This window comes from Haemorhous mexicanus, assembly GCF_027477595.1.
Source record: "Haemorhous mexicanus isolate bHaeMex1 chromosome 32 unlocalized genomic scaffold, bHaeMex1.pri SUPER_32_unloc_1, whole genome shotgun sequence".
Lineage (NCBI taxonomy): Eukaryota > Metazoa > Chordata > Aves > Passeriformes > Fringillidae > Haemorhous > Haemorhous mexicanus.
The window spans coordinates 202,693-271,563 of NW_026775982.1; the positions used below are offsets into that span (position 1 = coordinate 202,693).

At 54.2% G+C, this 68,871-nt stretch overlaps 2 long non-coding RNA genes across 2 annotated transcripts; one reads left to right on the forward strand and one right to left on the reverse strand.

The window, feature by feature from the left end:
• Window positions 1-52,879: 52,879 nt before the first annotated feature.
• On the reverse strand, window positions 52,880-55,749 carry LOC132322639 (uncharacterized). The gene is made up of 2 exons (XR_009485151.1): window positions 55,628-55,749; window positions 52,880-54,498 (listed from the first exon to the last, which is right to left on the reverse strand). It is a non-coding gene; the product is annotated as an uncharacterized LOC132322639 (long non-coding RNA).
• A 9,072-nt stretch (window positions 55,750-64,821) lies between these two features.
• LOC132322638 (uncharacterized) lies at window positions 64,822-66,412 on the forward strand. Its single transcript, XR_009485150.1, has 3 exons — window positions 64,822-64,981; window positions 65,066-65,139; window positions 65,220-66,412. It is a non-coding gene; the product is annotated as an uncharacterized LOC132322638 (long non-coding RNA).
• Window positions 66,413-68,871: the final 2,459 nt, after the last annotated feature.

Consider the following 68,871-nt stretch of genomic DNA (forward strand, 5'->3'; position numbering starts at 1 on the left):
TCAGGCTGGTTTGATAGTGCCAAGTACCTCCTGCAAACTGACACCATGAAACGGAGGTGGTGACTTTTGCTTCCCTGGGAAAAGGGCCGTTGTTTGTGTTCCAGGGCCTGTGGCCTGGAGTGGCCGGCTGGCTCCTAAAATTCCGCATTGCACAGAATGCCTCCCAGAGGCAGGCTGGCACTAGTGCCAAGTCAGGCTGGTTTGAGAGTGCCAAGTACCTCCTGCAAACTGACACCATGAAACGGAGGTGGTGACTTTTGCTTCCCTGGGAAAAGGGCCATTGTTTGTGTTCCAGGGCCTGTGGCCTAAAGTGGCCGGCTGGCTCCTAAAATTCCGCATTGCGCAGAATGCCTGCCAGAGGCAAGCTGGCACCAGTGCCAAGTCAGGCTGGTTTGAGAGTGCCAAGTACCTCCTGCAAACTGACACCATGAAACGGAGGTGGTGACTTTTGCTTCCCTGGGAAAAGGGCCGTTGTTTGTGTTCCAGGGCCTGTGGCCTGGAGTGGCCGGCTGGCTCCTAAAATTCCACATTGCGCAGGATGCCTGCCAGAGGCAAGCTGGCACCAGTGCCAAGTCAGGCTGGTTTGAGAGTGCCAAGTACCTCCTGCAAACTGACACCTTGAAACGGAGGTGGTGACTTTTGCTTACCTGGGAAAAGGGCCGTTGTTTGTGTTCCAGGGCCTGTGGCCTGGAGTGGCCGGCTGGCTCCTAAAAATCCCGCATTGCGCAGGATGTCTCCAGAATGTAAGCTGGCACCAGTGCCAAGTCAGGCTGGTTTGAGAGTGCCAAGTACCTCCTGCAAACTGACACCATGAAACGGAGGTGGTGACTTTTGCTTACCTGGGAAAAGGGCCGTTGTTTGTGTTCCAGGGCCTGTGGCCTGGAGTGGCCGGCTGGCTCCTAAAATTCCGCATTGCGCAGAATGCCTCCCAGAGGCAAGCTGGCACCAGTGCCAAGTCAGGCTGGTTTGAGAGTGCCAAATACCTCCTGCAAACTGACACCATGAAACGGAGGTGGTGACTTTTGCTTACCTGGGAAAAGGGCCGTTGTTTGTGTTCCAGGGCCTGTGGCCTGGAGTGGCCGGCTGGCTCCTAAAAATCCCGCATTGCGCAGGATGCCTGCCAGAGGCAAGCTGGCACCAGTGCCAAGTCAAGCTGGTTTGACAGTGCCAAATACCTCCTGCAAACTGACACCATGAAACGGAGGTGGTGACTTTTGCTTACCTGGGAAAAGGGCCGTTGTTTGTGTTCCAGGGCCTGTGGCCTGGAGAGGCCGGCTGGCTCCTAAAATTCCGCATTGCGCAGAATGCCTCCCAGAGGCAAGCTGGCACCAGTGCCAAGTCAGGCTGGTTTGAGAGTGCCAAATACCTCCTGCAAACTGACACCTTGAAACGGAGGTGGTGACTTGTGCTTACCTGGGAAAAGGGCCGTTGTTTGTGTTCCAGGGCCTGTGGCCTGGAGTGGCCGGCAGGCTCCTAAAAATCCATATTGCGCAGAATGCCTCCCAGAGGCAGGCTAGCACTAGTGCCAAGTCAGGCTGGTTTGAGAGTGCCAAGTACCTCCTGCAAACTGACACCATGAAACGGAGGTGCTGACTTTTGCTTCCCTGGGAAAAGGGCCATTGTTTGTGTTCCAGGGCCTGTGGCCTAAAGTGGCCGGCTGGCTCCTAAAATTCCGCATTGCGCAGAATGCCTGCCAGAGGCAAGCTGGCACCAGTGCCAAGTCAGGCTGGTTTGAGAGTGCCAAGTACCTCCTGCAAACTGACACCATGAAACGGAGGTGGTGACTTTTGCTTCCCTGGGAAAATGGCCATTGTTTGTGTTCCAGGGCCTGTGGCCTGGAGTGGCCGGCTGGCTCCTAAAATTCCACATTGCGCAGAATGCCTCCCAGATGCAAGCTGGCACCAGTGCCAAGTCAGGCTGGTTTGAGAGTGCCAAGTACCTCCTGCAAACTGACACCATGAAACGGAGGTGGTGACTTTTGCTTCCCTGGGAAAAGGGCCGTTGTTTGTGTTCCAGGGCCTGTGACCTGGAGTGGCCGGCTGGCTCCTAAAAATCCCGCATTGCGCAGGATGTCTCCAGAATGTAAGCTGGCACCAGTGCCAAGTCAGGCTGGTTTGATAGTGCCAAGTACCTCCTGCAAACTGACACCATGAAACGGAGGTGGTGACTTTTGCTTCCCTGGGAAAAGGGCCGTTGTTTGTGTTCCAGGGCCTGTGGCCTGGAGTGGCCGGCTGGCTCCTAAAATTCCGCATTGCGCAGAATGCCTCCCAGAGGCAAGCTGGCACCAGTGCCAAGTCAGGCTTGTTTGAGAGTGCCAAATACCTCCTGCAAACTGACACCATGAAACGGAGGTGGTGACTTTTGCTTACCTGGGAAAAGGGCCGTTGTTTGTGTTCCAGGGCCTGTGGCCTGGAGTGGCCGGCTGGCTCCTAAAAATCCCGCATTGCGCAGGATGCCTGCCAGAGGCAAGCTGGCACCAGTGCCAAGTCAGGCTGGTTTGAGAGTGCCAAGTACCTCCTGCAAACTGACACCATGAAACGGAGGTGATGACTTTTTCTTCCCTGGGAAAATGGCCGTTGTTTGTGTTCCAGGGCCTGTGGCCTGGAGTGGCCGGCTGGCTCCTAAAATTCCGCATTGCGCAGAATGCCTGCCAGAGGCAAGCTGGCACCAGTGCCAAGTCAGGCTGGTTTGAGAGTGCCAAGTACCTCCTGCAAACTGACACCATGAAACGGAGGTGGTGACTTTTGCTTACCTGGGAAAAGGGCCGTTGTTTGTGTTCCAGGGCCTGTGGCCTGGAGTGGCCGGCTGGCTCCTAAAAATCCATATTGCGCAGAATGCCTCCCAGAGGCAGGCTGGCACCAGTGCCAAGTCAGGCTGGTTTGAGAGTGCCAAGTACCTCCTGCAAACTGACACCATGAAACGGAGGTGGGGACTTTTGCTTACCTGGGAAAAGGGCCATTGTTTGTGTTCCAGGGCCTGTGGCCTGGAGTGGCCGGCTGGCTCCTAAAATTCCGCATTGTGCAGAATGCCTCCCAGAGGCAAGCTGGCACCAGTGCCAAGTCAGGCTGGTTTGAGAGTGCCAAGTACCTCCTGCAAAGTGACACCATGAAACGGAGGTGGTGACTTTTGCTTACCTGGGAAAAGGGCCGTTGTTTGTGTTCCAGGGCCTGTGGCCTGGAGTGGCCGGCTGGCTCCTAAAATTCTGCATTGTGCAGAATGCCTCCCAGAGGCAAGCTGGCACCAGTGCCAAGTCAGGCTGGTTTGAGAGTGCCAAATACCTCCTGCAAACTGACACCTTGAAACGGAGGTGGTGACTTTTGCTTACCTGGGAAAATGGCTGTTGTTTGTGTTCTAGGGCCTGTGGCCTGGAGTGGCCGGCTGGCTCCCAAAATCCCGCATTGCGCAGGATGCCTCCAGAATGTAAGCTGGCACCAGTGCCAAGTCAGGCTGGTTTGAGAGTGCCAAGTACCTCCTGCAAACTGACACCATGAAACGGAGGTGGTGACTTTTGCTTCCCTGGGAAAATGGCCGTTGTTTGTGTTCCAGGGCCTGTGGCCTGGAGTGGCCAGCTGGCTCCTAAAATTCCGCATTGCGCAGAATGCCTCCCAGAGGCAAGCTGGCACCAGTGCCAAGTCAGGCTGGTTTGAGAGTGCCAAATACCTCCTGCAAACTGACACCATGAAACGGAGGTGGTGACTTTTGCTTACCTGGGAAAAGGGCCGTTGTTTGTGTTCCAGGGCCTGTGGCCTGGAGTGGCCGGCTGGCTCCTAAAAATCCCGCATTGCGCAGGATGCCTGCCAGAGGCAAGCTGGCACCAGTGCCAAGTCAGGCTGGTTTGAGAGTGCCAAGTACCTCCTGCAAACTGACACCATGAAACGGAGGTGGTGACTTTTGCTTCCCTGGGAAAATGGCCGTTGTTTGTGTTCCAGGGCCTGTGGCCTGGAGTGGCCGGCTGGCTCTTAAAATTCCGCATTGCGCAGAATGCCTCCCAGAGGCAAGCTGGCACCAGTGCCAAGTCAGGCTGGTTTGAGAGTGCCAAGTACCTCCTGCAAACTGACACCATGAAACGGAGGTGGTGACTTTTGCTTACCTGGGAAAAGGGCCGTTGTTTGTGTTCCAGGGCCTGTGGCCTGGAGTGGCCGGCTGGCTCCTAAAAATCCATATTGCGCAGAATGCCTCCCAGAGGCAGGCTGGCACCAGTGCCAAGTCAGGCTGGTTTGAGAGTGCCAAGTACCTCCTGCAAACTGACACCATGAAACGGAGGTGGTGACTTTTGCTTACCTGGGAAAATGGCCGTTGTTTGTGTTCCAGGGCCTGTGGCCTGGAGTGGCCGGCTGGCTCCTAAAATTCCGCATTGTGCAGAATGCCTCCCAGAGGCAAGCTGGCACCAGTGCCAAGTCAGGCTGGTTTGAGAGTGCCAAGTACCTCCTGCAAAGTGACACCATGAAACGGAGGTGGTGACTTTTGCTTCCCTGGGAAAAGGGCCGTTGTTTGTGTTCCAGGGCCTGTGGCCTGGAGTGGCCGGCTGGCTCCTAAAATTCTGCATTGTGCAGAATGCCTCCCAGAGGCAAGCTGGCACCAGTGCCAAGTCAGGCTGGTTTGAGAGTGCCAAGTACCTCCTGCAAACTGACACCAAGAACCAGGGTTGGTGACTTTTGCTTACCTGGGAAAATGGCCGTTGTTTGTGTTCCAGGGCCTGTGGCCTGGAGTGGCCGGCTGGCTCCTAAAATTCCGCATTGCGCAGAATGCCTCCCAGAGGCAAGCTGGCACCAGTGCCAAGTCAGGCTGGTTTGAGAGTGCCAAATACCTCCTGGAAACCGACACCATGAAACTGAGGTGGTGACTTTTTCTTCCCTGGGGAAAGGGCCATTGTTTGTGTTCCAGGGCCTGTGGCCTGGAGTGGCCGGCTGGCTCCTAAAAATCCATATTGCGCAGAATGCTTGCCAGAGGCAAGCTGGCACCAGTGCCAAGTCAGGCTGGTTTGAGAGTGCCAAGTACCTCCTGCAAACTGACACCATGAAACGGAGGTGGTGACTTTTGCTTACCTGGGAAAATGGCTGTTGTTTGTGTTCCAGGGCCCGTGGCCTGAAGTGGCCGGCTGGCTCCTAAAATTCCGCATTGCGCAGAATGCCTCCCAGAGGCAAGCTGGCACCAGTGACAAGTCAGGCTGGTTTGAGAGTGCCAAATACCTCCTGCAAACTGACACCTTGAAACGGAGGTGGTGACTTTTGCTTACCTGGGAAAAGGGCCGTTGTTTGTGTTCCAGGGCCTGTGGCCTGGAGTGGCCGGCTGGCTCCTAAAAATCCTGCATTGCGCAGGATGCCTGCCAGAGGCAAGCTGGCACCAGTGCCAAGTCAGGCTGGTTTGAGAGTGCCAAGTACCTCCTGCAAACTGACACCATGAAACGGAGGTGGTGACTTTTGCTTCCCTGGGAAAATGGCCGTTGTTTGTGTTCCAGGGCCTGTGGCCTGGAGTGGCCGGCTGGCTCCTAAAATTCCGCATTGCGCAGAATGCCTCCCAGATGCAAGCTGGCACCAGTGCCAAGTCAGGCTGGTTTGAGAGTGTCAAGTACCTCCTGCAAACTGACACCATGAAACGGAGGTGGTGACTTTTGCTTACCTGGGAAAAGGGCCGTTGTTTGTGTTCCAGGGCCTGTGGCCTGGAGTGGCCGGCTGGCTCCTAAAAATCCATATTGCGCAGAATGCCTCCCAGAGGCAGGCTGGCACCAGTGCCAAGTCAGGCTGGTTTGAGAGTGCCAAGTACCTCCTGCAAACTGACACCATGAAACGGAGGTGGGGACTTTTGCTTACCTGGGAAAATGGCCGTTGTTTGTGTTCCAGGGCCTGTGGCCTGGAGTGGCCGGCTGGCTCCTAAAATTCCGCATTGTGCAGAATGCCTCCCAGAGGCAAGCTGGCACCAGTGCCAAGTCAGGCTGGTTTGAGAGTGCCAAGTACCTCCTGCAAAGTGACACCATGAAACGGAGGTGGTGACTTTTGCTTCCCTGGGAAAAGGGCCGTTGTTTGTGTTCCAGGGCCTGTGGCCTGGAGTGGCCGGCTGGCTCCAAAAATTCTGCATTGTGCAGAATGCCTCCCAGAGGCAAGCTGGCACCAGTGCCAAGTCAGGCTGGTTTGAGAGTGCCAAGTACCTCCTGCAAACTGACACCAAGAACCAGGGTTGGTGACTTTTGCTTACCTGGGAAAATGGCCGTTGTTTGTGTTCCAGGGCCTGTGGCCTGGAGTGGCCGGCTGGCTCCTAAAATTCCGCATTGCGCAGAATGCCTCCCAGAGGCAAGCTGGCACCAGTGCCAAGTCAGGCTGGTTTGAGAGTGCCAAATACCTCCTGGAAACCGACACCATGAAACTGAGGTGGTGACTTTTTCTTCCCTGGGGAAAGGGCCATTGTTTGTGTTCCAGGGCCTGTGGCCTGGAGTGGCCGGCTGGCTCCTAAAAATCCATATTGCGCAGAATGCTTGCCAGAGGCAAGCTGGCACCAGTGCCAAGTCAGGCTGGTTTGAGAGTGCCAAGTACCTCGTGCAAACTGACACCATGAAACGGAGGTGGTGACTTTTGCTTACCTGGGAAAATGGCTGTTGTTTGTGTTCCAGGGCCCGTGGCCTGAAGTGGCCGGCTGGCTCCTAAAATTCCGCATTGCGCAGAATGCCTCCCAGAGGCAAGCTGGCACCAGTGCCAAGTCAGGCTGGTTTGAGAGTGCCAAATACCTCCTGCAAACTGACACCTTGAAACGGAGGTGGTGACTTTTGCTTACCTGGGAAAATGGCCGTTGTTTGTGTTCCAGGGCCTGTGGCCTGGAGTGGCCGGCTGGCTCCTAAAAATCCCGCATTGCGAAGGATGCCTCCAGAATGTAAGCTGGCACCAGTGCCAAGTCAGGCTGGTTTGAGAGTGCCAAGTACCTCCTGCAAACTGAAACCAAGAACCAGGGTTGGTGACTTTTGCTTCCCTGGGAAAATGGCCGTTGTTTGTGTTCCAGGGCCTGTGGCCTGGAGTGGCCGGCTGGCTCCTAAAATTCCGCATTGCGCAGAATGCCTCCCAGAGGTAAGCTGGCACCAGTGCCAAGTCAAGCTGGTTTGAGAGTGCCAAGTACCTCCTGCAAAGTGACACCATGAAACGGAGGTGGTGACTTTTGCTTACCTGGGAAAAGGGCCGTTGTTTGTGTTCCAGGGCCTGTGGCCTAAAGTGGCCGGCTGGCTCTTAAAAATCCCGCATTGCGCAGGATGCCTCCAGAATGTAAGCTGGCACCAGTGCCAAGTCAGGCTGGTTTGAGAGTGCCAAGTACCTCCTGCAAACTGACACCAAGAACCAGGGTTGGTGACTTTTGCTTCCCTGGGAAAATGGCCGTTGTTTGTGTTCCAGGGCCTGTGGCCTGGAGTGGCCGGCTGGCTCCTAAAATTCCGCATTGCGCAGAATGCCTCCCAGATGCAAGCTGGCACCAGTGCCAAGTCAGGCTGGTTTGAGAGTGCCAAGTACCTCCTGCAAACTGACACCATGAAACGGAGGTGGTGACTTTTGCTTCCCTGGGAAAATGGCCATTGTTTGTGTTCCAGGGCCTGTGGCCTGGAGTGGTCGGCTGGCTCCTAAAATGCCGCATTGCGCAGGATGCCTGCCAGAGGCAAGCTGGCACCAGTGCCAAGTCAGGCTGGTTTGAGAGTGCCAAGTACCTCCTGCAAACTGACACCATGAAACGGAGGTGGTGACTTTTGCTTACCTGGGAAAATGGCTGTTGTTTGTGTTCCAGGGCCCGTGGCCTGAAGTGGCCGGCTGGCTCCTAAAATTCCGCATTGCGCAGAATGCCTCCCAGAGGCAAGCTGGCACCAGTGCCAAGTCAAGCTGGTTTGAGAGTGCCAAATACCTCCTGCAAACTGACAACATGAAACGGAGGTGGTGACTTTTGCTTACCTGGGAAAAGGGCCGTTGTTTGTGTTCCAGGGCCTGTGGCCTGGAGTGGCCGGCTGGCTCCTAAAATTCCGCATTGCGCAGAATGCCTCCCAGATGCAAGCTGGCACCAGTGCCAAGTCAGGCTGGTTTGAGAGTGCCAAATACCTCCTGCAAACTGACACCTTGAAACGGAGGTGGTGACTTTTGCTTACCTGGGAAAAGGGCCGTTGTTTGTGTTCCAGGGCCTGTGGCCTGGAGTGGCCGGCTGGCTCCTAAAAATCCATATTGCGCAGAATGCCTCCCAGAGGCAGGCTGGCACCAGTGCCAAGTCAGGCTGGTTTGAGAGTGCCAAGTACCTCCTGCAAACTGACACCATGAAACGGAGGTGGTGACTTTTGCTTCCCTGGGAAAAGGGCCATTGTTTGTGTTCCAGGGCCTGTGGCCTAAAGTGGCCGGCTGGCTCCTAAAATTCCACATTGCGCAGGATGCCTGCCAGAGGCAAGCTGGCACCAGTGCCAAGTCAGGCTGGTTTGAGAGTGCCAAGTACCTCCTGCAAACTGACACCATGAAACGGAGGTGGTGACTTTTGCTTACCTGGGAAAATGGCCGTTGTTTGTGTTCCAGGGCCCGTGGCCTGAAGTGGCCGGCTGGCTCCTAAAATTCCGCATTGCGCAGAATGCCTCCCAGATGCAAGCTGGCACCAGTGCCAAGTCAAGCTGGTTTGAGAGTGCCAAATACCTCCTGCAAACTGACAACATGAAACGGAGGTGGTGACTTTTGCTTACCTGGGAAAAGGGCCGTTGTTTGTGTTCCAGGGGCTGTGGCCTGGAGTGGCCGGCTGGCTCCTAAAATTCCGCATTGCGCAGAATGCCTCCCAGAGGCAAGCTGGCACCAGTGCCAAGTCAGGCTGGTTTGAGAGTGCCAAATACCTCCTGCAAACTGACACCTTGAAACGGAGGTGGTGACTTTTGCTTACCTGGGAAAAGAGCCGCTGTTTGTGTTCCACGGCCTGTGACCTGGAGTGGCCGGCTGGCTCTTAAAAATCCCGCATTGCGCAGGATGCCTCCAGAATGTAAGCTGGCACCAGTGCCAAGTCAGGCTGGTTTGAGAGTGCCAAGTACCTCCTGCAAACTGACACCATGAAACGGAGGTGGAGACTTTTGCTTACCTGGGAAAAGGGCCGTTGTTTGTGTTCCAGGGCCTGTGGCCTGGAGAGGCCGGCTGGCTCCTAAAATTCCGCATTGCGCAGGATGCCTGCCAGAGGCAAGCTGGCACCAGTGCCAAGTCAGGCTGGTTTGAGAGTGCCAAGTACCTCCTGCAAACTGACACCATGAAACGGAGGTGGTGACTTTTGCTTACCTGGGAAAATGGCTGTTGTTTGTGTTCTAGGGCCTGTTGCCTGGAGTGGCCGGCTGGCTCCTAAAAATCCGCATTGCGCAGAATGCCTCCCAGAGGCAAGCTGGCACCAGTGCCAAGTCAGGCTGGTTTGAGAGTGCCAAGTACCTCCTGCAAACTGACACCAAGAACCAGGGTTGGTGACTTTTGCTTACCTGGGAAAAGGGCCGTTGTTTGTGTTCCAGGGCCTGTGGCCTAAAGTGGCCGGCTGGCTCCTAAAAATCCCGCATTGCGCAGGATGTCTCCAGAATGTAAGCTGGCACCAGTGCCAAGTCAGGCTGGTTTGATAGTGCCAAGTACCTCCTGCAAACTGACACCATGAAACGGAGGTGGTGACTTTTGCTTACCTGGGAAAATGGCCGTTGTTTGTGTTCCAGGGCCTGTGGCCTGGAGTGGCCGGCTGGCTCCTAAAATTCCGCATTGCGCAGAATGCCTCCCAGATGCAAGCTGGCACCAGTGCCAAGTCAGGCTTGTTTGAGAGTGCCAAATACCTCCTGCAAACTGACACCATGAAACGGAGGTGGTGACTTTTGCTTACCTGGGAAAAGGGCCGTTGTTTGTGTTCCAGGGCCTGTGGCCTGGAGTGGCCGGCTGGCTCCTAAAATCCCGCATTGCGCAGGATGCCTGCCAGAGGCAAGCTGGCACCAGTGCCAAGTCAGGCTGGTTTGAGAGTGCCAAGTACCTCCTGCAAACTGACACCATGAAACGGAGGTGATGACTTTTGCTTCCCTGGGAAAATGGCCGTTGTTTGTGTTCCAGGGCCTGTGGCCTGGAGTGGCCGGCTGGCTCCTAAAATTCCGCATTGCGCAGAATGCCTCCCAGAGGCAAGCTGGCACCAGTGCCAAGTCAGGCTGGTTTGAGAGTGCCAAGTACCTCCTGCAAACTGACACCATGAAACGGAGGTGGTGACTTTTGCTTACCTGGGAAAAGGGCCGTTGTTTGTGTTCCAGGGCCTGTGGCCTGGAGTGGCCGGCTGGCTCCTAAAAATCCATATTGCGCAGGATGCCTCCCAGAGGCAGGCTGGCACCAGTGCCAAGTCAGGCTGGTTTGAGAGTGCCAAGTACCTCCTGCAAACTGACACCATGAAACGGAGGTGGGGACTTTTGCTTACCTGGGAAAAGGGCCATTGTTTGTGTTCCAGGGCCTGTGGCCTGGAGTGGCCGGCTGGCTCCTAAAAATCCCGCATTGCGAGGGATGCCTCCAGAATGTAAGCTGGCACCAGTGCCAAGTCAGGCTGGTTTGAGAGTGCCAAGTACCTCCTGCAAACTGAAACCAAGAACCAGGGTTGGTGACTTTTGCTTCCCTGGGAAAATGGCCGTTGTTTGTGTTCCAGGGCCTGTGGCCTGGAGTGGCCGGCTGGCTCCTAAAATTCCGCATTGCGCAGAATGCCTCCCAGAGGTAAGCTGGCACCAGTGCCAAGTCAGGCTGGTTTGAGAGTGCCAAGTACCTCCTGCAAAGTGACACCATGAAACGGAGGTGGTGACTTTTGCTTACCTGGGAAAAGGGCCGTTGTTTGTGTTCCAGGGCCTGTGGCCTAAAGTGGCCGGCTGGCTCTTAAAAATCCCGCATTGCGCAGGATGCCTCCAGAATGTAAGCTGGCACCAGTGCCAAGTCAGGCTGGTTTGAGAGTGCCAAGTACCTCCTGCAAACTGACACCAAGAACCAGGGTTGGTGACTTTTGCTTCCCTGGGAAAATGGCCGTTGTTTGTGTTCCAGGGCCTGTGGCCTGGAGTGGCCGGCTGGCTCCTAAAATTCCGCATTGCGCAGAATGCCTCCCAGATGCAAGCTGGCACCAGTGCCAAGTCAGGCTGGTTTGAGAGTGCCAAGTACCTCCTGCAAACTGACACCATGAAACGGAGGTGGTGACTTTTGCTTCCCTGGGAAAATGGCCATTGTTTGTGTTCCAGGGCCTGTGGCCTGGAGTGGTCGGCTGGCTCCTAAAATCCCGCATTGCGCAGGATGCCTGCCAGAGGCAAGCTGGCACCAGTGCCAAGTCAGGCTGGTTTGAGAGTGCCAAGTACCTCCTGCAAACTGACACCATGAAACGGAGGTGGTGACTTTTGCTTACCTGGGAAAATGGCTGTTGTTTGTGTTCCAGGGCCCGTGGCCTGAAGTGGCCGGCTGGCTCCTAAAATTCCGCATTGCGCAGAATGCCTCCCAGATGCAAGCTGGCACCAGTGCCAAGTCAAGCTGGTTTGAGAGTGCCAAATACCTCCTGCAAACTGACAACATGAAACGGAGGTGGTGACTTTTGCTTACCTGGGAAAAGGGCCGTTGTTTGTGTTCCAGGGCCTGTGGCCTGGAGTGGCCGGCTGGCTCCTAAAATTCCGCATTGCGCAGAATGCCTCCCAGAGGCAAGCTGGCACCAGTGCCAAGTCAGGCTGGTTTGAGAGTGCCAAATACCTCCTGCAAACTGACACCTTGAAACGGAGGTGGTGACTTTTGCTTACCTGGGAAAAGGGCCGTTGTTTGTGTTCCAGGGCCTGTGGCCTGGAGTGGCCGGCTGGCTCCTAAAAATCCATATTGCGCAGAATGCCTCCCAGAGGCAGGCTGGCACCAGTGCCAAGTCAGGCTGGTTTGAGAGTGCCAAGTACCTCCTGCAAACTGACACCATGAAACGGAGGTGGTGACTTTTGCTTCCCTGGGAAAAGGGCCATTGTTTGTGTTCCAGGGCCTGTGGCCTAAAGTGGCCGGCTGGCTCCTAAAATTCCGCATTGCGCAGAATGCCTGCCAGAGGCAAGCTGGCACCAGTGCCAAGTCAGGCTGGTTTGAGAGTGCCAAGTACCTCCTGCAAACTGACACCATGAAACGGAGGTGGTGACTTTTGCTTCCCTGGGAAAATGGCCATTGTTTGTGTTCCAGGGCCTGTGGCCTGGAGTGGCCGGCTGGCTCCTAAAATTCCGCATTGCGCAGAATGCCTCCCAGATGCAAGCTGGCACCAGTGCCAAGTCAGGCTGGTTTGAGAGTGCCAAGTACCTCCTGCAAACTGACACCATGAAACGGAGGTGGTGACTTTTGCTTCCCTGGGAAAAGGGCCGTTGTTTGTGTTCCAGGGCCTGTGGCCTGGAGTGGCCGGCTGGCTCCTAAAATTCCACATTGCGCAGGATGCCTGCCAGAGGCTAGCAAGCACCAGTGCCAAGTCAGGCTGGTTTGAGAGTGCCAAGTACCTCCTGCAAACTGACACCATGAAACGGAGGTGGTGACTTTTGCTTACCTGGGAAAATGGCTGTTGTTTGTGTTCCAGGGCCCGTGGCCTGAAGTGGCCGGCTGGCTCCTAAAATTCCGCATTGCGCAGAATGCCTCCCAGATGCAAGCTGGCACCAGTGCCAAGTCAAGCTGGTTTGAGAGTGCCAAATACCTCCTGCAAACTGACAACATGAAACGGAGGTGGTGACTTTTGCTTACCTGGGAAAAGGGCCGTTGTTTGTGTTCCAGGGGCTGTGGCCTGGAGTGGCCGGCTGGCTCCTAAAATTCCGCATTGCGCAGAATGCCTCCCAGAGGCAAGCTGGCACCAGTGCCAAGTCAGGCTGGTTTGAGAGTGCCAAATACCTCCTGCAAACTGACACCTTGAAACGGAGGTGGTGACTTTTGCTTACCTGGGAAAAGAGCCGCTGTTTGTGTTCCACGGCCTGTGACCTGGAGTGGCCGGCTGGCTCTTAAAAATCCCGCATTGCGCAGGATGCCTCCAGAATGTAAGCTGGCACCAGTGCCAAGTCAGGCTGGTTTGAGAGTGCCAAGTACCTCCTGCAAACTGACACCATGAAACGGAGGTGGAGACTTTTGCTTACCTGGGAAAAGGGCCATTGTTTGCGTTCCAGGGCCTGTGGCCTGGAGAGGCCGGCTGGCTCCTAAAATTCCGCATTGCGCAGAATGCCTCCCAGAGGCAAGCTGGCACCAGTGCCAAGTCAGGCTGCTTTGAGAGTGCCAAATACCTCCTGCAAACTGACACCAAGAACCAGGGTTGGTGACTTTTGCTTCCCTGGGAAAAGGGCCGTTGTTTGTGTTCCAGGGCCTGTTGCCTGGAGTGGCCGGCTGGCTCCTAAAATTCCGCATTGCGCAGAATGCCTCCCAGAGGCATGCTGGCACTAGTGCCAAGTCAGGCTGGTTTGAGAGTGCCAAGTACCTCCTGCAAACTGACACCAAGAACCAGGGTTGGTGACTTTTGCTTACCTGGGAAAAGGGCCGTTGTTTGTGTTCCAGGGCCTGTGGCCCGGATAGGCCGACTGGCTCCTAAAATTCTGCATTGTGCAGAATGCCTCCAAGATGCAAGCTGGCACCAGTGCCAAGTCAGGCTGGTTTGAGAGTGCCAAATACCTCCTGCAAACTGACACCTTGAAACTGAGGTGGTGACTTTTGCTTACCTGGGAAAAGGGCCATTGTTTGTGTTCCAGGGCCTGTGGCCCGGAGAGGCCGGCTGGCTCCGAAAAATCCATATTGCGCAGAATGCCTCCCAGAGGCAGGCTGGCACCAGTGCCAAGTCAGGCTGGTTTGAGAGTGCCAAGTACCTCCTGCAAACTGACACCTTGAAACGGAGGTGGTGACTTTTGCTTACCTGGGAAAAGGGCCGTTGTTTGTGTTCAAGGGCCTGTGGCCTAAAGTGGCCGGCTGGCTCCTAAAAATCCATATTGCGCAGAATGCCTCACAGAGCAAGGCTGGCACCAGTGCCAAGTCAGGCTGGTTTGAGAGTGCCAAGTACCTCCTGCAAACTGACACCAAGAAACTGAGTTGGGGACTTTTGCTTCCCTGGGAAAATGGCCATTGTTTGCGTTCCAGGGCCTGTGGCCTGGAGAGGCTGGCTGGCTCCTAAAATTCCGCATTGCGCAGAATGCCTCCCAGATGCAAGCTGGCACCAGTGCCAAGTCAGGCTGGTTTGAGAGTGCCAAATACCTCCTGCAAACTGACTTCAAGAACCAGGGTTGGTGACTTTTGCTTCCCTGGGAAAAGGGCCGTTGTATGTGTTCCAGGGCCTCTGGCCTGGAGTGGCCGGCTGGCTCTTAAAATTCCGCATTGCGCAGAATGCCTCCCAGAGGCAAGCTGGCACCAGTGCCAAGTCAGGCTGGTTTGAGAGTGCCAAGTACCTCCTGCAAACTGACACCATGAAACTGAGGTGGTGACTTTTGCTTACCTGGGAAAAGGGCCATTGTTTGTGTTCCAGGGCCTGTGGCCTGGAGTGGCCGGCTGGCTCCTAAAATTCCGCATTGCGCAGAATGCCTCCCAGAGGCAAGCTGGCACCAGTGCCAAGTCAGGCTGGTTTGAGAGTGCCGAATACCTCCTGCAAACTGACACCATGAAACGGAGGTGGTGACTTTTGCTTACCTGGGAAAAGGGCCGTTGTTTGTGTTCCAGGGCCTGTGGCCTGGAGTGGCCGGCTGCCTCTTAAAAATCCCGCATTTCGCAGGATGCCTCCAGAATGTAAGCTGGCACCAGTGCCAAGACAGGCTGGCTTGAGAGTGCCAAGTACCTCCGGCAAACTGACACCAAGAACCAGCGTTGGTGACTTTTGCTTCCCTGGGAAAATGGCCGTTGTTTGTGTTCCAGGGCCTGTGGCCTGGAGTGGCCGGCTGGCTCCTAAAATTCCGCATTGCGCAGAATGCCTCCCAGAGGCAAGCTGGCACCAGTGCCAAGTCAGGCTGGTTTGAGAGTGCCAAGTACCTCCTGCAAACTGACACCAAGAACCAGGGTTGGTGACTTTTGCTTCCCTGGGAAAAGGGCCGTTGTTTGTGTTCCAGGGCCTGTGGCCTGGAGTGGCCAGCTGGCTCCTAAAATTCCGCATTGCGCAGGATGCCTCCAGAATGTAAGCTGGCACCAGTGCCAAGTCAGGCTGGTTTGAGAGTGCCAAGTACCTCCTGCAAACTGACACCAAGAACCAGGGTTGGTGACTTTTGCTTACCTAGGAAAAGGGCCATTGTTTGTGTTCCAGGGCCTGTAGCCTGGAGTGGTCAGCTGGCTCCTAAAATCCCGCATTGCGCAGGATGCCTCCCAGAGGCAAGCTGGCACCAGTGCCAAGTCAGGCTGGTTTGAGAGTGCCAAGTACCTCCTGCAAACTGACACCATGAAACTGAGGTGGGGACTTTTGCTTACCTGGGAAAATGGCCGTTGTTTGTGTTCTAGGGCCTGTGGCCTGGAGTGGCCGGCTGGCTCCTAAAATTCCGCATTGCGCAGAATGCCTCCCAGAGGCAAGCTGGCACCAGTGCCAAGTCAGGCTGGTTTGAGAGTGCCAAATACCTCCTGCAAACTGACACCATGAAACGGAGGTGGTGACTTTTGCTTCCCTGGGAAAATGGCCATTGTTTGTGTTCCAGGGCCTGTGGCCTGGAGTGGCCGGCTGGCTCCTAAAATTCCGCATTGCGCAGAATGCCTCCCAGAGGCAAGCTGGCACCAGTGCCAAGTCAGGCTGGTTTGAGAGTGCCAAGTACCTCCTGCAAAGTGACACCATGAAACGGAGGTGGTGACTTTTGCTTACCTGGGAAAAGGGCCGTTGTTTGTGTTCCAGGGCCTGTGGCCTGGAGTGGCCGGCTGGCTCCTAAAATTCCGCATTGCGCAGGATGCCTGCCAGAGGCAAGCTGGCACCAGTGCCAAGTCAGGCTGGTTTGAGAGTGCCAAGTACCTCCTGCAAACTGACACCATGAAACGGAGGTGGTGACTTTTGCTTACCTGGGAAAATGGCTGTTGTTTGTGTTCCAGGGCCCGTGGCCTGAAGTGGCCGGCTGGCTCCTAAAATTCCGCATTGCGCAGAATGCCTCCCAGATGCAAGCTGGCACCAGTGCCAAGTCAAGCTGGTTTGAGAGTGCCAAATACCTCCTGCAAACTGACAACATGAAACGGAGGTGGTGACTTTTGCTTCCCTGGGAAAAGGGCCGTTGTTTGTGTTCCAGGGCCTGTGGCCTGGAGTGGCCGGCTGGCTCCTAAAATTTCGCATTGCGCAGAATGCCTCCCAGAGGCAAGCTGGCACCAGTGCCAAGTCAGGCTGGTTTGAGAGTGCCAAATACCTCCTGCAAACTGACACCTTGAAACGGAGGTGGTGACTTTTGCTTACCTGGGAAAAGAGCCGCTGTTTGTGTTCCACGGCCTGTGACCTGGAGTGGCCGGCTGGCTCTTAAAAATCCCGCATTGCGCAGGATGCCTCCAGAATGTAAGCTGGCACCAGTGCCAAGTCAGGCTGGTTTGAGAGTGCCAAGTACCTCCTGCAAACTGAAACCAAGAACCAGGGTTGGTGACTTTTGCTTACCTGGGAAAAGGGCCGTTGTTTGTGTTCCAGGGCCTGTGGCCTGGAGTGGCCGGCTGGCTCCTAAAATTCCGCATTGCGCAGAATGCCTCCCAGAGGCAAGCTGGCACCAGTGCCAAGTCAGGCTGGTTTGAGAGTGCCAAGTACCTCCTGCAAACTGACACCTTGAAACGGAGGTGGTGACTTTTGCTTACCTGGGAAAAGGGCCGTTGTTTGTGTTCCAGGGCCTGTGGCCTGGAGTGGCCGGCTGGCTCTTAAAAATCCCGCATTGCGCAGGATGCCTCCAGAATGTAAGCTGGCACCAGTGCCAAGTCAGGCTGGTTTGATAGTGCCAAGTACCTCCTGCAAACTGACACCATGAAACGGAGGTGGTGACTTTTGCTTCCCTGGGAAAATGGCCGTTGTTTGTGTTCCAGGGCCTGTGGCCTGGAGTGGCCGGCTGGCTCCTAAAATTCCACATTGCGCAGAATGCCTCCCAGAGGCAAGCTGGCACCAGTGCCAAGTCAGGCTGGTTTGAGAGTGCCAAATACCTCCTGCAAACTGACAGCATGAAACGGAGGTGGAGACTTTTGCTTACCTGGGAAAATGGCCGTTGTTTGTGTTCCAGGGCCTGTGGCCTGGAGTGGCCGGCTGGCTCCTAAAATTCCGCATTGCGCAGAATGCCTCCCAGAGGCAAGCTGGCACCAGTGCCAAGTCAGGCTGGTTTGAGAGTGCCAAGTACCTCCTGCAAACTGACACCAAGAACCAGGGTTGGTGACTTTTGCTTACCTAGGAAAATGGCCGTTGTTTGTGTTCCAGGGCCTGTGGCCTGGAGTGGCCGGCTGGCTCCTAAAATTCCGCATTGCGCAGGATGCCTCCAGAATGTAAGCTGGCACCAGTGCCAAGTCAGGCTGGTTTGAGAGTGCCAAATACCTCCTGCAAACTGACACCAAGAACCAGGGTTGGTGACTTTTGCTTACCTAGGAAAAGGGCCGTTGTTTGTGTTCCAGGGCCTGTAGCCTGGAGTGGTCGGCTGGCTCCTAAAATCCCGCATTGCGCAGGATGCCTCCCAGAGGCAAGCTGGCACCAGTGCCAAGTCAGGCTGGTTTGAGAGTGCCAAGTACCTCCTGCAAACTGACACCAAGAACCAGGGTTGGTGACTTTTGCTTACCTGGGAAAATGGCCGTTGTTTGTGTTCCAGGGCCTGTGGCCTGGAGTGGCCGGCTGGCTCCTAAAATTCCGCATTGCGCAGAATGCCTCCCAGAGGCAAGCTGGCACCAGTGCCAAGTCAGGCTGGTTTGAGAGTGCCAAATACCTCCTGAAAACCGACACCATGAAACTGAGGTGGTGACTTTTGCTTCCCTGGGAAAAGGGCCGTTGTTTGTGTTCCAGGGCCTGTGGCCTGGAGTGGCCGGCTGGCTCCTAAAATTCCGCATTGCGCAGAATGCCTCCCAGAGGCAAGCTGGCACCAGTGCCAAGTCAGGCTGGTTTGAGAGTGCCAAGTACCTCCTGCAAACTGACACCATGAAACGGAGGTGGTGACTTTTGCTTCCCTGGGAAAATGGCTGTTGTTTGTGTTCCAGGGCCCGTGGCCTGAAGTGGCCGGCTGGCTCCTAAAATTCCGCATTGCGCAGAATGCCTCCCAGATGCAAGCTGGCACCAGTGCCAAGTCAAGCTGGTTTGAGAGTGCCAAATACCTCCTGCAAACTGACAACATGAAACGGAGGTGGTGACTTTTGCTTACCTGGGAAAAGGGCCGTTGTTTGTGTTCCAGGGGCTGTGGCCTGGAGTGGCCGGCTGGCTCCTAAAATTCCGCATTGCGCAGAATGCCTCCCAGAGGCAAGCTGGCACCAGTGCCAAGTCAGGCTGGTTTGAGAGTGCCAAATACCTCCTGCAAACTGACACCTTGAAACGGAGGTGGTGACTTTTGCTTACCTGGGAAAAGAGCCGCTGTTTGTGTTCCACGGCCTGTGACCTGGAGTGGCCGGCTGGCTCTTAAAAATCCCGCATTGCGCAGGATGCCTCCAGAATGTAAGCTGGCACCAGTGCCAAGTCAGGCTGGTTTGAGAGTGCCAAGTACCTCCTGCAAACTGACACCATGAAACGGAGGTGGAGACTTTTGCTTACCTGGGAAAAGGGCCATTGTTTGCGTTCCAGGGCCTGTGGCCTGGAGAGGCCGGCTGGCTCCTAAAATTCCGCATTGCGCAGAATGCCTCCCAGAGGCAAGCTGGCACCAGTGCCAAGTCAGGCTGGTTTGAGAGTGCCAAGTACCTCCTGCAAACTGACACCAAGAACCAGGGTTGGTGACTTTTGCTTCCCTGGGAAAAGGGCCGTTGTTTGTGTTCCAGGGCCTGTTGCCTGGAGTGGCCGGCTGGCTCCTAAAATTCCGCATTGCGCAGAATGCCTCCCAGAGGCATGCTGGCACTAGTGCCAAGTCAGGCTGGTTTGAGAGTGCCAAGTACCTCCTGCAAACTGACACCAAGAACCAGGGTTGGTGACTTTTGCTTACCTGGGAAAAGGGCCGTTGTTTGTGTTCCAGGGCCTGTGGCCTGGAGAGGCCGGCTGGCTCCTAAAATTCTGCATTGTGCAGAATGCCTCCAAGATGCAAGCTGGCACCAGTGCCAAGTCAGGCTGGTTTGAGAGTGCCAAATACCTCCTGCAAACTGACACCTTGAAACGGAGGTGGTGACTTTTGCTTACCTGGGAAAATGGCTGTTGTTTGTGTTCTAGGGCCTGTGGCCTGGAGTGGCCGGCTGGCTCCTAAAATTCCGCATTGCGCAGGATGCCTGCCAGAGGCAAGCTGGCACCAGTGCCAAGTCAGGCTGGTTTGAGAGTGCCAAGTACCTCCTGCAAACTGACACCATGAAACGGAGGTGGTGACTTTTGCTTACCTGGGAAAAGGGCCATTGTTTGTGTTCCAGGGCCTGTGGCCCGGAGAGGCCGGCTGGCTCCGAAAAATCCATATTGCGCAGAATGCCACCCAGAGGCAGGCTGGCACCAGTGCCAAGTCAGGCTGGTTTGAGAGTGCCAAGTACCTCCTGCAAACTGACACCTTGAAACGGAGGTGGTGACTTTTGCTTCCCTGGGAAAATGGCCGTTGTTTGTGTTCCAGGGCCTGTGGCCTAAAGTGGCCGGCTGGCTCCTAAAAATCCATATTGCGCAGAATGCCTCACAGAGCAAGGCTGGCACCAGTGCCAAGTCAGGCTGGTTTGAGAGTGCCAAGTACCTCCTGCAAACTGACACCAAGAAACTGAGTTGGGGACTTTTGCTTCCCTGGGAAAATGGCCGTTGTTTGTGTTCCAGGGCCTGTGGCCCGAAGTGGCCGGCAGGCTCCTAAAATTCCGCATTGCGCAGAATGCCTCCCAGATGCAAGCTGGCACCAGTGCCAAGTCAGGCTGGTTTGAGAGTGCCAAGTACCTCCTGCAAACTGACACCATGAAACGGAGGTGGAGACTTTTGCTTACCTGGGAAAATGGCCATTGTTTGCGTTCCAGGGCCTGTGGCCTGGAGAGGCCGGCTGGCTCCTAAAATTCCGCATTGCGCAGAATGCCTCCCAGATGCAAGCTGGCACCAGTGCCAAGTCAGGCTGCTTTGAGAGTGCCAAGTACCTCCTGCAAACTGACTTCAAGAACCAGGGTTGGTGACTTTTGCTTCCCTGGGAAAAGGGCCGTTGTTTGTGTTCCAGGGCCTGTGGCCTGGAGTGGCCGGCTGGCTCTTAAAATTCCGCATTGCGCAGAATGCCTCCCAGAGGCAAGCTGGCACCAGTGCCAAGTCAGGCTGGTTTGAGAGTGCCAAGTACCTCCTGCAAACTGACACCATGAAACTGAGGTGGTGACTTTTGCTTACCTGGGAAAAGGGCCATTGTTTGTGTTCCAGGGCCTGTGGCCTGGAGTGGCCGGCTGGCTCCTAAAATTCCGCATTGCGCAGAATGCCTCCCAGAGGCAAGCTGGCACCAGTGCCAAGTCAGCCTGGTTTGAGAGTGCCGAATACCTCCGGCAAACTGACACCATGAAACGGAGGTGGTGACTTTTGCTTCCCTGGGAAAAGGGCCGTTGTTTGTGTTCCAGGGCCTGTGGCCTGGAGTGGCCGGCTGGCTCTTAAAAATCCCGCATTGCGCAGGATGCCTCCAGAATGTAAGCTGGCACCAGTGCCAAGACAGGCTGGTTTGAGAGTGCCAAGTACCTCCTGCAAACTGACACCAAGAACCAGGGTTGGTGACTTTTGCTTCCCTGGGAAAATGGCCGTTGTTTGTGTTCCAGGGCCTGTGGCCTGGAGTGGCCGGCTGGCTCCTAAAATTCCGCATTGCGCAGAATGCCTCCCAGAGGCAAGCTGGCACCAGTGCCAAGTCAGGCTGGTTTGAGAGTGCCAAGTACCTCCTGCAAACTGACACCAAGAACCAGGGTTGGTGACTTTTGCTTACCTGGGAAAATGGCCGTTGTTTGTGTTCCAGGGCCTGTGGCCTGGAGTGGCCGGCTGGCTCCTAAAATTCCGCATTGCGCAGGATTCCTCCAGAATGTAAGCTGGCACCAGTGCCAAGTCAGGCTGGTTTGAGAGTGCCAAATACCTCCTGCAAACTGACACCAAGAACCAGGGTTGGTGACTTTTGCTTACCTAGGAAAAGGGCCATTGTTTGTGTTCCAGGGCCTGTAGCCTGGAGTGGTCGGCTGGCTCCTAAAATCCCGCATTGCGCAGGATGCCTCCCAGAGGCAAGCTGGCACCAGTGCCAAGTCAGGCTGGTTTGAGAGTGCCAAGTACCTCCTGCAAACTGACACCAAGAACCAGGGTTGGTGACTTTTGCTTACCTGGGAAAATGGCCGTTGTTTGTGTTCCAGGGCCTGTGGCCTGGAGTGGCCGGCTGGCTCCTAAAATTCCGCATTGCGCAGAATGCCTCCCAGAGGCAAGCTGGCACCAGTGCCAAGTCAGGCTGGTTTGAGAGTGCCAAATACCTCCTGAAAACCGACACCATGAAACTGAGGTGGTGACTTTTTCTTCCCTGGGAAAAGGGCCGTTGTTTGTGTTCCAGGGCCTGTGGCCTGGAGTGGCCGGCTGGCTCCTAAAATTCCGCATTGCGCAGAATGCCTCCCAGAGGCAAGCTGGCACCAGTGCCAAGTCAGGCTGGTTTGAGAGTGCCAAGTACCTCCTGCAAACTGACACCATGAAACGGAGGTGGTGACTTTTGCTTCCCTGGGAAAAGGGCCGTTGTTTGTGTTCCAGGGCCTGTGGCCTGGAGTGGCCGGCTGGCTCCTAAAATTCCGCATTGCGCAGGATGCCTGCCAGAGGCAAGCTGGCACCAGTGCCAAGTCAGGCTGGTTTGAGAGTGCCAAGTACCTCCTGCAAACTGACACCATGAAACGGAGGTGGTGACTTTTGCTTCCCTGGGAAAATGGCTGTTGTTTGTGTTCCAGGGCCCGTGGCCTGAAGTGGCCGGCTGGCTCCTAAAATTCCGCATTGCGCAGGATGCCTCCCAGATGCAAGCTGGCACCAGTGCCAAGTCAAGCTGGTTTGAGAGTGCCAAATACCTCCTGCAAACTGACAACATGAAACGGAGGTGGTGACTTTTGCTTACCTGGGAAAAGGGCCGTTGTTTGTGTTCCAGGGGCTGTGGCCTGGAGTGGCCGGCTGGCTCCTAAAATTCCGCATTGCGCAGAATGCCTCCCAGAGGCAAGCTGGCACCAGTGCCAAGTCAGGCTGGTTTGAGAGTGCCAAATACCTCCTGCAAACTGACACCTTGAAACGGAGGTGGTGACTTTTGCTTACCTGGGAAAAGAGCCGCTGTTTGTGTTCCACGCCCTGTGACCTGGAGTGGCCGGCTGGCTCTTAAAAATCCCGCATTGCGCAGGATGCCTCCAGAATGTAAGCTGGCACCAGTGCCAAGTCAGGCTGGTTTGAGAGTGCCAAGTACCTCCTGCAAACTGACACCATGAAACGGAGGTGGAGACTTTTGCTTACCTGGGAAAAGGGCCATTGTTTGCGTTCCAGGGCCTGTGGCCTGGAGAGGCCGGCTGGCTCCTAAAATTCCGCATTGCGCAGAATGCCTCCCAGAGGCAAGCTGGCACCAGTGCCAAGTCAGGCTGGTTTGAGAGTGCCAAGTACCTCCTGCAAACTGACACCAAGAACCAGGGTTGGTGACTTCTGCTTCCCTGGGAAAATGGCCGTTGTTCGTGTTCCAGGGCCTGTGGCCCGAAGTGGCCGGCAGGCTCCTAAAATTCCGCATTGCGCAGAATGCCTCCCAGATGCAAGCTGGCACCAGTGCCAAGTCAGGCTGGTTTGAGAGTGCCAAGTACCTCCTGCAAACTGACACCATGAAACGGAGGTGGAGACTTTTGCTTACCTGGGAAAAGGGCCATTGTTTGCGTTCCAGGGCCTGTGGCCTGGAGAGGCCGGCTGGCTCCTAAAATTCCGCATTGCGCAGAATGCCTCCCAGATGCAAGCTGGCACCAGTGCCAAGTCAGGCTGCTTTGAGAGTGCCAAGTACCTCCTGCAAACTGACTTCAAGAACCAGGGTTGGTGACTTTTGCTTCCCTGGGAAAAGGGCCGTTGTTTGTGTTCCAGGGCCTGTGGCCTGGAGTGGCCGGCTGGCTCTTAAAATTCCGCATTGCGCAGAATGCCTCCCAGAGGCAAGCTGGCACCAGTGCCAAGTCAGGCTGGTTTGAGAGTGCCAAGTACCTCCTGCAAACTGACACCATGAAACTGAGGTGGTGACTTTTGCTTACCTGGGAAAAGGGCCATTGTTTGTGTTCCAGGGCCTGTGGCCTGGAGTGGCCGGCTGGCTCCTAAAATTCCGCATTGCGCAGAATGCCTCCCAGAGGCAAGCTGGCACCAGTGCCAAGTCAGCCTGGTTTGAGAGTGCCGAATACCTCCGGCAAACTGACACCATGAAACGGAGGTGGTGACTTTTGCTTCCCTGGGAAAAGGGCCGTTGTTTGTGTTCCAGGGCCTGTGGCCTGGAGTGGCCGGCTGGCTCTTAAAAATCCCGCATTGCGCAGGATGCCTCCAGAATGTAAGCTGGCACCAGTGCCAAGACAGGCTGGTTTGAGAGTGCCAAGTACCTCCTGCAAACTGACACCAAGAACCAGGGTTGGTGACTTTTGCTTCCCTGGGAAAATGGCCGTTGTTTGTGTTCCAGGGCCTGTGGCCTGGAGTGGCCGGCTGGCTCCTAAAATTCCGCATTGCGCAGAATGCCTCCCAGAGGCAAGCTGGCACCAGTGCCAAGTCAGGCTGGTTTGAGAGTGCCAAGTACCTCCTGCAAACTGACACCAAGAACCAGGGTTGGTGACTTTTGCTTACCTGGGAAAATGGCCGTTGTTTGTGTTCCAGGGCCTGTGGCCTGGAGTGGCCGGCTGGCTCCTAAAATTCCGCATTGCGCAGGATTCCTCCAGAATGTAAGCTGGCACCAGTGCCAAGTCAGGCTGGTTTGAGAGTGCCAAATACCTCCTGCAAACTGACACCAAGAACCAGGGTTGGTGACTTTTGCTTACCTAGGAAAAGGGCCATTGTTTGTGTTCCAGGGCCTGTAGCCTGGAGTGGTCGGCTGGCTCCTAAAATCCCGCATTGCGCAGGATGCCTCCCAGAGGCAAGCTGGCACCAGTGCCAAGTCAGGCTGGTTTGAGAGTGCCAAGTACCTCCTGCAAACTGACACCAAGAACCAGGGTTGGTGACTTTTGCTTACCTGGGAAAATGGCCGTTGTTTGTGTTCCAGGGCCTGTGGCCTGGAGTGGCCGGCTGGCTCCTAAAATTCCGCATTGCGCAGAATGCCTCCCAGAGGCAAGCTGGCACCAGTGCCAAGTCAGGCTGGTTTGAGAGTGCCAAATACCTCCTGAAAACCGACACCATGAAACTGAGGTGGTGACTTTTTCTTCCCTGGGAAAAGGGCCGTTGTTTGTGTTCCAGGGCCTGTGGCCTGGAGTGGCCGGCTGGCTCCTAAAATTCCGCATTGCGCAGAATGCCTCCCAGAGGCAAGCTGGCACCAGTGCCAAGTCAGGCTGGTTTGAGAGTGCCAAGTACCTCCTGCAAAGTGACACCATGAAACGGAGGTGGTGACTTTTGCTTCCCTGGGAAAAGGGCCGTTGTTTGTGTTCCAGGGCCTGTGGCCTGGAGTGGCCGGCTGGCTCCTAAAATTCCGCATTGCGCAGGATGCCTGCCAGAGGCAAGCTGGCACCAGTGCCAAGTCAGGCTGGTTTGAGAGTGCCAAGTACCTCCTGCAAACTGACACCATGAAACGGAGGTGGTGACTTTTGCTTACCTGGGAAAATGGCTGTTGTTTGTGTTCCAGCGCCCGTGGCCTGAAGTGGCCGGCTGGCTCCTAAAATTCCGCATTGCGCAGGATGCCTCCCAGATGCAAGCTGGCACCAGTGCCAAGTCAAGCTGGTTTGAGAGTGCCAAATACCTCCTGCAAACTGACAACATGAAACGGAGGTGGTGACTTTTGCTTACCTGGGAAAAGGGCCGTTGTTTGTGTTCCAGGGGCTGTGGCCTGGAGTGGCCGGCTGGCTCCTAAAATTCCGCATTGCGCAGAATGCCTCCCAGAGGCAAGCTGGCACCAGTGCCAAGTCAGGCTGGTTTGAGAGTGCCAAATACCTCCTGCAAACTGACACCTTGAAACGGAGGTGGTGACTTTTGCTTACCTGGGAAAAGAGCCGCTGTTTGTGTTCCACGGCCTGTGACCTGGAGTGGCCGGCTGGCTCTTAAAAATCCCGCATTGCGCAGGATGCCTCCAGAATGTAAGCTGGCACCAGTGCCAAGTCAGGCTGGTTTGAGAGTGCCAAGTACCTCCTGCAAACTGACACCATGAAACGGAGGTGGAGACTTTTGCTTACCTGGGAAAAGGGCCATTGTTTGCGTTCCAGGGCCTGTGGCCTGGAGAGGCCGGCTGGCTCCTAAAATTCCGCATTGCGCAGAATGCCTCCCAGAGGCAAGCTGGCACCAGTGCCAAGTCAGGCTGGTTTGAGAGTGCCAAGTACCTCCTGCAAACTGACACCAAGAACCAGGGTTGGTGACTTCTGCTTCCCTGGGAAAAGGGCCGTTGTTTGTGTTCCAGGGCCTGTTGCCTGGAGTGGCCGGCTGGCTCCTAAAATTCCGCATTGCGCAGAATGCCTCCCAGAGGCATGCTGGCACTAGTGCCAAGTCAGGCTGGTTTGAGAGTGCCAAGTACCTCCTGCAAACTGACACCAAGAACCAGGATTGGTGACTTTTGCTTACCTGGGAAAAGGGCCGTTGTTTGTGTTCCAGGGCCTGTGGCCCGGATAGGCCGGCTGGCTCCTAAAATTCTGCATTGTGCAGAATGCCTCCAAGATGCAAGCTGGCACCAGTGCCAAGTCAGGCTGGTTTGAGAGTGCCAAATACCTCCTGCCAACTGACACCTTGAAACGGAGGTGGTGACTTTTGCTTACCTGGGAAAATGGCTGTTGTTTGTGTTCTAGGGCCTGTGGCCTGGAGTGGCCGGCTGGCTCCTAAAATTCCGCATTGCGCAGGATGCCTGCCAGAGGCAAGCTGGCACCAGTGCCAAGTCAGGCTGGTTTGAGAGTGCCAAGTACCTCCTGCAAACTGACACCATGAAACGGAGGTGGTGACTTTTGCTTACCTGGGAAAAGGGCCATTGTTTGTGTTCCAGGGCCTGTGGCCCGGAGAGGCCGGCTGGCTCCGAAAAATCCATATTGCGCAGAATGCCTCCCAGAGGCAGGCTGGCACCAGTGCCAAGTCAGGCTGGTTTGAGAGTGCCAAGTACCTCCTGCAAACTGACACCTTGAAACGGAGGTGGTGACTTTTGCTTACCTGGGAAAAGGGCCGTTGTTTGTGTTCCAGGGCCTGTGGCCTGGATTGGCCGGCTGGCTCTTAAAAATCCCGCATTGCGCAGGATGCCTCCAGAATGTAAGCTGGCACCAGTGCCAAGTCAGGCTGGTTTGATAGTGCCAAGTACCTCCTGCAAACTGACACCATGAAACGGAGGTGGTGACTTTTGCTTCCCTGGGAAAATGGCCGTTGTTTGTGTTCCAGGGCCTGTGGCCTGGAGTGGCCGGCTGGCTCCTAAAATTCCACATTGCGCAGAATGCCTCCCAGAGGCAAGCTGGCACCAGTGCCAAGTCAGGCTGGTTTGAGAGTGCCAAATACCTCCTGCAAACTGACAGCATGAAACGGAGGTGGAGACTTTTGCTTACCTGGGAAAATGGCCGTTGTTTGTGTTCCAGGGCCTGTGGCCTGGAGTGGCCGGCTGGCTCCTAAAATTCCGCATTGCGCAGAATGCCTCCCAGAGGCAAGCTGGCACCAGTGCCAAGTCAGGCTGGTTTGAGAGTGCCAAGTACCTCCTGCAAACTGACACCAAGAACCAGGGTTGGTGACTTTTGCTTACCTGGGAAAATGGCCGTTGTTTGTGTTCCAGGGCCTGTGGCCTGGAGTGGCCGGCTGGCTCCTAAAATTCCGCATTGCGCAGGATGCTTCCAGAATGTAAGCTGGCACCAGTGCCAAGTCAGGCTGGTTTGAGAGTGCCAAATACCTCCTGCAAACTGACACCAAGAACCAGGGTTGGTGACTTTTGCTTACCTAGGAAAAGGGCCGTTGTTTGTGTTCCAGGGCCTGTAGCCTGGAGTGGTCGGCTGGCTCCTAAAATCCCGCATTGCGCAGGATGCCTCCCAGAGGCAAGCTGGCACCAGTGCCAAGTCAGGCTGGTTTGAGAGTGCCAAGTACCTCCTGCAAACTGACACCAAGAACCAGGGTTGGTGACTTTTGCTTACCTGGGAAAATGGCCGTTGTTTGTGTTCCAGGGCCTGTGGCCTGGAGTGGCCGGCTGGCTCCTAAAATTCCGCATTGCGCAGAATGCCTCCCAGAGGCAAGCTGGCACCAGTGCCAAGTCAGGCTGGTTTGAGAGTGCCAAATACCTCCTGAAAACCGACACCATGAAACTGAGGTGGTGACTTTTGCTTCCCTGGGAAAAGGGCCGTTGTTTGTGTTCCAGGGCCTGTGGCCTGGAGTGGCCGGCTGGCTCCTAAAATTCCGCATTGCGCAGAATGCCTCCCAGAGGCAAGCTGGCACCAGTGCCAAGTCAGGCTGGTTTGAGAGTGCCAAGTACCTCCTGCAAACTGACACCATGAAACGGAGGTGGTGACTTTTGCTTCCCTGGGAAAATGGCTGTTGTTTGTGTTCCAGGGCCCGTGGCCTGAAGTGGCCGGCTGGCTCCTAAAATTCCGCATTGCGCAGAATGCCTCCCAGATGCAAGCTGGCACCAGTGCCAAGTCAAGCTGGTTTGAGAGTGCCAAATACCTCCTGCAAACTGACAACATGAAACGGAGGTGGTGACTTTTGCTTACCTGGGAAAAGGGCCGTTGTTTGTGTTCCAGGGGCTGTGGCCTGGAGTGGCCGGCTGGCTCCTAAAATTCCGCATTGCGCAGAATGCCTCCCAGAGGCAAGCTGGCACCAGTGCCAAGTCAGGCTGGTTTGAGAGTGCCAAATACCTCCTGCAAACTGACACCTTGAAACGGAGGTGGTGACTTTTGCTTACCTGGGAAAAGAGCCGCTGTTTGTGTTCCACGGCCTGTGACCTGGAGTGGCCGGCTGGCTCTTAAAAATCCCGCATTGCGCAGGATGCCTCCAGAATGTAAGCTGGCACCAGTGCCAAGTCAGGCTGGTTTGAGAGTGCCAAGTACCTCCTGCAAACTGACACCATGAAACGGAGGTGGAGACTTTTGCTTACCTGGGAAAAGGGCCATTGTTTGCGTTCCAGGGCCTGTGGCCTGGAGAGGCCGGCTGGCTCCTAAAATTCCGCATTGCGCAGAATGCCTCCCAGAGGCAAGCTGGCACCAGTGCCAAGTCAGGCTGGTTTGAGAGTGCCAAGTACCTCCTGCAAACTGACACCAAGAACCAGGGTTGGTGACTTTTGCTTCCCTGGGAAAAGGGCCGTTGTTTGTGTTCCAGGGCCTGTTGCCTGGAGTGGCCGGCTGGCTCCTAAAATTCCGCATTGCGCAGAATGCCTCCCAGAGGCATGCTGGCACTAGTGCCAAGTCAGGCTGGTTTGAGAGTGCCAAGTACCTCCTGCAAACTGACACCAAGAACCAGGGTTGGTGACTTTTGCTTACCTGGGAAAAGGGCCGTTGTTTGTGTTCCAGGGCCTGTGGCCCGGATAGGGCGGCTGGCTCCTAAAATTCTGCATTGTGCAGAATGCCTCCAAGATGCAAGCTGGCACCAGTGCCAAGTCAGGCTGGTTTGAGAGTGCCAAATACCTCCTGCAAACTGACACCTTGAAACGGAGGTGGTGACTTTTGCTTACCTGGGAAAATGGCTGTTGTTTGTGTTCTAGGGCCTGTGGCCTGGAGTGGCCGGCTGGCTCCTAAAATTCCGCATTGCGCAGGATGCCTGCCAGAGGCAAGCTGGCACCAGTGCCAAGTCAGGCTGGTTTGAGAGTGCCAAGTACCTCCTGCAAACTGACACCATGAAACGGAGGTGGTGACTTTTGCTTCCCTGGGAAAAGGGCCATTGTTTGTGTTCCAGGGCCTGTGGCCCGGAGAGGCCGGCTGGCTCCGAAAAATCCATATTGCGCAGAATGCCTCCCAGAGGCAGGCTGGCACCAGTGCCAAGTCAGGCTGGTTTGAGAGTGCCAAGTACCTCCTGCAAACTGACACCTTGAAACGGAGGTGGTGACTTTTGCTTACCTGGGAAAAGGGCCGTTGTTTGTGTTCCAGGGCCTGTGGCCTAAAGTGGCCGGCTGGCTCCTAAAAATCCATATTGCGCAGAATGCCTCACAGAGCAAGGCTGGCACCAGTGCCAAGTCAGGCTGGTTTGAGAGTGCCAAGTACCTCCTGCAAACTGACACCAAGAAACTGAGTTGGGGACTTTTGCTTCCCTGGGAAAATGGCCGTTGTTTGTGTTCCAGGGCCTGTGGCCCGAAGTGGCCGGCAGGCTCCTAAAATTCCGCATTGCGCAGAATGCCTCCCAGATGCAAGCTGGCACCAGTGCCAAGTCAGGCTGGTTTGAGAGTGCCAAGTACCTCCTGCAAACTGACACCATGAAACGGAGGTGGAGACTTTTGCTTACCTGGGAAAAGGGCCATTGTTTGCGTTCCAGGGCCTGTGGCCTGGAGAGGCCGGCTGGCTCCTAAAATTCCGCATTGCGCAGAATGCCTCCCAGATGCAAGCTGGCACCAGTGCCAAGTCAGGCTGCTTTGAGAGTGCCAAGTACCTCCTGCAAACTGACTTCAAGAACCAGGGTTGGTGACTTTTGCTTCCCTGGGAAAAGGGCCGTTGTTTGTGTTCCAGGGCCTGTGGCCTGGAGTGGCCGGCTGGCTCTTAAAATTCCGCATTGCGCAGAATGCCTCCCAGAGGCAAGCTGGCACCAGTGCCAAGTCAGGCTGGTTTGAGAGTGCCAAGTACCTCCTGCAAACTGACACCATGAAACTGAGGTGGTGACTTTTGCTTACCTGGGAAAAGGGCCATTGTTTGTGTTCCAGGGCCTGTGGCCTGGAGTGGCCGGCTGGCTCCTAAAATTCCGCATTGCGCAGAATGCCTCCCAGAGGCAAGCTGGCACCAGTGCCAAGTCAGCCTGGTTTGAGAGTGCCGAATACCTCCGGCAAACTGACACCATGAAACGGAGGTGGTGACTTTTGCTTCCCTGGGAAAAGGGCCGTTGTTTGTGTTCCAGGGCCTGTGGCCTGGATTGGCCGGCTGGCTCTTAAAAATCCCGCATTGCGCAGGATGCCTCCAGAATGTAAGCTGGCACCAGTGCCAAGACAGGCTGGTTTGAGAGTGCCAAGTACCTCCTGCAAACTGACACCAAGAACCAGGGTTGGTGACTTTTGCTTCCCTGGGAAAATGGCCGTTGTTTGTGTTCCAGGGCCTGTGGCCTGGAGTGGCCGGCTGGCTCCTAAAATTCCGCATTGCGCAGAATGCCTCCCAGAGGCAAGCTGGCACCAGTGCCAAGTCAGGCTGGTTTGAGAGTGCCAAGTACCTCCTGCAAACTGACACCAAGAACCAGGGTTGGTGACTTTTGCTTACCTGGGAAAATGGCCGTTGTTTGTGTTCCAGGGCCTGTGGCCTGGAGTGGCCGGCTGGCTCCTAAAATTCCGCATTGCGCAGGATGCCTCCAGAATGTAAGCTGGCACCAGTGCCAAGTCAGGCTGGTTTGAGAGTGCCAAATACCTCCTGCAAACTGACACCAAGAACCAGGGTTGGTGACTTTTGCTTACCTAGGAAAAGGGCCATTGTTTGTGTTCCAGGGCCTGTAGCCTGGAGTGGTCGGCTGGCTCCTAAAATCCCGCATTGCGCAGGATGCCTCCCAGAGGCAAGCTGGCACCAGTGCCAAGTCAGGCTGGTTTGAGAGTGCCAAGTACCTCCTGCAAACTGACACCAAGAACCAGGGTTGGTGACTTTTGCTTACCTGGGAAAATGGCCGTTGTTTGTGTTCCAGGGCCTGTGGCCTGGAGTGGCCGGCTGGCTCCTAAAATTCCGCATTGCGCAGAATGCCTCCCAGAGGCAAGCTGGCACCAGTGCCAAGTCAGGCTGGTTTGAGAGTGCCAAATACCTCCTGAAAACCGACACCATGAAACTGAGGTGGTGACTTTTTCTTCCCTGGGAAAAGGGCCGTTGTTTGTGTTCCAGGGCCTGTGGCCTGGAGTGGCCGGCTGGCTCCTAAAATTCCGCATTGCGCAGAATGCCTCCCAGAGGCAAGCTGGCACCAGTGCCAAGTCAGGCTGGTTTGAGAGTGCCAAATACCTCCTGCCAACTGACACCTTGAAACGGAGGTGGTGACTTTTGCTTACCTGGGAAAATGGCTGTTGTTTGTGTTCTAGGGCCTGTGGCCTGGAGTGGCCGGCTGGCTCCTAAAATTCCGCATTGCGCAGGATGCCTGCCAGAGGCAAGCTGGCACCAGTGCCAAGTCAGGCTGGTTTGAGAGTGCCAAGTACCTCCTGCAAACTGACACCATGAAACGGAGGTAGTGACTTTTGCTTACCTGGGAAAAGGGCCATTGTTTGTGTTCCAGGGCCTGTGGCCCGGAGAGGCCGGCTGGCTCCGAAAAATCCATATTGCGCAGAATGCCTCCCAGAGGCAGGCTGGCACCAGTGCCAAGTCAGGCTGGTTTGAGAGTGCCAAGTACCTCCTGCAAACTGACACCTTGAAACGGAGGTGGTGACTTTTGCTTACCTGGGAAAAGGGCCGTTGTTTGTGTTCCAGGGCCTGTGGCCTAAAGTGGCCGGCTGGCTCCTAAAAATCCATATTGCGCAGAATGCCTCACAGAGCAAGGCTGGCACCAGTGCCAAGTCAGGCTGGTTTGAGAGTGCCAAGTACCTCCTGCAAACTGACACCAAGAAACTGAGTTGGGGACTTTTGCTTCCCTGGGAAAATGGCCGTTGTTTGTGTTCCAGGGCCTGTGGCCCGAAGTGGCCGGCAGGCTCCTAAAATTCCGCATTGCGCAGAATGCCTCCCAGATGCAAGCTGGCACCAGTGCCAAGTCAGGCTGGTTTGAGAGTGCCAAGTACCTCCTGCAAACTGACACCATGAAACGGAGGTGGAGACTTTTGCTTACCTGGGAAAAGGGCCGTTGTTTGTGTTCCAGGGCCTGTGGCCTGGAGTGGCCGGCTGGCTCCTAAAATTCCGCATTGCGCAGAATGCCTCCCAGAGGCAAGCTGGCACCAGTGCCAAGTCAGGCTGGTTTGAGAGTGCCGAATACCTCCGGCAAACTGACACCATGAAACGGAGGTGGTGACTTTTGCTTCCCTGGGAAAAGGGCCGTTGTTTGTGTTCCAGGGCCTGTGGCCTGGAGTGGCCGGCTGGCTCTTAAAAATCCCGCATTGCGCAGGATGCCTCCAGAATGTAAGCTGGCACCAGTGCCAAGACAGGCTGGTTTGAGAGTGCCAAGTACCTCCTGCAAACTGACACCAAGAACCAGGGTTGGTGACTTTTGCTTCCCTGGGAAAATGGCCGTTGTTTGTGTTCCAGGGCCTGTGGCCTGGAGTGGCCGGCTGGCTCCTAAAATTCCGCATTGCGCAGAATGCCTCCCAGAGGCAAGCTGGCACCAGTGCCAAGTCAGGCTGGTTTGAGAGTGCCAAGTACCTCCTGCAAACTGACACCAAGAACCAGGGTTGGTGACTTTTGCTTACCTGGGAAAATGGCCGTTGTTTGTGTTCCAGGGCCTGTGGCCTGGAGTGGCCGGCTGGCTCCTAAAATTCCGCATTGCGCAGGATGCCTCCAGAATGTAAGCTGGCACCAGTGCCAAGTCAGGCTGGTTTGAGAGTGCCAAATACCTCCTGCAAACTGACACCAAGAACCAGGGTTGGTGACTTTTGCTTACCTAGGAAAAGGGCCATTGTTTGTGTTCCAGGGCCTGTGGCCTGGAGTGGCCGGCTGGCTCCTAAAATTCCGCATTGCGCAGAATGCCTCCCAGAGGCAAGCTGGCACCAGTGCCAAGTCAGGCTGGTTTGAGAGTGCCAAGTACCTCCTGCAAAGTGACACCATGAAACGGAGGTGGTGACTTTTGCTTCCCTGGGAAAAGGGCCGTTGTTTGTGTTCCAGGGCCTGTGGCCTGGAGTGGCCGGCTGGCTCCTAAAATTCCGCATTGCGCAGGATGCCTGCCAGAGGCAAGCTGGCACCAGTGCGAAGTCAGGCTGGTTTGAGAGTGCCAAGTACCTCCTGCAAACTGACACCATGAAACGGAGGTGGTGACTTTTGCTTACCTGGGAAAATGGCTGTTGTTTGTGTTCCAGGGCCTGTGGCCTGAAGTGGCCGGCTGGCTCCTAAAATTCCGCATTGCGCAGAATGCCTCCCAGATGCAAGCTGGCACCAGTGCCAAGTCAGGCTGCTTTGAGAGTGCCAAATACCTCCTGCAAACTGACAACATGAAACGGAGGTGGTGACTTTTGCTTACCTGGGAAAAGGGCCGTTGTTTGTGTTCCAGGGCCTGTGGCCTGGAGTGGCCGGCTGGCTCCTAAAATTCCGCATTGCGCAGAATGCCTCCCAGAGGCAAGCTGGCACCAGTGCCAAGTCAGGCTGGTTTGAGAGTGCCAAATACCTCCTGCAAACTGACACCTTGAAACGGAGGTGGTGACTTTTGCTTACCTGGGAAAAGAGCCGCTGTTTGTGTTCCACGGCCTGTGGCCTGGAGTGGCCGGCTGGCTCTTAAAAATCCCGCATTGCGCAGGATGCCTCCAGAATGTAAGCTGGCACCAGTGCCAAGTCAGGCTGGTTTGAGAGTGCCAAGTACCTCCTGCAAACTGAAACCAAGAACCAGGGTTGGTGACTTTTGCTTACCTGGGAAAAGGGCCGTTGTTTGTGTTCCAGGGCCTGTGGCCTGGAGTGGCCGGCTGGCTCCTAAAATTCCGCATTGCGCAGAATGCCTCCCAGAGGCAAGCTGGCACCAGTGCCAAGTCAGGCTGGTTTGAGAGTGCCAAGTACCTCCTGCAAACTGACACCATGAAACGGAGGTGGTGACTTTTGCTTACCTGGGAAAAGGGCCGTTGTTTGTGTTCCAGGGCCTGTGGCCTGGAGTGGCCGGCTGGCTCTTAAAAATCCCGCATTGCGCAGGATGCCTCCAGAATGTAAGCTGGCACCAGTGCCAAGTCAGGCTGGTTTGAGAGTGCCAAGTACCTCCTGCAAACTGACACCATGAAACGGAGGTGGTGACTTTTGCTTCCCTGGGAAAATGGCCGTTGTTTGTGTTCCAGGGCCTGTGGCCTGGAGTGGCCGGCTGGCTCCTAAAATTCCGCATTGCGCAGAATGCCTCCCAGAGGCAAGCTGGCACCAGTGCCAAGTCAGGCTGGTTTGAGAGTGCCAAATACCTCCTGCAAACTGACACCATGAAACGGAGGTGGTGACTTTTGCTTACCTGGGAAAAGGGCCGTTGTTTGTGTTCCAGGGCCTGTGGCCTGGAGTGGCCGGCTGGCTCCTAAAAATCCCGCATTGCGCAGGATGCCTCCCAGAGGCAAGCTGGCACCAGTGCCAAGTCAGGCTGGTTTGAGAGTGCCAAGTACCTCCTGCAAAGTGACACCATGAAACGGAGGTGGTGACTTTTGCTTCCCTGGGAAAAGGGCCGTTGTTTGTGTTCCAGGGCCTGTGGCCTGGAGTGGCCGGCTGGCTCCTAAAATTCCGCATTGCGCAGGATGCCTGCCAGAGGCAAGCTGGCACCAGTGCCAAGTCAGGCTGGTTTGAGAGTGTCAAGTACCTCCTGCAAACTGACACCATGAAACGGAGGTGGTGACTTTTGCTTACCTGGGAAAAGGGCCGTTGTTTGTGTTCCAGGGCCTGTGGCCTGGAGTGGCCGGCTGGCTCCTAAAAATCCATATTGCGCAGAATGCCTCCCAGAGGCAGGCTGGCACCAGTGCCAAGTCAGGCTGGTTTGAGAGTGCCAAGTACCTCCTGCAAACTGACACCATGAAACGGAGGTGGGGACTTTTGCTTACCTGGGAAAATGGCCGTTGTTTGTGTTCCAGGGCCTGTGGCCTGGAGTGGCCGGCTGGCTCCTAAAATTCTGCATTGTGCAGAATGCCTCCCAGAGGCAAGCTGGCACCAGTGCCAAGTCAGGCTGGTTTGAGAGTGCCAAATACCTCCTGCAAACTGACACCTTGAAACGGAGGTGGTGACTTTTGCTTACCTAGGAAAAGGGCTGTTGTTTGTATTCCAGGGCCTGTGGCCTTGAGTGGCCGGCTGGCTCCTAAAATTCCGCATTGCGCAGGATGTCTGCCAGAGGCAAGCTGGCACCAGTGCCAAGTCAGGCTGGTTTGAGAGTGCCAAGTACCTCCTGCAAACTGACACCATGAAACGGAGGTGGTCACTTTTGCTTACCTGGGAAAAGGGCCATTGTTTGTGTTCCAGGGCCTGTGGCCCGGAGAGGCCGGCTGGCTCCGAAAAATCCATATTGCGCAGAATGCCTCCCAGAGGCAGGCTGGCACCAGTGCCAAGTCAGGCTGGTTTGAGAGTGCCAAGTACCTCCTGCAAACTGACACCTTGAAACGGAGGTGGTGACTTTTGCTTACCTGGGAAAAGGGCCGTTGTTTGTGTTCCAGGGCCTGTGGCCTAAAGTGGCCGGCTGGCTCCTAAAAATCCATATTGCGCAGAATGCTTCCCAGAGCAAGGCTGGCACCAGTGCCAAGTCAGGCTGGTTTGAGAGTGCCAAGTACCTCCTGCAAACTGACAGCAAGAAACTGAGGTGGGGACTTTTGCTTCCCTGGGAAAATGGCCGTTGTTTGTGTTCCAGGGCCTGTGGCCCGAAGTGGCCGGCAGGCTCCTAAAATTCCGCATTGCGCAGAATGCCTCCCAGATGCAAGCTGGCACCAGTGCCAAGTCAGGCTGGTTTGAGAGTGCCAAGTACCTCCTGCAAACTGACACCATGAAACGGAGGTGGTGACTTTTGCTTCCCTGGGAAAAGGGCCATTGTTTGCGTTCCAGGGCCTGTGGCCTGGAGAGGCCGGCTGGCTCCTAAAATTCCGCATTGCGCAGAATGCCTCCCAGAGGCAAGCTGGCACCAGTGCCAAGTCAGGCTGCTTTGAGAGTGCCAAATACCTCCTGCAAACTGACACCAAGAACCAGGGTTGGTGACTTCTGCTTCCCTGGAAAAAGGGCCGTTGTTTGTGTTCCAGGGCCTGTGGCCTGGAGTGGCCGGCTGGCTCCTAAAATTCCGCATTGCGCAGAATGCCTCCCAGAGGCAAGCTGGCACCAGTGCCAAGTCAGGCTGGTTTGAGAGTGCCAAATACCTCCTGCAAACTGACACCTTGAAACGGAGGTGGTGACTTTTGCTTACCTGGGAAAAGAGCCGCTGTTTGTGTTCCAGGGCCTGTGGCCTGGAGTGGCCGGCTGGCTCCTAAAATTCCGCATTGCGCAGGATGCCTGCCAGAGGCAAGCTGGCACCAGTGCCAAGTCAGGCTGGTTTGAGAGTGCCAAGTACCTCCTGCAAACTGACACCAAGAACCAGGGTTGGTGACTTTTGCTTCCCTGGGAAAAGGGCCGTTGTTTGTGTTCCAGGGCCTGTGGCCTGGAGTGGCCGGCTGGCTCCTAAAATTCCGCATTGCGCAGAATGCCTCCCAGAGGCAAGCTGGCACCAGTGCCAAGTCAGGCTGGTTTGAGAGTGCCAAGTACCTCCTGCAAACTGACACCATGAAACTGAGGTGGTGACTTTTGCTTCCCTGGGAAAATGGCCATTGTTTGTGTTCAAGGGCCTGTGGCCTGGAGTGGCCGGCTGGCTCCTAAAATTCCGCATTGCGCAGAATGCCTCCCAGAGGCATGCTGGCACCAGTGCCAAGTCAGGCTGGTTTGAGAGTGCCAAGTACCTCCTGCAAACTGACACCATGAAACTGAGGTGGTGACTTTTGCTTCCCTGGGAAAATGGCCGTTGTTTGTGTTCCAGGGCCTGTGGCCTAAAGTGGCCGGCTGGCTCCTAAAATTCCGCATTGCGCAGAATGCCTGCCAGAGGCAAGCTGGCACCAGTGCCAAGTCAGACTGGTTTGAGAGTGCCAAATACCTCCGGCAAACTGACACCATGAAACGGAGGTGGTGACTTTTGCTTACCTGGGAAAATGGCCGTTGTTTGTGTTCCAGGGCCTGTGGCCCGAAGTGGCCGGCAGGCTCCTAAAATTCCGCATTGCGCAGAATGCCTCCCAGAGGCAAGCTGGCACCAGTGCCAAGTCAGGCTGGTTTGAGAGTGCCAAGTACCTCCTGCAAACTGACACCTTGAAACGGAGGTGGTGACTTTTGCTTCCCTGGGAAAAGGGCCGTTGTTTGTGTTCCAGGGCCTGTGGCCTGGAGTGGCCGGCTGGCTCCTAAAATTCCGCATTGCGCAGAATGCCTCCCAGAGGCAAGCTGGCACCAGTGCCAAGTCAGGCTGGTTTGAGAGTGCCAAATACCTCCTGCAAACCGACACCATGAAACTGAGGTGGTGACTTTTTCTTCCCTGGGAAAAGGGCCGTTGTTTGTGTTCCAGGGCCTGTGGCCTGGAGTGGCCGGCTGGCTCCTAAAATTCCGCATTGCGCAGAATGCCTCCCAGAGGCAAGCTGGCACCAGTGCCAAGTCAGGCTGGTTTGAGAGTGCCAAATACCTCCTGCAAACCGACACCATGAAACTGAGGTGGTGACTTTTTCTTCCCTGGGAAAAGGGCCGTTGTTTGTGTTCCAGGGCCTGTGGCCCGGATAGGCCGGCTGGCTCCTAAAAATCCATATTGCGCAGAATGCTTGCCAGAGGCAAGCTGGCACCAGTGCCAAGTCAGGCTGGTTTGATAGTGCCAAGTACCTCCCGCTAACTGACACCATGAAACTGAGGTGGTGACTTTTGCTTCCCTGGGAAAATGGCCGTTGTTTGTGTTCCAGGGCCTGTGGCCTGGAGTGGCCGGCTGGCTCCTAAAAATCCATATTGCGCAGGATGGCTGCCAGAGGCAAGCTGGCACCAGTGCCAAGTCAGGCTGGTTTGAGAGTGCCAGGTACCTCCTGCAAACTGACACCATGAAACGGAGGTGGTGACTTTTGCTTACCTGGGAAAATGGCCGTTGTTTGTGTTCCAGGGCCTGCGGCCTGGAGTGGCCGGCTGGCTCTTAAAAATCCCGCATTGCGCAGAATGCCTCCAGAATGTAAGCTGGCACCAGTGCCAAGTCAGGCTGGTTTGAGAGAGCCAAGTACCTCCTGCAAACTGAAACCAAGAACCAGGGTTGGTGACTTTTGCTTACCTGGGAAAATGGCTGTTGTTTGTGTTCCAGGGCCTGTGGCCTGGAGTGGCCGGCTGGCTCCTAAAAATCCATATTGCGCAGAATGCCTCACAGAGCAAGGCTGGCACCAGTGCCAAGTCAGGCTGGTTTGAGAGTGCCAAGTACCTCCTGCAAACTGACACCAAGAAACTGAGTTGGTGACTTTTGCTTACCTGGGAAAATGGCCGTTGTTTGTGTTCTAGGGCCTGTGGCCTGGAGTGGCCGGCTGGCTCCTAAAATTCCGCATTGCGCAGAATGCCTCCCAGAGGCAAGCTGGCACCAGTGCCAAGTCAGGCTGGTTTGAGAGTGCCAAATACCTCCTGCAAACCGACACCATGAAACTGAGGTGGTGACTTTTTCTTCCCTGGGAAAAGGGCCGTTGTTTGTGTTCCAGGGCCTGTGGCCTGGAGTGGCCGGCTGGCTCCTAAAATTCCGCATTGCGCAGAATGCCTCCCAGAGGCAAGCTGGCACCAGTGCCAAGTCAGGCTGGTTTGAGAGTGCCAAATACCTCCTGCAAACCGACACCATGAAACTGAGGTGGTGACTTTTTCTTCCCTGGGAAAAGGGCCGTTGTTTGTGTTCCAGGGCCTGTGGCCCGGATAGGCCGGCTGGCTCCTAAAAATCCATATTGCGCAGAATGCTTGCCAGAGGCAAGCTGGCACCAGTGCCAAGTCAGGCTGGTTTGAGAGTGCCAAGTACCTCCCGCTAACTGACACCATGAAACTGAGGTGGTGACTTTTGCTTCCCTGGGAAAATGGCCGTTGTTTGTGTTCCAGGGCCTGTGGCCTGGAGTGGCCGGCTGGCTCCTAAAAATCCATATTGCGCAGGATGGCTGCCAGAGGCAAGCTGGCACCAGTGCCAAGTCAGGCTGGTTTGAGAGTGCCAGGTACCTCCTGCAAACTGACACCATGAAACGGAGGTGGTGACTTTTGCTTACCTGGGAAAATGGCCGTTGTTTGTGTTCCAGGGCCTGTGGCCCGGAGAGGCCGGCTGGCTCCTAAAAATCCATATTGCGCAGGATGGCTGCCAGAGGCAAGCTGGCACCAGTGCCAAGTCAGGTTGGTTTGAGAGTGCCAAGTACCTCCTGCAAACTGACACCAAGAACCAGGGTTGGTGACTTTTGCTTACCTGGGAAAATGGCCATTGTTTGTGTTCCAGGGCCTGCGGCCTGGAGTGGCCGGCTGGCTCTTAAAAATCCCGCATTGCGCAGAATGCCTCCAGAATGTAAGCTGGCACCAGTGCCAAGTCAGGCTGGTTTGAGAGAGCCAAGTACCTCCTGCAAACTGAAACCAAGAACCAGGGTTGGTGACTTTTGCTTACCTGGGAAAATGGCTGTTGTTTGTGTTCCAGGGCCTGTGGCCTGGAGTGGCCGGCTGGCTCCTAAAATTCCGCATTGCGCAGAATGCCTCCCAGAGGCAAGCTGGCACCAGTGCCAAGTCAGGCTGATTTGAGAGTGCCAAATACCTCCTGCAAACTGACACCATGAAACGGAGGTGGTGACTTTTGCTTACCTGGGAAAATGGCTGTTGTTTGTGTTCCAGGGCCTGTGGCCTTGAGTGGCCGGCTGGCTCCTAAAATTCCGCATTGCGCAGAATGCCTCCCAGAGGCAAGCTGGCACCAGTGCCAAGTCAGGCTGGTTTGAGAGTGCCAAGTACCTCCTGCAAACTGACACCATGAAACTGAGGTGGTGACTTTTGCTTCCCTGGGAAAAGGGCCGTTGTTTGTGTTCCAGGGCCTGTGGCCTGGAGTGGCCGGCTGGCTCCTAAAATTCCGCATTGCGCAGAATGCCTCCCAGATGCAAGCTGGCACCAGTGCCAAGTCAGGCTGGTTTGAGAGTGCCAAGTACCTCCTGCAAACTGACACCAAGAACCAGGGTTGGTGACTTTTGCTTCCCTGGGAAAAGGGCCGTTGTTTGTGTTCCAGGGCCTGTTGCCTGGAGTGGCCGGCTGGCTCCTAAAATTCCGCATTGCGCAGAATGCCTCCCAGAGGCATGCTGGCACTAGTGCCAAGTCAGGCTGGTTTGAGAGTGCCAAGTACCTCCTGCAAACTGACACCAAGAACCAGGGTTGGTGACTTTTGCTTACCTGGGAAAAGGGCCGTTGTTTGTGTTCCAGGGCCTGTGGCCTGGAGTGGCCGGCTGGCTCCTAAAATTCCGCATTGCGCAGAATGCCTCCCAGAGGCAAGCTGGCACCAGTGCCAAGTCAGGCTGGTTTGAGAGTGCCAAATACCTCCTGCAAACTGACACCTTGAAACGGAGGTGGTGACTTTTGCTTACCTGGGAAAATGGCTGTTGTTTGTGTTCTAGGGCCTGTGGCCTGGAGTGGCCGGCTGGCTCCTAAAATTCCGCATTGCGCAGGATGCCTGCCAGAGGCAAGCTGGCACCAGTGCCAAGTCAGGCTGGTTTGAGAGTGCCAAGTACCTCCTGCAAACTGACACCATGAAACGGAGGTGGTGACTTTTGCTTACCTGGGAAAAGGGCCATTGTTTGTGTTCCAGGGCCTGTGGCCCGGAGAGGCCGGCTGGCTCCGAAAAATCCATATTGCGCAGAATGCCTCCCAGAGGCAGGCTGGCACCAGTGCCAAGTCAGGCTGGTTTGAGAGTGCCAAGTACCTCCTGCAAACTGACACCTTGAAACGGAGGTGGTGACTTTTGCTTACCTGGGAAAAGGGCCGTTGTTTGTGTTCCAGGGCCTGTGGCCTAAAGTGGCCGGCTGGCTCCTAAAAATCCATATTGCGCAGAATGCCTCACAGAGCAAGGCTGGCACCAGTGCCAAGTCAGGCTGGTTTGAGAGTGCCAAGTACCTCCTGCAAACTGACACCAAGAAACTGAGTTGGGGACTTTTGCTTCCCTGGGAAAATGGCCGTTGTTTGTGTTCCAGGGCCTGTGGCCCGAAGTGGCCGGCAGGCTCCTAAAATTCCGCATTGCGCAGAATGCCTCCCAGAGGCAAGCTGGCACCAGTGCCAAGTCAGGCTGGTTTGAGAGTGCCAAGTACCTCCTGCAAACTGACACCATGAAACGGAGGTGGAGACTTTTGCTTACCTGGGAAAAGGGCCATTGTTTGCGTTCCAGGGCCTGTGGCCTGGAGAGGCCGGCTGGCTCCTAAAATTCCGCATTGCGCAGAATGCCTCCCAGATGCAAGCTGGCACCAGTGCCAAGTCAGGCTGCTTTGAGAGTGCCAAATACCTCCTGCAAACTGACTTCAAGAACCAGGGTTGGTGACTTTTGCTTCCCTGGGAAAAGGGCCGTTGTTTGTGTTCCAGGGCCTGTGGCCTGGAGTGGCCGGCTGGCTCTTAAAATTCCGCATTGCGCAGAATGCCTCCCAGAGGCAAGCTGGCACCAGTGCCAAGTCAGGCTGGTTTGAGAGTGCCAAGTACCTCCTGCAAACTGACACCATGAAACTGAGGTGGTGACTTTTGCTTACCTGGGAAAAGGGCCATTGTTTGTGTTCCAGGGCCTGTGGCCTGGAGTGGCCGGCTGGCTCCTAAAATTCCGCATTGCGCAGAATGCCTCCCAGAGGCAAGCTGGCACCAGTGCCAAGTCAGCCTGGTTTGAGAGTGCCGAATACCTCCGGCAAACTGACACCTTGAAACGGAGGTGGTGACTTTTGCTTCCCTGGGAAAAGGGCCGTTGTTTGTGTTCCAGGGCCTGTGGCCTGGAGTGGCCGGCTGGCTCTTAAAAATCCCGCATTGCGCAGGATGCCTCCAGAATGTAAACTGGCACCAGTGCCAAGACAGGCTGGTTTGAGAGTGCCAAGTACCTCCTGCAAACTGACACCAAGAACCAGGGTTGGTGACTTTTGCTTCCCTGGGAAAATGGCCGTTGTTTGTGTTCCAGGGCCTGTGGCCTGGAGTGGCCGGCTGGCTCCTAAAATTCCGCATTGCGCAGAATGCCTCCCAGAGGCAAGCTGGCACCAGTGCCAAGTCAGGCTGGTTTGAGAGTGCCAAGTACCTCCTGCAAACTGACACCAAGAACCAGGGTTGGTGACTTTTGCTTACCTGGGAAAATGGCCGTTGTCTGTGTTCCAGGGCCTGTGGCCTGGAGTGGCCGGCTGGCTCCTAAAATTCCGCATTGCGCAGGATGCCTCCAGAATGTAAGCTGGCACCAGTGCCAAGTCAGGCTGGTTTGAGAGTGCCAAATACCTCCTGCAAACTGACACCAAGAACCAGGGTTGGTGACTTTTGCTTACCTAGGAAAAGGGCCATTGTTTGTGTTCCAGGGCCTGTAGCCTGGAGTGGTCGGCTGGCTCCTAAAATCCCGCATTGCGCAGGATGCCTCCAAGAGGCAAGCTGGCACCAGTGCCAAGTCAGGCTGGTTTGAGAGTGCCAAGTACCTCCTGCAAACTGACACCATGAAACGGAGGTGGGGACTTTTGCTTACCTGGGAAAATGGCCGTTGTTTGTGTTCCAGGGCCTGTGGCCTGGAGTGGCCGGCTGGCTCCTAAAATTCCGCATTGCGCAGAATGCCTCCCAGAGGCAAGCTGGCACCAGTGCCAAGTCAGGCTGGTTTGAGAGTGCCAAATACCTCCTGCAAACCGACACCATGAAACTGAGGTGGTGACTTTTTCTTCCCTGGGAAAAGGGCCATTGTTTGTGTTCCAGGGCCTGTGGCCCGGATAGGCCGGCTGGCTCCTAAAAATCCATATTGCGCAGAATGCTTGCCAGAGGCAAGCTGGCACCAGTGCCAAGTCAGGCTGATTTGATAGTGCCAAGTACCTCCTGCACACTGACACCATGAAACGGAGGTGGTGACGTTTGCTTCCCTGGGAAAATGGCCATTGTTTGTGTTCAAGGGCCTGTGGCCTAAAGTGGCCGGCTGGCTCCTAAAATTCCGCATTGCGCAGAATGCCTCCCCGATGCAAACTGGCACCAGTGCCAAGTCAGGCTGGTTTGAGAGTGCCAAGTACCTCCTGCAAACTGACACCATGAAACGGAGGTGGTGACTTTTGCTTACCTGGGAAAATGGCCATTGTTTGTGTTCCAGGGCCTGTGGCCTGGAGTGGCCGGCTGGCTCCTAAAATTCCGCATTGCGCAGAATGCCTCCCAGAGGCAAGCTGGCACCAGTGCCAAGTCAGGCTGGTTTGAGAGTGCCAAGTACCTCCTGCAAAGTGACACCATGAAACGGAGGTGGTGACTTTTGCTTCCCTGGGAAAAGGGCCGTTGTTTGTGTTCCAGGGCCTGTGGCCTGGAGTGGCCGGCTGGCTCCTAAAATTCCGCATTGCGCAGAATGCCTCCCAGAGGCAAGCTGGCACCAGTGCCAAGTCAGGCTGGTTTGAGAGTGCCAAGTACCTCCTGCAAACTGACACCATGAAACGGAGGTGGTGACTTTTTCTTCCCTGGGAAAATGGCTGTTGTTTGTGTTCCAGGGCCCGTGGCCTGAAGTGGCCGGCTGGCTCCTAAAATTCCGCATTGCGCAGAATGCCTCCCAGATGCAAGCTGGCACCAGTGCCAAGTCAAGCTGGTTTGAGAGTGCCAAATACCTCCTGCAAACTGACAACATGAAACGGAGGTGGTGACTTTTGCTTCCCTGGGAAAAGGGCCGTTGTTTGTGTTCCAGGGCCTGTGGCCTGGAGTGGCCGGCTGGCTCCTAAAATTCCGCATTGCGCAGAATGCCTCCCAGAGGCAAGCTGGCACCAGTGCCAAGTCAGGCTGGTTTGAGAGTGCCAAATACCTCCTGCAAACTGACACCTTGAAACGGAGGTGGTGACTTTTGCTTACCTGGGAAAAGAGCCGCTGTTTGTGTTCCACGGCATGTGGCCTGGAGTGGCCGGCTGGCTCTTAAAAATCCCGCATTGCGCAGGATGCCTCCAGAATGTAAGCTGGCACCAGTGCCAAGTCAGGCTGGTTTGAGAGTGCCAAGTACCTCCTGCAAACTGAAACCAAGAACCAGGGTTGGTGACTTTTGCTTACCTGGGAAAAGGGCCGTTGTTTGTGTTCCAGGGCCTGTGGCCTGGAGTGGCCGGCTGGCTCCTAAAATTCCGCATTGCGCAGAATGCCTCCCAGAGGCAAGCTGGCACCAGTGCCAAGTCAGGCTGGTTTGAGAGTGCCAAGTACCTCCTGCAAACTGACACCATGAAACGGAGGTGGTGACTTTTGCTTACCTGGGAAAAGGGCCGTTGTTTGTGTTCCAGGGCCTGTGGCCTGGAGTGGCCGGCTGGCTCTTAAAAATCCCGCATTGCGCAGGATGCCTCCAGAATGTAAGCTGGCACCAGTGCCAAGTCAGGCTGGTTTGAGAGTGCCAAGTACCTCCTGCAAACTGAAACCAAGAACCAGGGTTGGTGACTTTTGCTTACCTGGGAAAATGGCCGTTGTTTGTGTTCCAGGGCCTGTGGCCTGGAGTGGCCGGCTGGCTCCTAAAATTCCGCATTGCGCAGAATGCCTCCCAGAGGCAAGCTGGCACCAGTGCCAAGTCAGGCTGGTTTGAGAGTGCCAAGTACCTCCTGCAAACTGACACCATGAAACGGCGGTGGTGACTTTTGCTTACCTGGGAAAAGGGCCGTTGTTTGTGTTCCAGGGCCTGTGGCCTGGAGTGGCCGGCTGGCTCTTAAAAATCCCGCATTGCGCAGGATGCCTCCAGAATGTAAGCTGGCACCAGTGCCAAGTCAGGCTGGTTTGAGAGTGCCAAGTACCTCCTGCAAACTGACACCATGAAACTGAGGTGGTGACTTTTGCTTCCCTGGGAAAATGGCCGTCGTTTGTGTTCCAGGGCCTGTGGCCTGGAGTGGCCGGCTGGCTCCTAAAATTCCGCATTGCGCAGAATGCCTCCCAGAGGCAAGCTGGCACCAGTGCCAAGTCAGGCTGGTTTGAGAGTGCCAAATACCTCCTGCAAACTGACACCATGAAACGGAGGTGGTGACTTTTGCTTACCTGGGAAAAGGGCCGTTGTTTGTGTTCCAGGGCCTGTGGCCTGGAGTGGCCGGCTGGCTCCTAAAAATCCCGCATTGCGCAGGATGCCTGCCAGAGGCAAGCTGGCACCAGTGCCAAGTCAGGCTGGTTTGAGAGTGCCAAGTACCTCCTGCAAACTGACACCATGAAACGGAGGTGGTGACTTTTGCTTCCCTGGGAAAATGGCCGTTGTTTGTGTTCCAGGGCCTGTGGCCTGGAGTGGCCGGCTGGCTCCTAAAATTCCGCATTGCGCAGGATGCCTGCCAGAGGCAAGCTGGCACCAGTGCCAAGTCAGGCTGGTTTGAGAGTGTCAAGTACCTCCTGCAAACTGACACCATGAAACAGAGGTGGTGACTTTTGCTTACCTGGGAAAAGGGCCTTTGTTTGTGTTCCAGGGCCTGTGGCCTGGAGTGGCCGGCTGGCTCCTAAAAATCCATATTGCGCAGAATGCCTCCCAGAGGCAGGCTGGCACCAGTGCCAAGTCAGGCTGGTTTGAGAGTGCCAAGTACCTCCTGCAAACTGACACCATGAAACGGAGGTGGGGACTTTTGCTTACCTGGGAAAATGGCCGTTGTTTGTGTTCCAGGGCCTGTGGCCTGGAGTGGCCGGCTGGCTCCTAAAATTCCGCATTGCGCAGAATGCCTCCCAGAGGCAAGCTGGCACCAGTGCCAAGTCAGGCTGGTTTGAGAGTGCCAAGTACCTCCTGCAAAGTGACACCATGAAACGGAGGTGGTGACTTTTGCTTACCTGGGAAAAGGGCCGTTGTTTGTGTTCCAGGGCCTGTGGCCTTGAGTGGCCGGCTGGCTCCTAAAATTCCGCATTGCGCAGGATGTCTGCCAGAGGCAAGCTGGCACCAGTGCCAAGTCAGGCTGGTTTGAGAGTGCCAAGTACCTCCTGCAAACTGACACCATGAAACGGAGGTGGTGACTTTTGCTTACCTGGGAAAAGGGCCATTGTTTGTGTTCCAGGGCCTGTGGCCCGGAGAGGCCGGCTGGCTCCGAAAAATCCATATTGCGCAGAATGCCTCCCAGAGGCAGGCTGGCACCAGTGCCAAGTCAGGCTGGTTTGAGAGTGCCAAGTACCTCCTGCAAACTGACACCTTGAAACGGAGGTGGTGACTTTTGCTTACCTGGGAAAAGGGCCGTTGTTTGTGTTCCAGGGCCTGTGGCCTAAAGTGGCCGGCTGGCTCCTAAAAATCCATATTGCGCAGAATGCTTCCCAGAGCAAGGCTGGCACCAGTGCCAAGTCAGGCTGGTTTGAGAGTGCCAAGTACCTCCTGCAAACTGACACCAAGAAACTGAGGTGGGGACTTTTGCTTCCCTGGGAAAATGGCCGTTGTTTGTGTTCCAGGGCCTGTGGCCCGAAGTGGCCGGCAGGCTCCTAAAATTCCGCATTGCGCAGAATGCCTCCCAGATGCAAGCTGGCACCAGTGCCAAGTCAGGCTGGTTTGAGAGTGCCAAGTACCTCCTGCAAACTGACACCATGAAACGGAGGTGGTGACTTTTGCTTCCCTGGGAAAAGGGCCATTGTTTGCGTTCCAGGGCCTGTGGCCTGGAGAGGCCGGCTGGCTCCTAAAATTCCGCATTGCGCAGAATGCCTCCCAGAGGCAAGCTGGCACCAGTGCCAAGTCAGGCTGCTTTGAGAGTGCCAAATACCTCCTGCAAACTGACACCAAGAACCAGGGTTGGTGACTTCTGCTTCCCTGGGAAAAGGGCCGTTGTTTGTGTTCCAGGGCCTGTGGCCTGGAGTGGCCGGCTGGCTCCTAAAATTCCGCATTGCGCAGAATGCCTCCCAGAGGCATGCTGGCACCAGTGCCAAGTCAGGCTGGTTTGAGAGTGCCAAGTACCTCCTGCAAACTGACACCATGAAACGGAGGTTGTGACTTTTGCTTCCCTGGGAAAATGGCCGTTGTTTGTGTTCCAGGGCCTGTGGCCTAAAGTGGCCGGCTGGCTCCTAAAATTCCGCATTGCGCAGAATGCCTGCCAGAGGCAAGCTGGCACCAGTGCCAAGTCAGGCTGGTTTGAGAGTGCCAAATACCTCCGGCAAACTGACACCATGAAACGGAGGTGGTGACTTTTGCTTACCTGGGAAAATGGCCGTTGTTTGTGTTCCAGGGCCTGTGGCCTGGAGTGGCCGGCTGGCTCCTAAAATTCCGCATTGCGCAGAATGCCTCCCAGAGGCAAGCTGGCACCAGTGCCAAGTCAGGCTGGTTTGAGAGTGCCAAGTACCTCCTGCAAACTGACACCAAGAACCAGGGTTGGTGACTTTTGCTTACCTGGGAAAATGGCCGTTGTTTGTGTTCCAGGGCCTGTGGCCTGGAGTGGCCGGCTGGCTCCTAAAATTCCGCATTGCGCAGGATGCTTCCAGAATGTAAGCTGGCACCAGTGCCAAGTCAGGCTGGTTTGAGAGTGCCAAATACCTCCTGCAAACTGACACCAAGAACCAGGGTTGGTGACTTTTGCTTACCTAGGAAAATGGCCGTTGTTTGTGTTCCAGGGCCTGTAGCCTGGAGTGGTCGGCTGGCTCCTAAAATCCCGCATTGCGCAGGATGCCTCCCAGAGGCAAGCTGGCACCAGTGCCAAGTCAGGCTGGTTTGAGAGTGCCAAGTACCTCCTGCAAACTGACACCAAGAACCAGGGTTGGTGACTTTTGCTTACCTGGGAAAATGGCCGTTGTTTGTGTTCCAGGGCCTGTGGCCTGGAGTGGCCGGCTGGCTCCTAAAATTCCGCATTGCGCAGAATGCCTCCCAGAGGCAAGCTGGCACCAGTGCCAAGTCAGGCTGGTTTGAGAGTGCCAAATACCTCCTGCAAACCGACACCATGAAACTGAGGTGGTGACTTTTTCTTCCCTGGGAAAAGGGCCGTTGTTTGTGTTCCAGGGCCTGTGGCCTGGAGTGGCCGGCTGGCTCCTAAAATTCCGCATTGCGCAGAATGCCTCCCAGAGGCAAGCTGGCACCAGTGCCAAGTCAGGCTGGTTTGAGAGTGCCAAATACCTCCTGCAAACCGACACCATGAAACTGAGGTGGTGACTTTTTCTTCCCTGGGAAAAGGGCCGTTGTTTGTGTTCCAGGGCCTGTGGCCCGGATAGGCCGGCTGGCTCCTAAAAATCCATATTGCGCAGAATGCTTGCCAGAGGCAAGCTGGCACCAGTGCCAAGTCAGGCTGGTTTGATAGTGCCAAGTACCTCCCGCTAACTGACACCATGAAACTGAGGTGGTGACTTTTGCTTCCCTGGGAAAATGGCCGTTTTTTGTGTTCCAGGGCCTGTGGCCTGGAGTGGCCGGCTGGCTCCTAAAAATCCATATTGCGCAGGATGGCTGCCAGAGGCAAGCTGGCACCAGTGCCAAGTCAGGCTGGTTTGAGAGTGCCAGGTACCTCCTGCAAACTGACACCATGAAACGGAGGTGGTGACTTTTGCTTACCTGGGAAAATGGCCGTTGTTTGTGTTCCAGGGCCTGTGGCCCAGAGAGGCCGGCTGGCTCCTAAAAATCCATATTGCGCAGGATGGCTGCCAGAGGCAAGCTGGCACCAGTGCCAAGTCAGGCTGGTTTGAGAGTGCCAAGTACCTCCTGCAAACTGACACCAAGAACCAGGGTTGGTGACTTTTGCTTACCTGGGAAAATGGCCATTGTTTGTGTTCCAGGGCCTGCGGCCTGGAGTGGCCGGCTGGCTCTTAAAAATCCCGCATTGCGCAGAATGCCTCCAGAATGTAAGCTGGCACCAGTGCCAAGTCAGGCTGGTTTGAGAGAGCCAAGTACCTCCTGCAAACTGACACCCAGAAGCAGGGTTGGTGACTTTTGCTTACCTGGGAAAATGGCTGTTGTTTGTGTTCCAGGGCCTGTGGCCTGGAGTGGCCGGCTGGCTCCTAAAATTCCGCATTGCGCAGAATGCCTCCCAGATGCAAGCTGGCACCAGTGCCAAGTCAGGCTGGTTTGAGAGTGCCAAGTACCTCCTGCAAACTGACACCATGAAACTGAGGTGGTGACTTTTGCTTCCCTGGGAAAATGGCCATTGTTTGTGTTCCAGGGCCTGTGGCCTGGAGTGGCCGGCTGGCTCCTAAAAATCCATATTGCGCAGAATGCCTCCCAGAGGCAGGCTGGCACCAGTGCCAAGTCAGGCTGGTTTGAGAGTGCCAAGTACCTCCTGCAAACTGACACCATGAAACGGAGGTGGGGACTTTTGCTTCCCTGGGAAAAGGGCCTTTGTTTGTGTTCCAGGGCCTGTGGCCTGGAGTGGCCGGCTGGCTCCTAAAATTCCGCATTGCGCAGAATGCCTCCCAGATGCAAGCTGGCACCAGTGCCAAGTCAGGCTGGTTTGAGAGTGCCAAGTACCTCCTGCAAAGTGACACCATGAAACGGAGGTGGTGACTTTTGCTTACCTGGGAAAAGGGCCGTTGTTTGTTTTCCAGGGCCTGTGGCCTGGAGTGGCCGGCTGGCTCCTAAAATTCTGCATTGTGCAGAATGCCTCCCAGAGGCAAGCTGGCACCAGTGCCAAGTCAGGCTGGTTTGAGAGTGCCAAATACCTCCTGCAAACTGACACCTTGAAACGGAGGTGGTGACTTTTGCTTACCTAGGAAAAGGGCTGTTGTTTGTGTTCCAGGGCCTGTGGCCTTGAGTGGCCGGCTGGCTCCTAAAATTCCGCATTGCGCAGGATGTCTGCCAGAGGCAAGCTGGCACCAGTGCCAAGTCAGGCTGGTTTGAGAGTGCCAAGTACCTCCTGCAAACTGACACCATGAAACGGAGGTGGTGACTTTTGCTTACCTGGGAAAAGGGCCATTGTTTGTGTTCCAGGGCCTGTGGCCCGGAGAGGCCGGCTGGCTCCGAAAAATCCATATTGCGCAGAATGCTTCCCAGAGCAAGGCTGGCACCAGTGCCAAGTCAGGCTGGTTTGAGAGTGCCAAGTACCTCCTGCAAACTGACACCAAGAAACTGAGGTGGGGACTTTTGCTTCCCTGGGAAAATGGCCGTTGTTTGTGTTCCAGGGCCTGTGGCCCGAAGTGGCCGGCAGGCTCCTAAAATTCCGCATTGCGCAGAATGCCTCCCAGATGCAAGCTGGCACCAGTGCCAAGTCAGGCTGGTTTGAGAGTGCCAAGTACCTCCTGCAAACTGACACCATGAAACGGAGGTGGTGACTTTTGCTTCCCTGGGAAAAGGGCCATTGTTTGCGTTCCAGGGCCTGTGGCCTGGAGAGGCCGGCTGGCTCCTAAAATTCCGCATTGCGCAGAATGCCTCCCAGAGGCAAGCTGGCACCATTGCCAAGTCAGGCTGCTTTGAGAGTGCCAAATACCTCCTGCAAACTGACACCAAGAACCAGGGTTGGTGACTTCTGCTTCCCTGGGAAAAGGGCCGTTGTTTGTGTTCCAGGGCCTGTGGCCTGGAGTGGCCGGCTGGCTCCTAAAATTCCGCATTGCGCAGAATGCCTCCCAGAGGCATGCTGGCACCAGTGCCAAGTCAGGCTGGTTTGAGAGTGCCAAGTACCTCCTGCAAACTGACACCATGAAACTGAGGTGGTGACTTCTGCTTCCCTGGGAAAATGGCCATTGTTTGTGTTCCAGGGCCTGTGGCCTAAAGTGGCCGGCTGGCTCCTAAAATTCCGCATTGCGCAGAATGCCTGCCAGAGGCAAGCTGGCACCAGTGCCAAGTCAGGCTGGTTTGAGAGTGCCAAATACCTCCGGCAAACTGACACCATGAAACGGAGGTGGTGACTTTTGCTTACCTGGGAAAATGGCCGTTGTTTGTGTTCCAGGGCCTGTGGCCTGGAGTGGCCGGCTGGCTCCTAAAATTCCGCATTGCGCAGAATGCCTCCCAGAGGCAAGCGGGCACCAGTGCCAAGTCAGGCTGGTTTGAGAGTGCCAAGTACCTCCTGCAAACTGACACCAAGAACCAGGGTTGGTGACTTTTGCTTACCTGGGAAAATGGCCGTTGTTTGTGTTCCAGGGCCTGTGGCCTGGAGTGGCCGGCTGGCTCCTAAAATTCCGCATTGCGCAGGATGCTTCCAGAATGTAAGCTGGCACCAGTGCCAAGTCAGGCTGGTTTGAGAGTGCCAAATACCTCCTGCAAACTGACACCAAGAACCAGGGTTGGTGACTTTTGCTTACCTAGGAAAATGGCCGTTGTTTGTGTTCCAGGGCCTGTAGCCTGGAGTGGTCGGCTGGCTCCTAAAATCCCGCATTGCGCAGGATGCCTCCCAGAGGCAAGCTGGCACCAGTGCCAAGTCAGGCTGGTTTGAGAGTGCCAAGTACCTCCTGCAAACTGACACCAAGAACCAGGGTTGGTGACTTTTGCTTACCTGGGAAAATGGCCGTTGTTTGTGTTCCAGGGCCTGTGGCCTGGAGTGGCCGGCTGGCTCCTAAAATTCCGCATTGCGCAGAATGCCTCCCAGAGGCAAGCTGGCACCAGTGCCAAGTCAGGCTGGTTTGAGAGTGCCAAATACCTCCTGCAAACCGACACCATGAAACTGAGGTGGTGACTTTTTCTTCCCTGGGAAAAGGGCCGTTGTTTGTGTTCCAGGGCCTGTGGCCCGGATAGGCCGGCTGGCTCCTAAAAATCCATATTGCGCAGAATGCTTGCCAGAGGCAAGCTGGCACCAGTGCCAAGTCAGGCTGGTTTGATAGTGCCAAGTACCTCCCGCTAACTGACACCATGAAACTGGGGTGGTGACTTTTGCTTCCCTGGGAAAATGGCCGTTGTTTGTGTTCCAGGGCCTGTGGCCTGGAGTGGCCGGCTGGCTCCTAAAAATCCATATTGCGCAGGATGGCTGCCAGAGGCAAGCTGGCACCAGTGCCAAGTCAGGCTGGTTTGAGAGTGCCAGGTACCTCCTGCAAACTGACACCATGAAACGGAGGTGGTGACTTTTGCTTACCTGGGAAAATGGCCGTTGTTTGTGTTCCAGGGCCTGTGGCCCGGAGAGGCCGGCTGGCTCCTAAAAATCCATATTGCGCAGGATGGCTGCCAGAGGCAAGCTGGCACTAGTGCCAAGTCAGGTTGGTTTGAGAGTGCCAAGTACCTCCTGCAAACTGACACCAAGAACCAGGGTTGGTGACTTTTGCTTACCTGGGAAAATGGCCATTGTTTGTGTTCCAGGGCCTGCGGCCTGGAGTGGCCGGCTGGCTCTTAAAAATCCCGCATTGCGCAGAATGCCTCCAGAATGTAAGCTGGCACCAGTGCCAAGTCAGGCTGGTTTGAGAGAGCCAAGTACCTCCTGCAAACTGACACCCAGAAGCAGGGTTGGTGACTTTTGCTTACCTGGGAAAATGGCTGTTGTTTGTGTTCCAGGGCCTGTGGCCTGGAGTGGCCGGCTGGCTCCTAAAATTCCGCATTGCGCAGGATGCCTGCCAGAGGCTAGCTGGCACCAGTGCCAAGTCAGGCTGGTTTGAGAGTGCCAAGTACCTCCTGCAAACTGACACCGTGAAACTGAGGTGGTGACCTTTGCTTCCCTGGGAAAAGGGCCGTTGTTTGTGTTCCAGGGCCTGTGGCCTGGAGTGGCCGGCTGGCTCTTAAAGTCCCGCATTGCGCAGGATGCTTACCAGAAGCCAAGGTGCCATCTCTGCAATGTCGGGCAGTTTTGAGAGTGCTGAGTGGTTCCTACAATTCTTCTTCCAGAGCCTTGTCTGGACTGATTTTCTTCATTTTGAAAAGGACTGGCCCTTGTGTTCAGGGTTCTTTTGCGCAGAATGACCGGCTGCATGCTGAGAATTCTGCATTGCACATGGTGCCTCCTAGACCACAGCTGCTGCCACCGCAAAGTCAGGCTCCTTTGTGAGTCCCATGCACATCTTTCAAACATTCTCCAGTTGTCTATTCTTTTGTGGGTTTTGATTGGGGGAAAAGTCTTCTCTGTCGCAGTGAGGGAAGCTCAGTAACACCTCAATGTGACAATCAGCAAGCTTCGTTTATTGATTAGAGCATCAGACATTTAAGTACAACATGTAATAAGCTCATGCATATTCTGTAAGCTAAGCAGTCTATTGGTTATTCTTACCTCTTCACTCTTTACAACTTACATCTCTCTTTTCTCATGCTCTGCTCTCGGTTACATCATCCTGTTATCAGACTACAGCTATACCCAAGGCCACTGCGGCCTTGCAGTTGCAGGGCCTCAGATTAGCTGGGCCAGTAGTTTTCCAATTCTCAGCTATCCAGAGCATGTCTACGTGACCTTTGTAATGTAACCAATTCCCAACAATTCCCCTGTTTTCTTTTTGCACAAGCAATGTTTGATTAAATGCAGTAAATATTATTTTTTATACTATTTTTTATAAGCACATGCAAAAACAAAGCAAAACTAATACTATTAACAAAGCTATAACACTTATTATAATATTAGCTTTAACAATAAAACATAGCTATAATCTTAGGCTTAAAGATTTGAGCTATCTATCAACACTAAAGCTTAATTTCACTTGTAAGTTTCTAGTTAACCTCTGCAACTCAGAGAGCTGGGAGTAAATAGACTGCGAATGGTTAAAAAGGTCTATACAACACAGGCTTTTAGATTCTTTACAGTTATGCAGTTCCCTTTGGTGTACTCACAGGGTTAATTTACAGCTCCTTGGTACTACTCTCACCCCCCCCACCCGGGCTGGGGAACAGAGGCAGAACTTTTAGGAGTTACTTTCTCTAGGCCGCTGGGGCGAGCAGGGGAATTTAAGCATTTTAAACTTTATTGGGAACTTCTAAACTAGACTCGAATCGGCTTGCGAAAAACGCTGAGTTTTTACACAGGCCCTTGCGGCACCGCAGGGGCAGGATGGCGTCCCCCCCCTCCTCCTCGTCTTCCCCCCCGTCTCAGCTGCCCCCGCAGGGGCAGTCTCGGGACAGTTCGAAAAGTTTGGGAGGGAATCTCGGCTGATCGCAGGCGCTGGCAGCTACTGTTGGGGGCAGAGGGGCGGCTCTGAAGACGGTTCCGCTTGGTGGTCGCTATTGTCGACTCCAATCTTCTTTACCGGCGCGGCGGGCGAAGGCGGGGTCGCCGCGGGAGTCGGTGGGGGCTGCAAAGCTGAAGGAAATGCATCTCTTGCCGGGTTGGGGACGGCAGCCGCGTCCTTTCCGGGTGCCGAAAGCTGCAGCGCAGGCGCAGACAGCTGCTGGTGGAGCCGACACGGGAGATGGCAGGACAGCCGCGGCCGGAGCTCTCACGGGCTCTGCTGGGGAGGCGGCCACGGGAGGGGTCGGCACGGGTAATACAGGGTCGACTCCCGCCGGCACCGCTGTGAATGCAATTGCCGGCTGCGATGCAGAAAAAAAAAAGCACAAAGTGGCCGCAGCAGTTTCTGCTCCCAGCGGGGGAGCTAAATGTTACTTTTACCGCGCCGCTGCTTACCAAGTGGTAAAGTTAGTCTCACGTCCAATTAATAAAGATCTCACTGTTTCTTTGCTTGCTGTAACAGGCTCTTTAACTCTTGTTTGGTTACGTTACGGCTTGCAGTCTATATGCAGGCAATCTTGGGAGTTCTTTTCCCAGGTCAATACTTTATAGTCCCCGCTTTTCTAAAAAGCATTTAAAAAAAAAATCATACGCCGCTCGTCTTTTCATACCTTTCAATTTAAACGTCAGCGCTGTTGCAGCTCTTCCAAGACGTCGGCGGCGTTCATCGGCCGAGACTGTTCTCTAGGGTCGCTCGGGGCCGGAGTACCAGCTCTTTGCCTCCCGTGCTGCTTCGGGACCGACACGGATACTGCACTGGACCGCGGCCAACAGGTTCAAGCCGAGACTCCTCTGTAGGGTCGCTCGGGGCACGGAGACCACCAGCTCTTTTGCCAACCCCCCTCTCTAGGGTCCTTGTTCAAGGCGCGGAGCACCAGCCCTTTCGCCTCCCCCCTCTTTTAGGGTCTCTGTTCGAGGTGCCATTTGTCACAGTGCAGGAAGCTCGGGTCATCTCAATGTGAGAATCAGCAAGCTTCGTTTATTGATTAGAGCATCAGACATTTAAGCACAACATGTAATAAGCTCATGCATATTCTGTAAGCTAAGCAGTCTATTGGTTATTCTTCCTTCTTCATTCTTTACAACTTACATCTCTCTTTTCTCATGCTCTGCTCTCGGCTACATCATCCTGTTACCAGACTACAGCTATACCCAAGGCCACTGCGGCCTTGCAGTTGCAGGGCCTCAGATTAGCTGGGAGGAGGACCCTTCTTTTCATAATATTTTTGGAGATTAAATTAGAGGGCCAAAGGGGGTTTTTTGCCATTTCATCTGTTTCAGTGGAGGTACCTGCTCTGTTTTTTCATTTTTACAGGTTCACTTGAACAAAGCTCTTTTTCTGAGTTTTAAGAATTTACTTTTTCATTTCTGGGCACTTCTTTCTGTGTCTTTAGACTAGATATCTCAGAGAAGGGTCAGTCTGGCATGTACTTCAACCTTACACTGCCCAGGATTTTGGTTTTTTTTCTTTTCTTTTTTTTTCTTTTTCTTTTTCTTGTTTATATTGTAGATTGTTCTAATTAGAGGTCCTAAGGAGAGTCAGACCATTCATATTGTTAGTAATCTTCTCCACTCTGCTTAGTCACACATGAAGCACTACTTAGTGATCACCAAGGTCTAATTATGTAAGTTAACAGCACATTACCCAATTTATCTAGCCATGCTACCAAAGCACACAGTTTTATTTCCTACCAGTTTTCTGTTCTTCTGCTCCAAGCAGTTGTAGGGAAAAAAAAAAAAGCGCTGTTATTTCCCTGAAAAGTTTTCTTCTATAACAAGCCATTTACACCCCTTGAATTAGAGTCAGAGGAGCCAAACAGCTGCAGCTACTCTGAGGGCCTTTATACCCGGTGGGATTTGCCCCCTCCCTTTTCCCGGGCATTGTGGGAACGAGAGGCGGGCACAAGCAGGGGTATATTAACCCCAGCCTTTGCTGATGGGCTCCATTCCCTCTCTGGGATGTACTGGGATAAGAGCTCTTCTCTCATTTTAATGAAGGGGCTTTTTCAGTTTATCTTAGCTTGTTTTCACCAGGTGCTTTTGGGCATCTAAAGCAACAGAGGCTTTGAAGATACTGCGAAGAAAACAGCATTAAACAGAGGGAGTATTGAAGTTCATGATTTTGGATTGTGTGTTCAGGAGTGGTAAGGTGCTTTTGTAATTTCTGGTGTTATTCTTGTTTTGTTGTTTCTATTTTTATTTTAGGAGGAGCGCAGCTTTCAGAAATTCCAGGTTGTGTCAAGTACAACACTTTTTTCAGCACATTCATCACATCACAAAAGGCATCTGCCCAGTGTCCAAGATGATGTTTGGGATTGAGGCTTCAGGTGAGTTGAGGATTGTGACTAGGAGAGGGAGGGTGAGCAGGTAGCAGGTTAGGAGTTATTGTGGGGGTGGTTTGAAGGTAGCAGGGTGGCAGGTAAATGTTATCTGTTTGAGGCCCCCCCTAAGGCTTTTCACAAGTGTAGAAGAGGCATTTGCATGTCTTACAGCACACAATGTCACCCACTGCACTCACAGAAATGCCATGTAACTTTGTTTCTCTCTAACCCAGGTGCTGCTCATAATAACAGCCACGTTCTTGGAATCAGGATGAAGCTGGAGCCTCCAGGACCCAGGTACGTTCTGGAGAGGGTAGGTAGCTGACTTGCTGGGATTGGGCCCAGATAACCCCGAACTCATACATTGCTTTTGGTTTTCTTTATTGTAGCTGACCGAGAGGCTAACAGGCGATCACAGGGCCCTCCGAGGCAGACTCGTTTCAGGTCCAATGTGGATTCACATCACCGATCATCCAAAAGATAAGTCAGGGGCCGCAGCCTGTAGATGGGAGGATAGGAGAGTACTGGGTTAGAAATTCCTGGGACAGATTTAAAAATTAGCAGAGGGTAAAGGGGTGTCCTCTAAGAGGCCTCTTAGGACAGTGAAAGGGAGAAGCTCTACTTTTGATTGCGGCTGTCGGGTGTGCAGCGCAGAACAGCTCCGGTCTGTGTCGTGTTGTCCGGTGTACCGTGTTACCTGGTGTCTTTGGGGTCCTTTGATCAGATAGCTCTGCCTTTTCCTCTCAAGGCCCTTACCACAAGCATCAGCCGTCATCTCTAGCTTCTCAAACGCTCGTACTTCTCGGCACAACGCCGATATCATTCGTTCTTTCGCTGGCAGGCTCGGCCCTGTCCGAGTCACATCTCAGAAGCATCGAGTCAGATGTTTTTTGAGGCTTTGTTTCGTGGCGTATCACTATCCATCATTTCCAGCCTGAGTCACAGCGCTCAGGGCCTTATGACATTGTATGCTATGGAGAGCATTCCAAACGCAGCATCATCTCACAGCCACCTCGATCGTCGTGACCAGCAGTTCTTTGAACAGGTCACTCTGTTCCAGTCTTTTCTTCTGCTCCTTAGAGGAGCCCCCTCCATCTACCATCACCTTAGCATCAGTCATCTCTTTTGGCATCCTCTCGGTCCTTGCCGTTTTTAATCTTGCCAGGAACTCTTTTCTCATCCTTGTGTCACACTGTTGGTAGCATAATGTGTTTGTGTTTAACGTCCCCTCGTTTGTCACGTTCTGTGTCACGGGTGTCCGCACACATTTGTGCCGGAGCTGCTCTGCCCTGCCGCATAGCCCGGTGCAATAGGACGAGTCCCGGGGACTTGCAGATTGTGGGGTGTCGCTGGACTCTAGATGGCATTTGTAGATGGACACAAGATGTCTGGAGCTCTGCAAGTTAAGTGATTCTGCAACACTGACTATTGTCCTACCTTTTGTTTCAGCTTCAGATGGATTAAATCTGTGCCGGACGGCCCCATCCCGGGTGAGGGAGTTCCCCTGAGCAGGTCAGTTACTCTTTGTCTCTGCAGCAGAAGTGTAAGTGGTGACTCTGTTACAGCACTGTTCTTTGTCTTTTTTTTTTTTTTTTTTTTTTCTTTAAGGAAGTCAAGGCAGAGAGCCACAGTCAAGGCTGAGTGGTCAAGGTGAGTATTGAGTAGTGCACAGAAGCAGTTATTGCTGAGGTCTCAGGTTGTGGTGCAGCTCGAAGCATTCATTCTCGTTGGTGCACTTTAGGCAATCCACTCGGAGTACATCCAGCCCCCGTCACCTGCCAGCCGAGGCACCGGGTTTCCTGCAAATGCAAGTCCTGTGGAAGTATTACAGGAGTCTGTGATGATGAAGCCTTCAACCTTTCTATTTCATGGTCCCATCCTGGCAGCCCTCAGGAACGGCTGAGGAGTTGTGGTGAGTGGAGGAGGCGGGGAGGAGGAGGGAGGCTCCACTCAGGTCCCAGCAATGATAAATCACCTTTTCTCCACTTAACCCTGCTGCAGCTTGCAACAATGGCGATGGCCTCCAAGCAAGCCTGAAGCGTGTGGCCCGAGGACCTGGGTGTTCTTAGGAGAGGGGTGAGTAGCCATGCTGTCATATTTTGGCTTCCATGCTGCTGAGATTATGCACTGACATTTGGTTTCCTTTCTCCTGGCAGACTAAGAGACAACAGCCTGGTGTCAGCAGGGACTTCCCAGACGGCGCGTCCGCTTTCCTTCGCACGGATCGGCACGCCCACCTGTCCGAGAGATAAGTAGAGGGCTATGACCCAGAGAAGGGATGAAAGGGGGGTCTGGGTCACGACTCACGGGGAGGGGATTTTGATTTGGCTTTGGCGATGGGGATGTCCAAGTAATGCCCCCTTAGGCCCTGTAAAGGGAAAGTATCACTTTTGATCAGAGTGCCAAGGTGCACAGGGCAGAGCAGGTCCGGTGTGTATCGAGTCACTTGTCTATTGTGCATTCTGTGTTGTTTGTTTGTATATGTCATGTCTTTTACCTCAGGCCTTTGAGGGGCCTATCAGAAACCATTCTTGGCATCTGTGATCTGCGTTCTTTATCCTGGCACCAATGCCATAGGACTTTTGACTTAGGAGCTCAGACTGCCATCAGACTCGCATGTCTCTTTAGAAGCATCCACTTAGATGTCTTCTCAGGTCTTGTTCCGAGCTGTAGGGACAGCCGCGCCCCACAAGGATCCATTACGGCAGGTTAGGACTTGTCAGAATGCGAGCTTAGGCAGGGGATTCTGACCGTAGGATTCCCAGGCATCCATCTTGGCAGTTCTTGGAATAAATCATTCAGTTAGCATCTTCTTCCTCCGGGCTTCTCTGAGCCTCATCAGCTCTCCATCGGTCTCACCTCGGTCATCTCATTTTGAATTCTCTCAGTCCTTGCAGTCATTTTCCTTGCCAAGAGGTTTCTCTGTGTGTTGTGTCCCCCTTGTTTTTCACATCCTGTCCTGTGTCACGGGTGTCTGCACACCTTTGTGCCAGAGCTGCTCTGCCCTGCCGCATAGCCTGGTGCAATAGGAGAAGTCCCGGGGCCTTGAAGTTTGTAATGTGGGGTGTGGTTGGACTCTAGATGGGCGCAAGATGTCTGGGGCTCTGCAAATTAAGTGATCCTGCAAAAGTTTGACTATTGTCCTAACTTTTCTTTCAGATTCATATGGATCAAATCTGTCCCAGAGGGCTCTATCCTGGGTGCAGGCATCCTCCTCAGCAGGTCAGTCACTCACTGTTTGTCTCTGCAGCAGAAGTGTAAGTGGTGACTCTGTCACAGCACTGTTCTTTGTCTTTTTTTTTTTTTTTTTAGGAAGTCAAGGCAGAGAGCCACAGTCAAGGCCGCGTGGTCAAGGTGAGTATTGAGTAGTGTACCGAAGCAGTTATTGCTGAGGTCTCAGGTTGTGGTGCAGCTCTAAGCATTCATTCTCGTTTGTGCACTTTAGGCAATCCACTCGGAGTACGTCCAGCCCCCGTCACCTGCCAGCCGGTGCACCGGGTTTCCTGCAAATGCAAGTCCTGTGGAAGTATTACAGGAGTCTGTGATGATGAAGCCTTCAACCTTTCTATTTCATGGTCCCATCCTGGCAGCCCTCAGGAACGGCTGAGGAGTTGTGGTGAGAGGAGGAGGCGGGGAGGAGGAGGGAGGCTCCACTCAGGTCCCAGCAATGCCAGATCACCTTGTCTCCACTTAACCCTGCTGCAGCCTGCAACAATGGCGATGGCCTCAAAGCAAGCCTGAAGCATGCGGCCCGAGGACCTGGGCGTTCTTAGGAGAGGGGTGAGTAGCCATGCTGTCATATTTTGGCTTCCATGCTGCTGAGATTGTGTACTGATGTTTGGTTTCCTTTCTCCTGGCAGACTAAGAGACAACAGCCTGGTGTCAGCAGGGACTTCCCAGATAGCGGGTCCGCTTTCCTTCCCCCCTCGCACAGATCGGCACGCCCACCTGTCCGAGAGATAAGTAGAGGGCTACGACACAGAGAGGGGATGAAAGGGGGGTCTGGGTCACAATTCACTTTGGTGGGATTTTAATTCAGCTTTGGCGATGGGGATGTCCAAGTAATGCCCCCTTAGGCCCTGTAATGGGAAATTGTCACTTTGATCAGAGTGCCAAGGTGCACAGGGCAGAGCAGTCCCGGTGTGTGTTGTGTCACTTGTCTATTGTGCATTCTCTGTGTTTGTATATGTCATGTCTTTTACCTCAGGCCTTTGAGGGGCCTATCAGAAACCATTCTTGGCATCTGTGGTCTGCATTCTTTATTCTGGCACCAATGCCATAGAACTTTTGACTTAGGAGATCAGACTGCCATCAGACTCGCATGTCTCTTTAGAAGCATCCAGTCAGATGTCTTCTCAGGTCTTGTTCCGAGCTGTAGGGACAGCCGCGCCCCACAAGGATCCATTACGGCAGGTTAGGACAGAATGCGAGCTTAGGCAGAGGATTCTGACCATAGGATTCCCAGGCATCCATCTTGGCAGTTCTTGGAATAAATCATTCAGTTAGCATCTTCTTCCTCCAGGCTTCTCTGAGCCTCATCAGCTCTCCATCGGTCTCACCTCGGTCATCTCATTCTGCATTCTCTCAGTCCTTGCAGTCATTTTCCTTGCCAAGAGATTTCTGTCCGTGTTGTGTCCCCCTTGTTTGTCACATCCTGTCCTGTGTCACGGGTGTCTGCACGCATTTGTGCCGGAGCTGCTCTGCCCTGCCGCATAGCCTGGTGCAATAGGGGAAGTCCCGGGGCCTTGAAGTTTGTAATGTGGGGTGTTGTTGAACTCTAGATGGGCACAAGATGTCTGGAGCTCTGCAGGTTAAGTTTTCTTGCAGCAGTTTGACTATTGTCCTAACTTTTCTTTCAGATTCATATGGATGAAATCTGTCCCAGAGGGCTCTATCCTGGGTGCAGGCATCCTCCTGAGCAGGTCAGTCACTCACTGTTTGTCTCTGCAGCAGAAGTGTAAGTGGTGACTCTGTTACAGCACTGTTCTTTGTCTTTCTTTTTAGGAAGTCAAGGCAGAGAGCAGCAGTCAAGGCCAAGTGGTCAAGGTGAGTATTGAGCAGTGTACAGGAGCAGTTGTTATTGCTCAAGTCTCACTTTCTGGTGCAACTCTAAGCATCCATTCTCGTTTATGCACTTTAGGCAATCAACTCGGCATACGTCCAGCCCCCGTCACCAACCGGCCGTGGCACCGGGTTTCCTGCAAATGCAAGTCCTGTGGAAGTATTACAGGAGTCTGTGATGATGAAGCCTTCAACCTTTCTATTTCATGGTCCCATCCTGGCAGCCCTCAGGAACGGCTGAGGAGTTGTGGTGAGTGGAGGAGGCGGGGAGGAGGAGGGAGGCTCCACTCAGGTCCCAGCAATGATAAATCACCTTGTCTCCACTTTAACCCAGCTGCACCCTGCAACAATGGCGATGGCCTCCAAGCAAGCCTGAAGCATGCGGCCCGAGGACCTGGGCGTTCTTAGGAGAGGGGTGAGTAGCAATGCTGTCATATTTTGGCTTCCATGCTGCTGAGATTGTGTACTGATGTTTGGTTTCCTTTCTCCTGGCAGACTAAGAGACAACAGCCTGGTGTCAGCAGGGCCTTCCCAGATAGCGGGTCCGCTTTCCTTCCCCCCTCGCACAGATCGGCACGCCCACCTGTCCGAGAGATAAGTAGAGGGCTACGACACAGAGAGGGGATGAAAGGGGGGTCTGGGTCACAATTCACGTTGGTGGGATTTTAATTCAGCTTTGGCGATGGGGATGTCCAAGTAATGCCCCCTTAGGCCCTGTAATGGGAAATTTTCACTTTGATCAGAGTGCCAAGGTGCACAGGGCAGAGCAGTCCCGGTGTGTGTTGTGTCACTTGTCTATTGTGCATTCTCTGTGTTTGTGTATGTCATGTCTTTTACCTCAGGCCTTTGAGGGGCCTATCAGAAACCATTCTTGGCATCTGTGGTCTGCGTTCTTTATTCTGGCACCAATGCCATAGAACTTTTGACTTAGGAGATCAGACTGCCATCAGACTCGCATCTCTTCTTTAGTAGCATCCACTTAGATGTCTTCTCAGGTCTTGTTCCGAGCTGTAGGGACAGCCGCGCCCCACAAGGATCCATTACGGCAGGTTAGGACTTGTCAGAATGCGAGCTTAGGCAGAGGATTCTGACCATAGGATTCCCAGGCATCCATCTTGGCAGTTCTTGGAATAAATCATTCAGTTAGCATCTTCTTCCTCCAGGCTTCTCTGAGCCTCATCAGCTCTCCATCGGTCTCACCTCGGTCATCTCATTCTGCATTCTCTCGGTCCTTGCAGTCATTTTCCTTGCCAAGAGATTTCTGTCCGTGTTGTGTCCCCCTTGTTTGTCACATCCTGTCCTGTGTCACGGGTGTCTGCACGCATTTGTGCCGGAGCTGCTCTGCCCTGCCGCATAGCCTGGTGCAATAGGGGAAGTCCCGGGGCCTTGAAGTTTGTAATGTGGGGTGTGGTTGAACTCTAGATGGGCACAAGATGTCTGGAGCTCTGCAGGTTAAGTTTTCTTGCAGCAGTTTGACTATTGTCCTAACTTTTCTTTCAGATTCATATGGATCAAATCTGTCCCAGAGGGCTCTATCCTGGGTGCGGGCATCCTCCTGAGCAGGTCAGTCACTCACTGTTTGTCTCTGCAGCAGAAGTGTAAGTGGTGACTCTGTTACAGCACTGTTCTTTGTCTTTTTTTTTTTTTTTTTTTTTTTTCTTTTAGGAAGTCAAGGCAGAGAGCCGCAGTCAAGGCCAAGTGGTCAAGGTGAGTATTGAGCAGTGTACAGGAGCAGTTGTTATTGCTCAAGTCTCACTTTCTGGTGCAACTCTAAGCATCCATTCTCGTTTATGCACTTTAGGCAATCAACTCGGCATACGTCCAGCCCCCATCACCAACCGGCCGTGGCACCGGGTTTCCTGCAAATGCAAGTCCTGTGGAAGTATTACAGGAGTCTGTGATGATGAAGCCTTCAACCTTTCTATTTCATGGTCCCATCCTGGCAGCCCTCAGGAACGGCTGAGGAGTTGTGGTGAGTGGAGGAGGCGGGGAGGAGGAAGGAGGCTCCACTCAGGTCTCAGCAATGCCAGTTCACCTTGTCTCCACTTTAACCCACGTGTGATGACGGCGTCAGCTGCCGAGCAGGCCTGAAGCGTGTGGCCCGAGTAGCCGGGCCTTCTCAGGAGAACGGTGAGTAGGAAAATTGTCACGTTTTGGCTGCTGTGCTGCCAAGATTGTGCGCTCACGTTTGGTTTCCTTTCTCCTGGCAGACTAAGAGACAACAGCCTGGTGTCAGCAGGGACTTCCCAGATAGCAGGTCCGCTTTCTTTCCACCCAGCACGGGTTGGCACGCCCACCTGTCCGAGAGATAAGTAGAGGGCTACGACCCACAGAGGGGATGACAGTGGGGTCTGGGTCACAACTCACGGGGAGGGGATTTCGATTTGGCTTTGGAGAAGAGGATGTCCAAGCAGTGCCCCCTTAGGCCCTGTAAAGGGAAAGTATCGCTTTTGATCAGAGTGCCAAGGTGCACAGGGCAGAGCAGTCCCGGTGTGTGTCGTGTCACTTGTCTATCGTGCATTCTGTGTTGTTTGTATATGTCATGTCTTTTACCTCAGGCCTTTGAGGGGCCTATCAGAAACCATTCTTGGCATCTGTGGTCTGCATTCTTTATTCTGGCACCAATGCCATAGAACTTTTGACTTGGGAGCTCAGACTGCCATCAGACTCGCATCTCTTCTTTAGTAACATCCAGTCAGATGTCTTCTCAGGTCTTGTTCCGAGCTGTAGGGACAGCCGCGCCCCACAAGGATCCATTACGGCAGGTTAGAACTTGTCAGAATGCGAGCTTAGGCAGGGGATTCTGACCGTAGGATTCCCAGGCATCCATCTTGGCAGTTCTTGGAATAAATCATTCAGTTAGCATCTTCTTCTTCCAGGCCTCTCTGAGCCTCATCAGCTCTCCATCGGTCTCACCTCGGTCATCTCATTCTGCATTCTCTTGGTCCTTGCAGTCATTTTCCTTGCCAAGAGATTTCTGTCCGTGTTGTGTCCCCCTTGTTTGTCACGTCCCGTCCTGGGTCACGGGTGTCTGCACACATTTGTGCCGGAGCTGCTCTGCCCTGCCGCATAACCTGGTGCAATAGGGGAAGTCCCGGGGCCTTGAAGTTTGTAATGTGGGGTGTGGTTGGACTCTAGATGGGCACAAGATGTCTGGAGCTCTGCAGGTTAAGTTTTCTTGCAGCAGTTTGACTATTGTCCTAACTTTTCTTTCAGATTCATATGGATGAAATCTGTCCCAGAGGGCTCTATCCTGGGTGCAGGCATCCTCCTGAGCAGGTCAGTCACTCGCTGTCTGTCTCTGCAGCAGAAGTGTAAATGGTGACTCTGTTACAGCGCTGTTCTTTTTCTTTTTAGGAAGTCAAGGCAGAGAGCAGCCGTCAAGGCTGAGTTGGCAAGGTGAGCATTGAGCAGTGTACAGGAGCAGTTGTTATTGCTCAAGTCTCACTTTCTGGTGCAACTCTAAGCATCCATTCTCGTTTGTGCACTTTAGGCAATCAACTCGGCATACGTCCAGCCCCCGTCACCAACCGGCCGAGGCACCGGGTTTCCTGCATCTGTGAGCCCCGTGGAAGTATTACAGGAGTCTGTGATGATGAAGCCTTCAACCTTTCTATTTCATGGTCCCATCCTGGCAGCCCTCAGGAACGGCCGAGGAGTTGTGGTGAGTGGAGGAGGCGGGGAGGAGGAGGGAGGCTCCACTCAGGTCTCAGCAATGCCAGATCACCTTGTCTCCACTTTAACCCAGGTGTGTTGACGGTGTCAGCTGCCGAGCTGGCCTGAAGCGTGTGGTCCAAGGAGCCGGGCCTTCTCAGGAGAACGGTGAGTAGGACAACTGTCACGTTTTGGCTGCTGTGCTGCTAAGATTGTGCGCTCACGTTTGGTTTCCTTTCTCCCGGCAGACTAAGAGACAACAGCCTGGTGTCAGCAGGGACTTCCCAGATAGCGGGTCCGCTTTCTTTCCACCCAGCACGGATCGGCACGCCCACCTGTCCGAGAGATAAGTAGAGGGCTACGACCCACAGAGGGGATGACAGTGGGGTCTGGGTCACAACTCACGGGGAGGGGATTTCGATTTGGCTTTGGAGAAGAGGATGTCCAAGCAGTGCCCCCTTAGGCCCTGTAAAGGGAAAGTATCGCTTTTGATCAGAGTGCCAAGGTGCACAGGGCAGAGCAGTCCCGGTGTGTGTCGTGTCACTTGTCTATCGTGCATTCTGTGTTGTTTGTTTGTATATGTCATGTCTTTTACCTCAGGCCTTTGAGGGGCCTATCAGAAACCATTCTTGGCATCTGTGATCTGCGTTCTTTATCCTGGCACCAATGCCATAGAACTTTTGACTTGGGAGCTCAGACTGCCATCAGACTCGCATCTCTTCTTTAGTAACATCCAGTCAGATGTCTTCTCAGGTCTTGTTCCGAGCTGTAGGGACAGCCGCGCCCCACAAGGATCCATTACGGCAGGTTAGGACTTGTCAGAATGCGAGCTTAGGCAGAGGATTCTGACCGTAGGATTCCCAGGCATCCATCTTGGCAGTTCTTGGAATAAATCATTCAGTTAGCATCTTCTTCTTCCAGGCCTCTCTGAGCCTCATCAGCTCTCCATCGGTCTCACCTCGGTCATCTCATTCTGCATTCTCTTGGTCCTTGCAGTCATTTTCCTTGCCAAGAGATTTCTGTCCGTGTTGTGTCCCCCTTGTTTGTCACGTCCCGTCCTGGGTCACGGGTGTCTGCACACATTTGTGCCGGAGCTGCTCTGCCCTGCCGCATAACCTGGTGCAATAGGAGAAGTCCCGGGGCCTTGAAGTTTGTAATGTGGGGTGTGGTTGGACTCTAGATGGGATTTGTAGATGGATGCAAGATGTTTGCAGCTGGGAAGTTATCCTGCAGACCTTTGACGTTTGTTCTTACTTGTTTTTCAGATTCATATGGATGAAATCTGTCCCAGAGGGCCCCATCCTGGGTGTGGGAGTCCCCTGGAGCAAGTCCGTCACTGTTTGTCTCTGCAGCAGAAGTGTAAATGGTGACTCTGTTACAGCGCTGTTCTTTGTCTTTTTCGGAAGTCAAGGCAGAGAGCAGCAGTCAAGACCGAGTAGGCAAGGTGAGCATTGGGTAGTTTCCAGAAGCAGTTATTGCTGAGGTCTCAGTTTCCACTGCAGCTCTAAGCATCTACTCCTAATTTTTTTATTTTAGGTCGTCCACTTGCCTTCTATCCTGGCCGAGCATGCCCGATGCCAGGTGGGTACAAGCTTGAGGTATCGGTATGGCGTACTTGTCAGATTAGGGAGGTTTTGTTTCCTCAGTATCTCAGCATACTTTTCTGCTTTGTTTTTTTGCAGGTGCTGTCGCCGGTCCAGGCATGCCAAAGAACAGAGGAGAGCAGGTGAGTCTGCATTTAGGCAGGGTGACTCATAGGTGAGTTTTATGCAGCAGCATGCTAAGCCTGTACCTTTTCTTTTTGCAGGTATCCTTTGGGCAGCCTCTGGAGTAGAATCAGGATTTGAGGTGAGCCGGGGCAGCGGTGCAGAGGAGTCCCGGGGATTACTCTTTTTGAGGGCAATAATCACCTTTTCTGTATCGTCTTAGGTACCCGGAGGAGGTTCGCAGCCAAAGTTTGGAAACGGCAGCTCCGAAGCAAACACGGAGAACGTCCCGACGTCCACGTACAACCGACGATGGATTTCGTCCGCTCGTCTTCCAAAAGCTAAGTGTCGCGGCCGGTAGTTGGGAGAAGGGGAAAAACCTTTACTATCACAGGGGGCAATTTGATGTCAGTTTAGCGCAGAGGTCCGTAGCGGGACGGGCTCTCTGGAAGCAAAGGGAGAGGGTTTCTCCTCAGCCTCACCACAGCCTTTGCCGGGCAGGGCAGTTCCGACCCATCTCCACATTGTCGTAAACTTTGCGTCGTCAGCCTCCTTCAACTCGACGTCGTCACGGATCTTTCACCCGAGGAGTTCGCCTTCAGGTCCGGAACCACGGCCACGGTCAACCGGCGGTCTCAGCTTCCTTCTCTAGGCCCAGCTAGCCTCTCGAGCGTCCTCTTAACCGCTTCGGCGCTAACTTCTTTTAACGAGTTACATGTAACTCTATATTGTCTGTAATTATGTTGGCTTATAGTGTATGTACTCTATATTGTCTGTAATTATGTTGGCTTATAGTGTATGTACTTATATTGTCTGTACTTATGTTGGCTTATATTGTCTGTAATTATGTTGGCTTATAGTGTCTGTACTTTTCGTGTCTGTACCTATGTTGGCTTATATTGTCTGTAATTATGTTGGCTTATAGTGTCTGTACTTTTCGTGTCTGTACCTATGTTGGCTTATATTGTCTGTAATTATGTTGGCTTATAGTGTATGTACTCTATATTGTCTGTACCTATGTTGGCTGTACCTATGTTGGCTTATAGTGGCTGTACCTATGTTGGCTTATAGTGGCTGTACCTATGTTGGCTTATAGTGGCTGTACCTATGTTGGCTTATAGTGGCTGTACCTATGTTGGCTTATAGTGGCTGTACCTATGTTGGCTTATAGTGGCTGTACCTATGTTGGCTTATAGTGGCTGTACCTATGCTGGCTGTCCCTATGTTGGCTTATAGTGTCTGTCCCTATGTTGGCTTATAGTGTCTGTCCCTATGTTGGCTTATAGTGTCTGTACCTATGTTGGCTGTCCCTATGTTGGCTTATAGTGTCTGTCCCTATGCTGGCTTATAGTGTCTGTACCTATGTTGGCTGTCCCTATGTTGGCTTATAGTGTCTGTACCTATGTTGGCTGTCCCTATGTTGGCTTACAGTGTCTGTACCTATGTTGGCTTATAGTGTCTGTACCTATGTTGGCTGTCCCTATGTTGGCTTATAGTGTCTGTACCTATGTTGGCTGTCCCTATGTTGGCTTATAGTTTATGTACTTGTATTGTCTGTAACTATGTTGGTTTATATTGTCTGTAATTATGTTGGCTTATAGTGTATGTACTTAGCGTCTGTACTTATACCATACGTACACTTGCACCGTACGCGTCGGCTTACATCGTGTTTACTTATTTTGTACCTGTTACGATTGGAGCTGCCCTGCCCTGGCCCGTAGTCACAGCTAGGTAGAACAGTTACAAAAACTTTACCACTCATCTGTCTTCTATGGGACTGTGGGTAGAAATTTTATTGGTCCGGAGCGGGGACAAGTCCTAGTTGTCAGCCCCCTGTTGACCACTTCCTCTCGTCTCGCAGGTCCCCGAGGCTACCGATTTTCCCCAGAATCTACCATTTGACATCGAGGAGCAGCAGCCAGAAGACGCATCGAAGCACGTTCTCCAGCGTTTCAAGTAAGGGCCGCTGTGAGCATCCAAGTTGGAAGAGTGTGAGAGCACGTGGCCGTCTGTGTCCGCTCGTCTCCGCTCGTGTGAGCGCATGCTGACCGGATCTAACCTTGTGCGTATGACCTTTTGCTTTTCAGGTTTTTCAACTCATTTTTAAATTTAGAATAAAAAATCCCCAGCCGGGGGGTTTTTTTTTTTTTCCCCCCGGCTGGGTTTTTTTTTCCTCGGTCCCGGTCGGTCCGCG